This window comes from Phyllobates terribilis, unplaced genomic scaffold (genome assembly GCF_046119375.1).
Source record: "Phyllobates terribilis strain yellow unplaced genomic scaffold, ASM4611937v1 Scaffold_15__1_contigs__length_34870131, whole genome shotgun sequence".
Lineage (NCBI taxonomy): Eukaryota > Metazoa > Chordata > Amphibia > Anura > Dendrobatidae > Phyllobates > Phyllobates terribilis.
In genome coordinates, this window is record NW_027362775.1 from 27,447,091 (window position 1) to 27,519,179 (window position 72,089).

Genomic DNA, 72,089 nt, shown 5'->3' on the forward strand with positions numbered 1-72,089 from the left:
ATGTCCCAGGTACCACAACAGAAGTCCCAAATGGTAAAGTATAGTACAAAAAATTGGCCATGCGCGGTACAAACCTTCCTTCAGTTTCAGGAGGTAGTCATCAAGGCCCTAATGTTTGGCACTTAGGAAGGTTACAGTCCCAGTACTTCTCAAACTGATGGTCCTCGCATTGTACCAGGTCAACATTTTCCTGGAGAGGTTCCCCATACAGCAAAGAAGGGAAGAAGACAAAAAAGTGCTGTGTATGCTCAGTACACTCCAAGAGGGGAATACGAAAGGACACAATTTACGATTGTGAAGCCTGCCCTGAGAAACTTGGCCTTTGTATTGAGGACTGCTTCAAAGCATACCACGTCCATAAATTAATACAATTTGGTTTTACCCTGTTGACTCAAAACACTTTTATAATCTGATGTACTCAGCCCGCTCAACTTACACATACCACCACATCATAAATTCATACACCAATAAAACTAGAAGCATTAAAATCATTACTAAAACTATGCCTCTAGATAAATTCCTTGAGGGATGTATTTTCCAAAATGGGGTCACTTGTGGGGGATTTCCACTGACGAGGCACATCAGAGGCTCTCCAAACTTGACATGGCTCGCACAGACCATTGCATCAAAGTCTGCACTCCAATTCCAAGCTCTGCCGTATGCCTAAATAGTAGTTTTCCACCACATACAGGGTATTGGTATAATCAGGAGAAATTGCAAACAATCCATTTTCTCCTGTTGGTCCTGTGAAAATGAGAAATTTGGGACTACAATAACATTTTTGTGGGAAAAAATGTGATTTTTTATTTTCACGACTCCACGGTATAAACTTCTATGAAGCACTAAGGTATTCAAGGTGCTCAACACACATCTAGATAAATTCCTTCAGGGGTCTAGTTTCCAAAATGGGGTAATTAGTGAGGAGTTTCCTCTGTTTAGGAACTTCAGGGGCTCTCCAAACACGACCTTGCATCCGCTCACGATTCCAGCCAGTTTTGCGTTCAAAAGGTCAAATGGTGCTCCTTCCCTTCCAAGCCCTGCCGTGCGCCCAATCTAACTCCCTAACAAAAAAAAACTATGTTTCAAAAATTGTGCTGATGTAAAGTAGACAAGTGTGAAATGTTATTTATTAACTACTTTGTGTGACATAACTCTGGTCTAAGGGGATAAAATGAAAAGTTTGAAAATTGTGAAATTTTAAAAATTTTCTCCAAATTTATGATATTTTCACAAGTAAATGCAAGTAATGGCGAGCAAATTTTACCACTATCATGAAGTACAATATGTCATGAGAAAACAGCCTTCGAATCACTGGGATCCGTTGAAGCGTTCCAGAATAATTACTTCATGAAGTGACAATGGTCAGAATTGAAAAAATTGGCCTGGTCAGGAAAGTGAAAACAGGTTTCTGGGTGACGGGGTGAAAGATTATAGGATTTTCACAGAATATTTCCCTAATTACACCTATATCCTCATAAGGTAAGTTGGTGTAGAGACTCTTGTCACCGTCAACAGTTTCCACCTTTCCAAGGAATTGATTAGTATCTGATAGGCAATCTGGCAATTTCTTACCAATCTTTTGGAGATAGTGCACCACTAAAGTCTCTACTATTTCTATAATAATTCTAGAATCTATAGGATGTTCCAGAAGTCTGTTAAGATTTTTTGTAAATTTTTGGAAGTAGATAAAAAAAATCGGTGTATATGGATAGCTATTAAAGTGTTAATGAGAGACCTTTTAAGCTTTTCTGAAAAAAGCTTTCTATTAAAGGCACTGTCCACTATCTAATCTATATCATTTTAAAAATATTAGCATTATCTTCTTTATTTTTGCCCACATTAAAATCCATTAATTGATATTTAGCTTCATTAGAGTCCAATTCCCAATCCATTATGACAGTTGCACCTCTTGTTGTCAGCCTCTTCTTAATGATAATTTCCGTATAATTTTTAATGCATTCCTTGCCTTTTATTGATTTTAATGCAAGAAACTATTCCAAAGATATAAGTAATATATACTGGCTGAAGATAGATAAGTCATATCTCCCCATTCAATTTTACATGAACAAGACTATGTAGTGAATCCTCAATCATAGAGCCTAAACTTGGAAAAAATTTCAAAAATCCACTAGCAAGTATAAGAATAACAATCTTTATTGCTAAATAATCCATAAAAAGATTTTTTCATTGTCAAATAATGAGAAAATCATTTAAAAGAGGGAAAGGATGAAACAAACAAAAGAATCAGCACAAAAGAACACATATAATAATTCTGTAGCACCCTGAGGACTCGGCTGCTACAGGGGTATTACACCTCAAGCCAGAGGTGTGGTATTCCACTCCCGGGTAAGGATGGAGTGTGGAACTGAGCTAGTAGGCTGCATGCACTACATACATCCCATTTCCGGGGGACAGAACTACGGTACTCCCACCAGTATATGTGCAGGTACGACAGCGTCTGTCCCTGGCTGGAGTGGGAGGGGGGTGGAACATCCCAGTAGTGTAGGGGCAGATAGGGGGAGTAGTGTGGGTAAAGATAGGAGCTCATTGGGTGCTGGTCACCTGAGCTCACACATAGAGGGAGTATATAAGGTGGGCACCATCTTAGGATAGGGTCAGTGAGTTCAGTCAGGCAAGAGGAGCAGAGCAGAGGAGCTCAGCCAGGAGGGCTGACAGGGAGCTGTGGCTCCGGCTGGGCCCAGCTCCAGAGCAGAGCCTGCTGAGAGAGAGAGAGGAGAAAGAAGGACCCAGAGAGGAAACAAGAAGGGAACCCCAAGATCCCAGAATACAGACAAAAGGGTGAAGGGTTGGCGGACAAGGGTACCGGAACCCGAACTGGTGGAGGCCACTAATCCTCAGCCAGAAACCGGAGGTCGTGGTCAAGATTTGCCACGACCCTCACCAAATCCACCAGAAAGGCACACCAAGTATAGGGTCAGGGAACCCAGAGGAGGTTTGACCACCAAGAGACCCGAGGGAGCCGGCCAAAAGTGGATCCCTGGTGGGAACGGCCAGAGAAAGGGAGAGTCAGAAAGGAGCTCAGGACCACGCTCCGGAATTGCCTGGGGGTTGGCCGAGTCCAGGACCTGGTGGACGCAGCACGGCTCGGGTGGTCACTCAAGGCCAGAGTGACTAAAAGGACACCAGTAAGTAAAAACCCTGAACTGCATCTCCCGACTCTGAGTCTTCTTACGGCACCATCACAACCCCCACCATCTACACCTGCTGCCCTGAGGCCATACCCCTCCCGTTGGGGGTTATACCATCACTGCTGCACATATACCACCGGCCTCAGCGGACTGCTCTGCAGCGGCGGCTTCAAAGCCGCACTCAACGGGTGGCGTAGTCGACAATCAAGTTAACATCTACTGCCATAGACTGCCACTTAGTTTGACACCCTGGGCACGGACCGGGTCACCGCCACAAGGACTACTACCCCCATCGAGATCCGGCTCCGGGTATCCCCTACAGCACTGGCCCAGGGGGCGCGTCAATTCCATATAAAGTTTGGTCTCAGTTCCTATAGGTGATATTGCCTACGATGAGAAGGTGACTAGTAATGTAGAGATAATTCAAATGATCTCTAATAACAATAATCATATAGATGAATCATGTCATCTTGAAAAGAGAGTGTTCAAACCCTCAACAAGGCAATACCCAAATGGTTCACATCAAAATACGCATGCTGTAACTGACCCAGACCATTGAACTTACCCATAGGAATAGTCACTGAATTTGGTCCCGTGCCGTATGTGACGCCCCGACGCGCGTTTCGCACACTCAATGCTTTCTCAAGGGGAGTGTGATCAGGAATATGCGTGCCTCACCATTTAAATACCCGTCCATATCCAGAGTCCACCAATCCATGTGCCGTGCCCCAGCGCTGCGACAGAGAAACCGGAAGTTCGGGGTCCGGCTCTCCTTTCTGGCACGCACTAGGGAAATCCCCTTTTGACGTCATATGTGCGTGCCGGAAATGACGGAGGCCTTAGCCCGGTATAGGATTGACTGTCGCAGTGCGCATGCACTTACTGGCGCCATTTTTTGGGAGTCCATGCTCGTATCATGTAACCAGGGAAACTTTTCCATCCTGGAGACCCGCGAACCACAGATACAAAAGTCCATAGCATAATCAATATTATGGGGGCGCTATTTCCCAACGTAAGACCAACCTTTATAGAGGAATAAATAAAGAAAGTGGATGGACTAATAAAGAGGTTGCAAATACCTCACAGTACTGATGCACCCAAAAAGCGCACAATGTGGACAAATACATGTGCATCAGTGAGTGAACTAATATATAGATATAGCACAGACATATCAATATGCACAAATACCTAATGCAGAGTTATGCAAACGCAAAACATGGTAGTACACCCATATCAGTACACAAAAGTTATAATTATAACCAAATGCACAAAAGACAGATACACATTAAAGTTTAAACAATTCAAAAATGCATTTTTTGGCACATCAGACTAAGAATGCGCGTAGTATAGTAGTGTGCACAGATACAGGTAAATACATGTGCATGACCATAAAAAAAAACAAATAAAAAAAAACACAACATACATTTGTCACATCCTTGTATATCACAGTATATAAATCAATATAATAAATATCATATATACATCGAGTGCACAAAATAAAGAAATGTCCAATGATGTAGGAGAAAAATAAGGTGACTTCAAAGTTGCTGGTTCACTCGTTGGAGTTCAATAGATACAAAATCCAAATAAAGGTAGGTCTAAGACACAATAAAGTTGGGTACTTCCCATATTATCACAGAACGGGAGTAATGGCAAGTCATTCACGCTAAAATACGGAGGAATAAAGAGGAAAAATTAGAATCACACAAAAGAAAAACAAGGTTAAAATCAAGTTAAAAGTGTAGAGATTACAAGAAGGGTGAGAAACTAAGTTTCTCATTTAGCCCAAGGGGTGACATAGACCCCAGATTGATGATCCACTTAAGCTCAAGTTGGGCTAGAGCTTTTTTCACATCGCCTCCCCGAATACCACAGTGGATTTGATCAATCCCCCTAATTTTAAAACCCCGATGATCGGAGTTATGACAGGTCTTAAAGTGTTTTGGGATAGTCTTCACGGTCGTTAGGTCCTCCACCTCCCCTGCCGCCACAATGTCCCTGACATATTCCCGAGTTCGGATACGTAGCTTCCTAGATGTTAGTCCTACATAAATTTTCCCACATGGGCACACCCCGTAGTACACCACGTATGATGTACTACAGGATATGTAACTGGTGACCGCAGAGGTCCGAGTCCCATCCGCAGTGTCAAAGGAGGTTGCTCTAATAATGTTACCCCTTGTACAGGCAAGGCAGTCACCGCAGGGAAAGCATCCCCACTTTTGTTTGCCAGTCCCAAAGTGACTCTTTCCTTTCGCCACATAGTGGCTTTGGACTAGATGATCCCGAAGATTTCTACTGCGTCTTGCTGTCATGAGTGGAAATTCAGAGATCTCCTTTTTCAAAACTGGATCAGTGAGTAAGATGGGCTAATGTCTCACAAGAATAACTTTCATAGAATTCCACTCACAATTAAAAGTAGAGATAAATCTTATCTTCGGGATATCAGTTAGTTTTTTCTTGGTAGTCCTGAGGAGTCTTTCCCGCGGGACTGCCTTTGCCTTATTGAAGCCCCTCTTAATTGTTCTGCGGCTATAGCCCCTATCCAAAAAACGATCTCGTAGATCTATAGCTTGCTGTTCAAAAGAGACAGCAGTAGAGCATGTTCTTTTAGCCCTCATAAATTGTCCAGTGGGAATGGCCCTGATGGTCGAGGGTAAATGTGCAGAAGAGGCGTGTAGTACAGAGTTTACAGAAGTTATTTTACGATGGATACTGGTCTGGATCAGGCCCCTCGGGTCCACCGACATTGCAATATCCAAGAAATCAATCTCTTGTCTACTATATTTGTATGTTAATTTGATATTATAGTTGTTAACATTTAATGCCTCAAAAAAAGTGTTCAATTGCAATGTGGTGCCCTGCCAAATGATTAGAAGGTCATCTATGTACCGGAACCAGTACAACACCTGGCCCGCGGCATGCACCCCGCCGTCGCAGAAAATCCCCCTCTCCCAAAGGCCGAGGAAGAGATTCGCATACGACGGGGCACATGCCGCGCCCATGGCGGTTCCCCGTCTCTGCAAATAAAACTGATCCCTGAAAACAAAAAAATTGTGTTCAAGAATGAATTCCAATAGTTCCAAAATCAGGTTGACCAGGGGCCTGTCCAGACTACTTGTCCCTAAGAAAAAACGGGCGGCACTGATTCCATCATCATGATTTATACAGGTGTATAGGGACTCGACGTCTGCTGTCACCAGCCACATATCCTCATCCAGGGAGATACCATCCAATTTCCCCAGGACGTCCGAAGAGTCCCTGACATAGGAGGGTAACGTCTCCACCAGTGGTTTCAAATAGTGGTCAATGAATTTACAGACTGGTTCGCATAGACCTCCCATGCCAGAGACTATCGGACGCCCCGAGGGATCTTTATGAATCTTGGGGAGCAAGTATAGCGTGGGTATTTTTGGAGATTTTACAGCTAAACCCTCCAATACTTTTTTTGGTATAATTCCTTCTTCATATGCAGTGATCAGGATTTTTTGAAGTTCAAGACTGAAGTGTGATGTTGGATTACTAGGCTCAATGGAGTAATTTTCTTTCACCTTCAGCTGTCTATATACCTCCTTCTCATACTGATTAACTGGCCAGATCATGACATTTCCCTCGTTTTAGTTCTTTAAGGGCTTTTCTCTGTAATGGATGTACATTATCTCTCCTAATCCCACCCGGGATTTTTTTTTAAATCTTCCATGACCATTTTGGAGAAAATTTCAATTGATGAGCAAATCGACAAGGGAGGAAATGTGGTTGATTTGGGCAGAATAGCTTTAGGAAAATCAGTGCTTGGGCCTTGCTCCAATAGGAGATCCTCCAATGTATCCAATGCCTCCAACTCCCTATCACTCATAGAGTTCAACTCATGCTCAGGTCTATGGTGTAATTTTTTCAAAATTAATTTGAGGCAGAAGAGGTGGAGATCCTTAACTGCCAAGAAGTAATCGAATCCACTGACCGGTGAAAAGGACAGACCTAATTTCAGAAGTTCATAGTGTGTGGGAGACAGTTCATGTTTAGAGAGATTAATTACCTCCATATTATTACTCCTGGTTTTCTTAGTATATTGATGTGGGGGAGTGATTTTTCTTTTCGGATAGGATTTGGTCTTGTTCCTTAGATCCCTTGTGATGCCCATATGTACAGTGTTCTCAGATTGAGAGTCACTGGTATTGGGGCGTGTTTCATCCATTGAGGTATGAGATGAGATTGAGCCAGAATGTGACCTGATCATGGAACCTTTTCTAGAGCCCCTATTTCTCCACCGATACATCATGTTGTTCTGAAGATCTGCCATATCTTTCTGAAACTTCTTTGTTTTTGCAGTACACACTTCATTTTTCCAATTAACGAAATTAAGTTCCAATTCTTTATTAATTTCTTCAAGGGCCTTGTCACTAAGATCCTTTTTGATATTACTTTGTATTTCCTCTATTTCTTTCTCAATATCTTTAAGGATCTTATCATCCATCTGTATTAAGATCTCCATAAAGCCACGGGAACAATCCCCGGCAACTTCTTCCCATCTCAGTTTAAGGGGTTCATCATCCACCACAAAGGATGGAAAGATTTGAACTCGTAAACCCCGTGGTATTAGGCCCTTAATCATATATCTTTCCAAGAATGCCCTATTCCACCAAACAAGTAAGTTCAATGGTCTGGGTCAGTTTGTCACGGGTGTGTTGCCACGAAGATCGTCACGAGTACACAGCCTGACTTCTCGCAGCTGACTTGTTGGTGCTTTGTGTTTTCTCGGCAGTGAAGGAGTTAATTCTCTCTCTCTCTGGGCTAGCTGAGGTCCAGCCTCGCCCAGCTGCAATCAATGCTGCTGTAATGAGACTCCTTCATATACCTGCTGGTCTGTATGGGAGGTGTCGGTGAAAGCTTTTCATTCAGACTTACAGAGCGGATCGTGGTGTTTGGAGTTGCTGAGATAAGTGTATTTGGAAGTGTTATTTCCCTTTCCTCGCTTTATCATTTATCTCCTTTCCCGTTGGTGTTCCCTCTGTTGTAGTTGTGTAGAAGTTGTATGCAAGGTGGTTTTGGTTTTTCCCTTGTACTGTCTCGTTCGTCTAAATACTGTGTGTGGGCATATTATTTCTGGTTCCCAATTGTTGTGATTGGGGTCCTTCTCAGGACTAGATTACTGAGGTGCAGGGATCCTCAGGAGGTAGGGGTTACGCTGGCGGCCTGGACCTCTGTACCTTTAACAGTACCTCCAGGTTTAGGGATTAGTCAGGGCCCCAGCTTAGGGTCAGCTTAGGCCCCCTACCTCCAGTATTCTGTGACAGTGTGACTTTTTCACCGACCAACTTAGTTTTTCTCCAGCTACCATGGATCCAGTAGCCGGTCTAGCTCGGCAGTTGCAGAGTTTGTCCATGGGGCTGGCGGACGTCAGGTCCAAGGTTTTGCATCCTCTGGAGCAAGCCGGACCAGAACCTAAAGTAGCTCTCCCTGACAGGTTCACTGGGGGGCGGGACAAGTTTTTTGTTTTCCGGGAGGCATGCAAATTGTACTTTCGGCTGCGGCCTCGGTCATCGGGCAGTGAAGAACAAAGGGTGGGAATTGTCATCTCGCTCCTACAAGGGGACCCACAATCTTGGGCGTTCTCTCTTCCCCCGGGCTCCCCGGCTCTCCAGTCAGTGGATAGGTTTTTCGCTGCTCTGGGACTCGTATATGATGACCCAGATCGGATCTCCCTTGCTGAGTCTAAGTTACGTAGGATTCAGCAGGGAGATCGTCCGGCGGAGGAATTCTGTTCGGAGTTCCGTAGGTGGGCCACGGACACCCAGTGGAATGACCCGGCTCTTAGGAGCCAGTTTTGTCATGGTTTATCCGACAAATTACAGGATGTGTTGGCACAGTATGACTCTCCCGCGTCACTGGAAGCCGCTATGGCCCTTGCTATTCGCGTTGACAGACGGCTTCGGGAGAGGTGTGGGATAACTCTACCCCCTGTAATGTCTCCACCTCCTACAAGGTCCCCTCATATGGTGGTTCCCCTGGTCAGTCCGGAGGAGCCTATGCAATTAGGAGGGACATCATTTCGGGGAAGGGGACCGGTGGTGCGCCATAAGACAGGAAGGTGTTTCCTCTGCGGGAAAAAGGGACATTTTATTGGGGGGTGTCCATCCCGTCCCTTGCAGAGTAAAGAGTCGTCGAAAAAACTGTTGATCCCAGGTTGTGTGGTGGACGGCAATCTGGGAGTAGGTATTTCGTCCCTAGGTTCGTCTCAGTTTCTCGTACCGGCGGAGGTGGTGGTGGGTACGAGAACTGAGAGGATATCTGTTCTTCTGGATAGTGGGGCCAGGGCTAATCTGGTTGATGCTCGGTTTGCCCGGGTTCAAGGTATGCGATTGAGTGAGTTGGCTAAACCCATCCCCATATTCTCGATCGATGCCAGGCCTCTCGGTCAGGGAAGTTTTTTGCAAGCTGTGCATGGCGTAAAACTTCAAGTGGGGGCAATACATAAAGAACTGTTGTCTTGCTACGTGTTGGAGGGTCTTCCCACTCCTATAGTGTTGGGCCTTCCTTGGTTAGCTAAGCATAACCCGGTTATTAATTGGCAAACCAGAGAGATAAGCCAATGGAGTAAATTCTGTAATAAAAACTGCATGAACACGGTCATCGGTGCGGTTACTCCTTGGGTCTTACCTCCATTTCTGGCGGACTTTGAGGATGTATTCTCGGAGAATGGGTGTCAGGAACTACCTCCTCATCGCGAGTATGACTGTTCTGTAAAACTGCTCCCTGAGGCCAAGTTACCTAAAGCTAGGTTGTATAACCTTTCTGGTCCTGAGAGGCAGGCCATGAAGGATTATATTTCTGAAAGTCTGGCTAAGGGGCATATTAGACCTTCATCTTCACCGGTGGCCGCGGGGTTCTTCTTTGTTAAGAAGAAAGATGGAGGCCTACGCCCTTGCCTGGATTTCCGTGAACTTAATCGGATTACGGTCCGAGATCCGTATCCGCTCCCACTTATTCCCGATCTCTTTAATCAGATCGTGGGCGCTAAATGGTTCTCTAAGTTGGATCTCAGGGGGGCGTACAATCTGATTAGGATGAAGGAGGGGGATGAGTGGAAGACGGCTTTTAACACTCCGGAGGGGCATTATGAGAACCTTGTCATGCCATTCGGTCTGACTAATGCCCCGGCGGTGTTTCAACACTTTGTTAATGATATTTTTCGCCACCTGGTGGGACAGTTTGTTGTCATATATCTGGATGATATCTTAATTTACTCGCCGGATCTGGTGTCTCATCAGGAGCACGTTAGACAGGTGTTACAGATCTTGCGGGATAATAAACTGTATGCCAAGTGGGAAAAGTGTGTGTTCGCCGTACAGGAACTCCAGTTTTTAGGCTTCCTGGTTTCAGCGTCCGGTTTTCGTATGGACCCTGGGAAAGTGCGGGCAGTTCTTGAGTGGGATCAGCCGGAGAATCTTAAGGCACTACAACGTTTCCTGGGGTTTGCTAATTATTACCGGAAGTTCATTCGTAATTTCTCGTCCATGGTTAAGCCTCTCACAGACATGACTAAAAAGGGGACGGATTTTTCTAGGTGGTCTGACAAGGCTTGTCAAGCATTCTCTTCCTTGAAAAAATGTTTTGCCTCGGCACTCATACTCATTCAACCTGATGCGTCTCAGCCATTCTTTGTAGAGGTAGACGCTTCCGAGGTAGGGGTGGGAGCAGTATTGTCACAGGGTTCGTCCCCTGGTAAGTGGCATCCGTGCGCCTTTTTCTCTAAAAAATTGTCGTCCGCTGAGAGGAATTACGATGTCGGCAATAGGGAACTCTTGGCCATTAAGTTAGCTTTTGAGGAGTGGCGCCATTTTTTGGAGGGGGCAGTTCATCCGGTCACCGTCATCACCGATCACAAGAACCTGCTATACCTGGAGTCCGCTAAACGTCTGAATCCCAGACAAGCTAGGTGGTCATTGTTTTTTACCAGGTTTAATTTCGTCGTTACATATCGTCCTGGGTCTAAAAATGTAAAGGCGGATGCCTTATCTCGTAGTTTCCCTGGTGCCGGGAATACGGACGACCCGATTCCTATTCTTCAGGAGGGGGTGGTGGTTTCGGCAGTATGCTCTGAGCTGGAGGAGGAGATATTGGAGGCTCAGGGGGACGCCCCTGTTGGACCTCCAGGGAGACTGTTCGTTCCAGATCAGTTGCGACAAAAGGTGATCGAGGCACACCATAACTCAGTTTTTGCAGGACACCCGGGGAGTAAAGCAACTGTGGATCTCCTCTCGCGTCGGTTTTGGTGGCCTAACTTACATAAAGAGGTGGTAACTTTTGTCGCGTCCTGTGGGGTTTGTGCGCGCTCTAAGACCTCACATACCCGTCCGTCTGGGGCCCTCTTACCTTTGAAGATCCCGGAGCGTCCTTGGACTCATCTGTCTATGGACTTTATTACGGACCTCCCTCCGTCTTCGGGTAAAACGGTCATACTCGTTGTAGTGGACAGGTTCAGCAAGATGGCACATTTTATCGCTCTTCCGGCTCTCCCTAATGCTAAAACTCTTGCGCAGGTGTTCATTGGGGAGATTGTGAGGCTTCACGGGGTACCCTCCGAGGTGGTGTCTGATCGGGGGTCTCAGTTTGTGTCCAAGTTCTGGAAGGCGTTTTGTGCACGGCGGGGGATGCATTTGTCATTCTCGTCGGCTTTTCATCCTCAGACCAATGGTCAGACGGAACGTATGAACCAGAGCTTGGAGACATATCTTCGGTGTTTTGTGTCTGAGAACCAGGAGGACTGGGCTTCTTTCCTACCTCTGGCAGAGTTTGCTCTCAATAATAGGTGGAGCGAGTCCACTGGTAAGTCCCCGTTTTTTGGGGCATATGGTTTTCACCCCCAGTTTTGTACTTTCAGTAGGGGGGGCTCTTCGGGGGTTCCGGAGGAGGAACGATTTTCCTCATCTCTCGCTTCAGTATGGAGAGGGGTGCTGAAGAATCTGAATACTATGGGGAACCGATACAAACGTATGGCTGATAGGAGGAGAGTGTCTGGTCCGGACCTAAGTGTGAACGATCAGGTATGGTTGTCTACCAGGAATATTAAACTTAAGGTTCCCTCCTGGAAACTGGGTCCCAGGTTCATCGGGCCGTACAGAATCAGTTCTGTTATTAATCCGGTGGCATTCCGTCTTGACCTCCCCCCTACGTTTAAAATTCACAACGTGTTTCACAGATCATTGCTTAAGAGGTATGTGGCGCCGGTGGTACCGTCACCTTTACCTCCCCCTCCTGTGGTTGTCAATGGTAACTTGGAGTTCCAGGTATCGAGGGTCATTGATTCACGCTTTAATCGCCGGTCCCTTCAGTACTTGGTTCATTGGAAGGGGTATGGTCCTGAGGAGAGGATGTGGGTTCCTGCGTCGGATATTAACGCAGACCGATTAGTTCGGGCCTTCCACACGACTCACCCGGATAAACCTGGCCCTGAGGGTCCGGAGGTCCCTCGTAGAAGGGGGGGTACTGTCACGGGTGTGTTGCCACGAAGATCGTCACGAGTACACAGCCTGACTTCTCGCAGCTGACTTGTTGGTGCTTTGTGTTTTCTCGGCAGTGAAGGAGTTAATTCTCTCTCTCTCTGGGCTAGCTGAGGTCCAGCCTCGCCCAGCTGCAATCAATGCTGCTGTAATGAGACTCCTTCATATACCTGCTGGTCTGTATGGGAGGTGTCGGTGAAAGCTTTTCATTCAGACTTACAGAGCGGATCGTGGTGTTTGGAGTTGCTGAGATAAGTGTATTTGGAAGTGTTATTTCCCTTTCCTCGCTTTATCATTTATCTCCTTTCCCGTTGGTGTTCCCTCTGTTGTAGTTGTGTAGAAGTTGTATGCAAGGTGGTTTTGGTTTTTCCCTTGTACTGTCTCGTTCGTCTAAATACTGTGTGTGGGCATATTATTTCTGGTTCCCAATTGTTGTGATTGGGGTCCTTCTCAGGACTAGATTACTGAGGTGCAGGGATCCTCAGGAGGTAGGGGTTACGCTGGCGGCCTGGACCTCTGTACCTTTAACAGTACCTCCAGGTTTAGGGATTAGTCAGGGCCCCAGCTTAGGGTCAGCTTAGGCCCCCTACCTCCAGTATTCTGTGACAGTGTGACACAGTTACAGCATGTGTATTTTGATGTGAACCATTTGGGTATTGCCTTGTTGAGGGTTTGAACGCTCTATTTTCAAGATGACGTGATTCATCTATATGATTATTGTTATTAGAGATCATTTGAATTATCATCTCTACATTACTAGTCACCTTCTCATCGTAGGCAATATCACCTATAGGAACTGAGACCAAACTTTATATGGAATTATTATATGTGTCCCTTTGTGCTGATTCTTTTGTTTGTTTCATCCTTTCCCTCTTTCAAATGATTTGGTGATTATTTGACAATGAAAAAATCTTTTTATGGATTATTTATCAATAAAGATTGTTATTTTTATACTTGCTAGTGGATTTTGGAAATTTTTTCAAGTTTAGGTTCTTTTATTGATTTTAGAATAATAAGGCTTGGCAAGTGGTTCAACTGTCTTATTTCTCAGACACTTTAGTGGTGACAAGTAGAGATGAGCAAATATTTCAATATTCGGCTCGGAATTGCAATATTCACCGATTTATTTGTCGAATTTTCACCAAACATTACCGAACGCCATTGGATTCAATGGGGGTCAAAACTAAACCCATACACAACACCTTCAAACTCGCCCAAAAGCTGCCAAAACACATCAAATTAGAGGCAGACAGCAGGAAAGTGGCCTCAATTGACCCAAAGCAGCAATCAGCCATGGGCCATAGATGAGGTATTAGGGTCTACGCCAGCATTTACAGCTTTGAATTGAACTTCAAATTAAGATGAGGTGGATGAGGGATCGGTGTAGGTCTGCTGTGCTGGGAGCTCTGATACCACATGCAACACTCAACCTGCTTAGCCACATTCAGATGGTAGAAAATCAACTTCATAGATTATTATTGGTACAAAAATGTAAGGATAGTAACATGGGTGTTATGCACACGCCCGGGCTAGAGCGGCGTGTGCATGTGATTGGTAGTGATTCCACTGGACCGTGCCGGAGAGTGAATACCTGGAGGGGCGTAACTAAGTATCTGCCCGATCCGACCAAGGTGGCACGACGGCATACGACGCCAGAGCACCAAGGAGGAACCGAGCAGAGGGACCAGGTGCTACTCCAGGACAGACCCCGGACACGGCTGTTGACCCACACAGGGGAATACAGGAACAGACTGGTAGACTGGCAGGCAGACTGGTATGCAGGCAGGCGGGTATGCAGGCAGGCGGGTATGCAGGCAGGCGGGTAAAGATAAGCACAGCTAGAGTGCAGACAGGGAGGCACTAGCAAGTAGGAACACAGGCGGGATAGGACCCAGTACACACCGGGATTCAGGAACAATACAGGCAGAGGGGTACAGGCAAGCACAACTAAAGTGCAGAAGACTGAGCCGGGAGGACAGGGCTCTGTTCACACTGAACAGACAGGAAGGGAAAGGCAGAGCCAGACACCCACAGGGTACTTGCAGTGAAGTAGCGAGTGGACCACAAACTCACAAACGGGAGTACAGAGACAACAGGCAGGAGTTAGGTACGAGTTCAGACTCTGCAGAAAAAGGAAGGGAACGGGCATAGAGGCAAAACAGGTAAAGGATAGGAGAGAGTTCAGACTGGAACTGAGTGTACGGAGGAGACCGACACTGCAGCGGGATACAGGAGCGGGTCTGGGAATACTGCCCCCAGAGAGGCGGAACGAACAGGCAAGGAGCGAGTTCAGACAGGACAGACTAGAGAACACAGAAAGGACTCAGTTCAGACTCGGGAACTAATACCGTTAAGCAGGAGACATACAGGACTTAGTTCAGACACGGGAACTAATACCGTAAAGCAGGAGACATACAGGACACAGTTCAGACACGGGAGCTGACACCGCAAGGCAGGAGACATACAGGACTTAGTTCAGACACGGGAACTAATACCGTAAAGCAGGAGACATACAGGACTTAGTTCAGACACGGGAACTAATACCGTAAAGCAGGAGACATACAGGACACAGTTCAGACACGGGAGCTGACACCGCAAGGCAGGAGAAATACAGGACTTAGTTCAGACACGGGAACTAATACCGTAAAGCAGGAGACATACAGGACTTAGTTCAGACACGGGAACTAATACCGTAAAGCAGGAGACATACAGGACACAGTTCAGACACGGGAGCTGACACCGCAAGGCAGGAGAAATACAGGACTTAGTTCAGACAGGCCTGGAAATAAGCCTCCAGGAAAGGCGGACAGGGAAACAGGAACGGACCTGGCACCTTCAGAGTGCAAGCACACACTGAAAGAAACACTTGTGCACAGGCAGGGATAGAAGGGAGCTGCTGAGCTATATACCAAGTGACAGACAGCGATAGGCTGAGGACGCACAAGGGGTGTGACCCACAGCAGGTACAAAAAGCAGGAAGTGATCGGGCGCCGCCCTTAAGCAGCAGAGACAGACACAAACACAAATAGACAGCATGGAGGGAAGCCAGAGAGACATTCTGGACAGGAGATCAAGTGCGCCCTCTTGCACAGTGGGAGATGGACCACCATGCAAGGACGCCGCCAGGTATGTTACAGTACCTCCCCCCTTACGCCCCCTCTTCTTCAGGCCTGCCAGAATCTTCCGCAGGGAATTCGAGGACCAGTCGTTCACTGGGTTGGAGGGGAACAGAGACTTGAGGGTAATCTCTGCTTCGAGGTACATCTTGTCAAGCTCACAGGAAGAAATAGACGGGTTATCAGGTACATAATGAGGAAAAGTCACTGTCTCTTTGTTATCTGGTGGTACCCCGGAGGATTCAGGAAACAACTGGAGGTCCTCCGCCGGGTCAGAAGAGTACTGAGGCTCAGAGAAAACATCTGCTTCAGAGTACACTAGGTCGGACTCACTGGAGGAAGCAGGCGAGGTATCAGGTACAGGAAATAGGAAAGTCTCTGTCCATTCACCACCAGGTGGCACCCCGAAGGGTTCTAAACACAACTGGAGGTCCTCCGCCTGGTCGGAGGGGTGTAGAGACTCGGGAGTAACTTCTGCTTCGGAGAACACTAGGTCGGACTCACTGGAGGAAGCAGGCGAGGTATCAGGTACAGGAAATAGGAAAGTCTCTGTCCATTCACCACCAGGTGGCACCCCGAAGGGTTCTAAACACAACTGGAGGTCCTCCGCCTGGTCGGAGGGGTGTAGAGACTCGGGAGTAACTTCTGCTTCGGAGAACACTAGGTCGGACTCACTGGAGGAAGCAGGCGAGGTATCAGGTACAGGAAATAGGAAAGTCTCTGTCCATTCACCACCAGGTGGCACCCCGAAGGGTTCTAAACACAACTGGAGGTCCTCCGCCTGGTCGGAGGGGTGTAGAGACTCGGGAGTAACTTCTGCTTCGGAGAACACTAGGTCGGACTCACTGGAGGAAGCAGGCGAGGTATCGGGTACCGAGTATAGGAAAGTCTCTGTCCATTCACCACCAGGTGGCACCCCGAAGGGTTCTGAACACAACTGGAGGTCCTCCGCCTGGTCGGAGGGGTGTAGAGACTCGGGAGTAACCTCTGCTTCGGAGTACACTAGGTTGGACTCACTGGACGAAGCGAGCGAGGTATCAGGTCCAGGATATAGGAAAGTCTCTGTCCATTCACCACCAGGTGGCACCCCGAAGGGTTCTAAACACAACTGGAGGTCCTCCGCCTGGTCGGAGGGGTGTAGAGACGCGGGAGTAACCTCTGCTTCGGAGTACACTAGGTTGGACTCACTGGACGAAGCGAGCGAGGTATCAGGTACAGAGTATAGGAGAGTCTCTGTCCTTTCGCTACCAGGTAGCACCCCGAAGGGTTCAGGAGGTCTCAGGGAGGACAGACCCAGGCGTGACTGCTTGCCTCTAAGTCTAGCACGTCTGGACTGCCTCTTGAGGTTGGGAGAAGTATTCCGGAAAGCGTAGTCACCCTGTGAGGATTCTGGGTGGGCAGTAGTCTCATTGGGCTGGAGAACTATTACGCTACCCACACACATTACCCATTGGGGCTGCTCCGGGATATTGGGAAGTGAAGCTTCAGCAGGAGCCTCCGGGTTAGGATCATCGAAGACCATTAGAAAGGCCACCAGGAAGGCCATTAGGTCCCGGAGGATCGGATCCTGTGTCTCATATAGGGGGTTGATCCATTCCAAGGCATCCCCCGCCAGGTAAGACATAATAAAGGCCACTTTAGCCCAATCGGAAGGAAAATAGAGAGGGTAGGCCTTAAAGTGTAGCATGCATTGCTCCACAAATGCACGACACTGTTTTGGATCCCCATAGTAACGTGGCGGATCCGCAGGAACGAGAGCTGATAGATCCATCTGGACGAGTGCGCAATTCGCCTGGAACTCAGCTAAAGGAAAAAAAATATATATTTATTTATTTTAATGCATGTATTCGCTGGAAAAAACTTCTCAGAGAGCGAAGGCCGTGGGGCTCAACGGGAACCATGGCCTGAGCATGCTGTTATGCACACGCCCGGGCTAGAGCGGCGTGTGCATGTGATTGGTAGTGATTCCACTGGACCGTGCCGGAGAGTGAATACCTGGAGGGGCGTAACTAAGTATCTGCCCGATCCGACCAAGGTGGCACGACGGCATACGACGCCAGAGCACCAAGGAGGAACCGAGCAGAGGGACCAGGTGCTACTCCAGGACAGACCCCGGACACGGCTGTTGACCCACACAGGGGAATACAGGAACAGACTGGTAGACTGGCAGGCAGACTGGTATGCAGGCAGGCGGGTATGCAGGCAGGCGGGTATGCAGGCAGGCGGGTAAAGATAAGCACAGCTAGAGTGCAGACAGGGAGGCACTAGCAAGTAGGAACACAGGCGGGATAGGACCCAGTACACACCGGGATTCAGGAACAATACAGGCAGAGGGGTACAGGCAAGCACAACTAAAGTGCAGAAGACTGAGCCGGGAGGACAGGGCTCTGTTCACACTGAACAGACAGGAAGGGAAAGGCAGAGCCAGACACCCACAGGGTACTTGCAGTGAAGTAGCGAGTGGACCACAAACTCACAAACGGGAGTACAGAGACAACAGGCAGGAGTTAGGTACGAGTTCAGACTCTGCAGAAAAAGGAAGGGAACGGGCATAGAGGCAAAACAGGTAAAGGATAGGAGAGAGTTCAGACTGGAACTGAGTGTACGGAGGAGACCGACACTGCAGCGGGATACAGGAGCGGGTCTGGGAATACTGCCCCCAGAGAGGCGGAACGAACAGGCAAGGAGCGAGTTCAGACAGGACAGACTAGAGAACACAGAAAGGACTCAGTTCAGACTCGGGAACTAATACCGTTAAGCAGGAGACATACAGGACTTAGTTCAGACACGGGAACTAATACCGTAAAGCAGGAGACATACAGGACACAGTTCAGACACGGGAGCTGACACCGCAAGGCAGGAGACATACAGGACTTAGTTCAGACACGGGAACTAATACCGTAAAGCAGGAGACATACAGGACTTAGTTCAGACACGGGAACTAATACCGTAAAGCAGGAGACATACAGGACACAGTTCAGACACGGGAGCTGACACCGCAAGGCAGGAGAAATACAGGACTTAGTTCAGACACGGGAACTAATACCGTAAAGCAGGAGACATACAGGACTTAGTTCAGACACGGGAACTAATACCGTAAAGCAGGAGACATACAGGACACAGTTCAGACACGGGAGCTGACACCGCAAGGCAGGAGAAATACAGGACTTAGTTCAGACAGGCCTGGAAATAAGCCTCCAGGAAAGGCGGACAGGGAAACAGGAACGGACCTGGCACCTTCAGAGTGCAAGCACACACTGAAAGAAACACTTGTGCACAGGCAGGGATAGAAGGGAGCTGCTGAGCTATATACCAAGTGACAGACAGCGATAGGCTGAGGACGCACAAGGGGTGTGACCCACAGCAGGTACAAAAAGCAGGAAGTGATCGGGCGCCGCCCTTAAGCAGCAGAGACAGACACAAACACAAACAGACAGCATGGAGGGAAGCCAGAGAGACATTCTGGACAGGAGATCAAGTGCGCCCTCTTGCACAGTGGGAGATGGACCACCATGCAAGGACGCCGCCAGGTATGTTACAATGGGTAGTTGACTGAAAGTAAGTGGAGGCCTTCTGGTCTGGGAGGCCTACTGCTACAGGCAACACACATGAAGGAGACCCAACCAGTAGTCTCCCCATTTCAAAAAATTAAATGTTGATACCACCAAAGTGGCATCAATTTCACCAGAGTAGAAATATTACAATTAGGACTATAATAATATAATAATAATAAAATAACAAATCCCAATTCTGTTCTCCCTCTGATATATAACAAACAGGTCATGCTGGAGAAACTTGCACATACTGCCACTCTGTCTTCAGCTCCTTTGTGAGAAACGAATGTTTGAGTAGTGTAAGGTGGCACAGACACATAGTTGATCGGAGGTATGTATCACAGAGATGGCTGTCGTCTGTGATGTAATCCTGGAATGTTGCTGTAATGCACGCAAGCACTAAGAGGATTGTTTGGTGCATCTAGGCCCAGGTTTTGCGGGTAGTCGGAGAGATGGGCGGGTCTGGCTACTCACATACTTCACCTCTGGGTGTGGTTAACAAGGTAAAATGGAGTCCATTGTTTGACACATAGTCTGTGTGATGAGGAAGAGGTCCTATTTTGTGGTATCTGCAAACTGAGCCGGTGTACTGAATGTTTTCCAGCCGGTGTGATTAGGACTGGTTCTCAAGAGACTTTGCCTAAAGAGCTGTTTACTTTGTTTGCCTGAACTGAAGGCTGTTTATTTTCCTTAGTTTATGGCTGGATTATGACTCCGCAATAAACTAGAATGGACCTTTTAATGGAAATGCTTCCTGTTTTGACTACCAACTCTCCCAAGTGAGTAGAAACCCCACAGCAGCCAGTCTGGCAAATAAAATTCCTGAGCGTATAACTTTGAAGATGACACACTTAAAATGCAGTGGGAACAATTATCCTCTACATGCTCGAGGGGTTATATGGAACTCTTGATGAAATCCAATGAATCCTCTTTACAGACTATTGACATAGAGATTGGTCGGTTACAGGATACTTTAATAGCTAAACTGACCCCTGAGATGTGGAGGAAATTCAATGCGGACTTGGATTCTGACTTCCTTAAATGGGAGAAGGATATATTGACCATTAAGGCGAAAAAGTATCAGAGAGATCTTTCCGACTTTAATCTGAAACGGGTATATAAATGGAAAGGGAGTAAGGGCTCTAACAGACAGATACCAGGTAATCGGTGGAATTCAGTTTCATCATTATCCTCTATGGATGAAGAACCCCCTAGAAGTAATCCAGCTAACTCTGGTGGTACAAAAACTTCGGGTGATCAACAGTATGGCCATCTAAGGGGCAAGATATATTCAAAACGTAAATTGACCCCTCCCCATGTTTTGAAGAAGAAACCCAAGTCAAACAACTTAGAGGTAATTAATTTGTCTACACATATTCTGTCTGATAGTCAAAAGGAAGTTCTCTCTTTGGGTCTGACCTTTGTTCCGACTAATGGCTATAATTTCTTTACAGCTATTTCTTAGGAAAGTGACATTACGTAAACTACATGCAAAAACAATGCCTGACTGTGATTTGGACACGACTTTAGAGAGAGAGGCTCTGATGGCTCTGGAGGAGTTAGAGAGTGAAGGCGCCTCACTTCAAGCAGGTACTTTTCCGGGCTCTGTTTTGGCCAGATCTACGACGTTTCCCCCCTTTTCCCTTTGTCCACAAGTGGAAATATTTAACAAATTGGTTAGTAGGGACCTTAGGGCATTGTCCGGAAGATCAAAGAACCATAATCTTACGATGGAACAGAGACAAGCCCTGAATGAGCTACAATTATTAAAAGATGTGGTCTTTAAACCAGCGGACAAGGGGGGAAATGTCGTGATTTGGCCTATTGTGAAGTACGAGAAGGAAGCTTTTAAGCTCCTCAGAGACCGTACATCTTACAGCACCTTACCCGATAACCCTATGACATCTTTCAGAGCAGACCTCTTTGATATTTTAGAACGTGCATACGAACAGGGAATTATCCCCAAAAAAGTTCTTGATGGCCTCTGTACTAGGTATCCGGTCATTCCGACCTTTTACCTTCTCCCAAAGATCCACAAAAGCCTTTCAGATCCACCAGGACGTCCCATTGTCTCTGGCATTGGTGGGCTATGCGACCCTATCTGTAAATTCATTGAGCACTACTTGCACCCCTTGGTGGAGACGCTGCCCTCCTATGTCAGGGACACTGGGGACGTCCTTAGTAAAATAGATGGCATATATCTTGACCCGGGTAGTCTGCTGGTGGCTGTTGATGTTGAATCATTATATACCAGTATTGGACATGCGGATGGTTTGCGTGCAGTTGAGTTCTTCCTTGAGAGCAGTACTCTGGATGCCTCCCTTCGTGCACTGGTCTTGGAACTACTGGAATTCATACTCACTCATAATTTTTTCACATTCAAAGATCGTTTTTTTCTTCAGAGACGCGGCACTGCGATGGGGGCGGCGTGCGCGCCGTCCTACGCTAATCTCTTTCTCGGTTTTTGGGAGAGGGAGATTTTCGGGGATGGCGCGTGCGCCGCTACCCATGCGCAGTGTTGGTTTAGATATATAGACGATATTTTTGTGATTTGGCAGGGTCCCGAGACTGAGCTTCATAATTTCATTGCCCTTTTGAATAGGAATGAACTGAACATAAGACTCACATATACATGGGATTTAACCCATATTGACTTTTTGGATATTGGCATTACTGTCCAGCAGGATGGCCTATTACAGACTGATGTTTTTCGTAAGAAAACATCGGTCAATGCATTGTTACATGCAACATCAGCCCATACACCGGCCACTATTCGGGCCATTCCTGTTGGACAGTACCTTAGAGCCAAACGCATCTGCTCTACCGATGCGGCGTTTGAGGCTCAGTCTCGTGACCTATGCGAAAGATTCCGGGAACGGGGCTATAGTGCGCGATCTATTAGGAGAGGCTACAGACGAGCTCAGAGAACTCCACGGGACCTCCTTTTGATCAATTCTGATAAATCGCATGGAGGAGATCCTCCAATCAGATTTATATCAGCATACAACAGCCACTGGCAGACTATCCGTGGGATTCTTAACAGACATTGGCCTATCCTTAAAACAGAGCCAGTACTCAACAAAATTTTACCCGATAGACCATTGATGACGGCCCGAAGGGGTAAAAGCCTGAAGGACTCTTTGGTTAGGAGCCACTATGTCGCCCCCACCTCTACCCCCTTTGGGGTGACTAAGTCACGATGGGGATGTTATCCATGTGGGTCATGCATGGCCTGTCGAAATATTATTCGGACTAAGTCATTCTCTGCTAGTCAGGGTAGGGAGTTTCGGATTACCCGCCATATCTCCTGCAGCTCCACGCACGTGGTCTATATGGCCACGTGCCCATGTGGACTAAACTACGTGGGTCTCACGTCCCGTGAATTTCGAGTTCGTGTCAGAGAACACGTCAGGGACGTGGTAGCTGCGAGGGATGTTGCGGATTTCTCGACACTTAAGACAGTCCCACGACACTTCAAGTTGCGCCATGGTTGTGACCCCTCACTCCTTAAGTTTATTGGGATTGATATGGTGCAATTAGGCACCAGGGGTGGCAATTATAAGCGTACTTTGGCGCAATTGGAGTGCCGTTGGATAGCTACACTGGACACGGTGACCCCTGGGGGCCTCAATGAAAATAATAGTTTCTCTTCTTTTTTGTAGTTCCTCATCTTCCCCGTTTTTAATTGTGGTTTTTATTATTTGTTGTCTTATTGCTTTTCCACTTACCCCCTTTTTCTTTTCCTTCTTATTTTGTGTATATTTAGGCATCATTATCTACACCTCTACATCATATACAGGATCCTTTCTGATATATATGGAATTGGCCATCCGGAATATCCACACTACTAATAATCATCTAGATGGCTATCCATTGTACCAACTTGCTACATATTCTATCCAATGATGAATGTATATTTTCATTATATGGTTTTTTGAATTCTGTGTTGATCTAGATTGGGATTGTGGATGTATTTCTTTGACATGTATTGATACATTTATTGTGCTCATGTGTGTATTTATGGCCCTCTTTATGGCATAAGAATTTGCACTTTTCAGACATTGCACTTATTGTGATGACGGATACCTTTGAGCACTGAGATCGGCTCTTGCCCATACGTCTGCCCTTTTTCATTATGGCCGCCGCTATGCCGCGCATGCGCAGTGCCGTCTCCTCCGGCCGCGCCCCGTCGGGCTTCCGTACGAGGGAGTTGTGGGTAATGACGCGGCTCTCTCGCGTCCTTGCCCGCGATCCCCCGGGAAATTGGCCTGCACGTGGCGCGTCGCTCGGGGTGGACGCAGTCACTCCGCATGCGCTGCGCTCATTAGCGATGACCTACAAGGGGGTATTTAATGGTGCCTACCCTATCCACAGCCACAGCCCCCCGAGGAAGCCACGCGAAACGCGCGTCGGGGCTTGTAGCACGGCTTTGTGGCTACCCTTGTCCCCATGGGTGAGTTTCAGTTTCAGCATTGCACCCTGTTGACTTTAGGGATTATGTGACCTTCCCTGTTGTGTATTACATTTAGCTGTTAGTCCTTCTTTTGTACCGGTACTACTTGGACTTATATATGGATGCTGTCACCATATCTATGGGTACTAACTTAGTTACTTTATGGATCATTCACTGACCAATATAATTCTGTACTTAACCCTTTGGGGGACCCATGAATTTATAGCCGTGGCTGCTATGTGTGTATTCTGACCCTGCCTTGATCTTCTCTATTAGTGTCACATGATTTTTTTATCTATTTTTCTACTTAATAAAATGCTATTTTAATACACTTACATTTCCTTGTATTTTTTATAGGGTGTCCTACTCCTATTCTCTCTAGGTTTAATGTTTATGCAGGAGTACCTTATTTTGACTTATTATGAAATTGTACCATGTTGTTCGGCTCTTGTTTCGTTATTGAAATTGGGGATGGCGTGCCATTCGCTGGAAATTCCTGGCTGCTTGGAGCCAAGTTCATTCTCACCGAAAAGTACCAGGCAGCAAGCTAAGGAGATGGTGGTCTCTACCATCGTGAAGGAGTTTTCTCGTTGTCTAGGGGAGCCACCACTTCTGCTGTCTACCTTGTGAACATTGTGTTGAAGCTTGCAAGGATTAAGAGATTGCATTGGCGAGTCTGGTTTTTATACTAAAGATCCTGCTGTGTTTTTATAGTTTTTATTTTTTTTATTTTTTATGGCCTTATATACAAGTCATGACCCTGCAAAGAATGTTTCTTAACATTTCTCCCAGGAAAATCCAATTTAGCTTTGTGTTTGTATGTTTTATTGTCAGTCTTCTGACAAAGTCACTGGCAGAATACTGGAGGAGAGATATGCTTCACTGAGGCTATTAGCTTCAGTGATGTGAAACATGGAAATTTTCTCCTGCATGGTAGATGCAGAGAGGGTTAATCAGCCTTGTTTGAAAGGGCGTGTTTTATGAGAACCACCATAGAGCGGGTGGGAAGTTGTTCTCCATATCTCCACCTCAGGGTGTGGTCCAGGCTATAAATAGCCAGTCTTTTGAATCTGGAGAGACTTACTCCAGATAGGAACTTGCATGTATTGTGCTGAACTGTGTGTGGTTAACCCTGAGTGTCCTGAACCCAGCCAATATATGGACTGTGCTGCATCTTTATATATATTTTTTTCCGTTATGCCGAATGGGCTGTATTTACCTTATGAACTCTAGGCTGGTTTATAACGTTTTATTAAACCAACTCGAAAACTTAAAGAGACAGTGTTCCATGTCTACCTCCATGTACAGCTGAGCAAGCCATTTTATCAGAGTCCGTAAAAGTGGCTTAATACTCTGACAACATTGTTCACAGATACGGTATGTCAGCAACCAACTGTGAATATATTTGAACACACAACTGCCAGACTTTAAATGGAGTGTAATACTTGACACGCTCCCAAAAATGTAAGGATTATTACCGCAGTAATATGGTATAACGTCTGATGACCACAGCTTTAGGAAGTGGTCTTATAGCTGTGGTATTGGTCAGCGATAAAGTGTGAATAGGATGAACAACACCAAAGTGGTAGACTTTAAATGGAGGGTAATATTTGGCACGCTCCACAAAATGTCTGTATTATTACCACAGTAATATGGGGTCACATCCGATGATGGAAAAGTTTCTACTTCTACAATACAGCAATGCAAATATAACAAAATAAAAATCTGTCTGAATTCTGCTAACAAGCAAATAGATCAGTAAAATGGTGTACTATATCACTTTTTAAGCAAAACAATCAGGATTAAGAGCAACAAAAATAGCCCTGTTATCTAAGGCTACGGATATCTGTAACAGCAGCAGAGCAGACAGAATGTGCAATGGACCCTATTCTGCTGTTTACAGTGTCCACAAACTCTGCCTGCATAGCTCCTGCTGTCATCTGGATTTATATATGCAGCTGGATTAGTCCTCAGGACTGTTAGTTCAGATGGATATATATCTTACTGTGGAATACCTATACCTAATTATTACACCGTCAATTCTATCCCTCACTCAGCAGCACCTCTCCCTACTCTGCCTGTTTCCAGGGTAAACTGTGCCAAGCATAGGGACACTGGGTCTTATATACATCCGATGACGCTATGCTGCCAGCCTTCACTGTTATGCCACAATCAACATGGCTACGGCATTGCAATGCGTGGCAGGCAATCCCTTCATGTTAATTGGCTGTCTAAAGAGCGCCCAACATGCGGGGCTGGGACCCGATTTCCCTCAGGAGTATCTCGGAAATACTCACCAAGCATGTTAAGCAGTGAGATGCTCGTGCAAGTACCGAGCAGTGGCGAGGACGCTCACTCATCACTAGTGGAGACCCAATCAGGAGTTTCCATATTTCCAAAAACTAGTGTCAGACACCACCGAAGTGGCATCAATTTCAGTAGAGTAGAACTAGTATAATGGGAACCGACACCTCTTCCACTACAGCCAACCCAGCAAATGGAGACCCAATCAGGAGTCTCCACATTTCCAAAAATTAGTGGCAGAAACAACTGAAGTAGCATCAATTTTACTACAGTATAAATAGTATAATTAGAATCAACACCTCTTCCACTACAGCCAACCCAGGAGATGGTGACCCAATCAGGAGTTTCAACATTTCCAAAAATTAGTGGCAGACATCACCAAAATGGCATCAATTTCACTACAGTACAAATAATATAATTAGGACTGACACCTCTTCCACTACAGCCAGCCCAGCAAATGTAGACCCAAACAAGAGTCTCCACATTTCCAAAAATTAGTGGCAGAAACAACCGAAGTAGCATCAATTTCACTACATTACAAACAGTATAATTAGGACTGACAACTCTTCCACTACAGCCAACCCAGCAGATGGGGACCCAATCAGGAGTCTCCACATTTATAAAAATTTGTGGCAGACACCACCGAAGTGGCATCAATTTCACTACAGTAGAAATAGTATAATGGGAACCCACACATCTTCCACAACAGTCAACCCAGGAGATAGAGACTCAATCAGGCCTCTCAACATTTCCAAAAACTAGTGGCAGACACCACCAAAGTGGCATAAATTTCACTACTGTAAAAATAGTATAATAAGAACATAACCTCTTCCAACCCAGCTTATGCACACCCAACCTGGAGTGTTTCGGCCTAACACCACCAAAGTGGCATCAATTTCAGTAGCGTACAACTAGTATAATTGGGACCGACACCTCTTCCACTACAGCCAACCCAGCAGATGGGGACCAAATCAGGAATCTCCACATTTCACTACTTTACAAATAGTATAATTATGATTGACACCTCTTCCACTACAGCCAACTCAGTAGAAGGAGACACAACCAGGAGTGTTCACATTCCCTAAATTAGGGTCTGACACCACCATAGTGGCATGAATTTCAGTAGAGTAGAACTAGTATAATCGGTACCCACACGTCTTCCACTACAGCCAACCCAGCAGATGGAGACCTAATCAGGCGTCTCGACATTTCTAAAAACTAGTGGCAGACACCACCAAAGTGGCATCAATTTCACTACAGTAGAAATAGCTTAATGAGGATTGACACCTCTTCCACTACAGCCAACCCAGCAGATGGAGACCCAAGTAAGAGTCTCTACATTTTTAGTGGCAAACACCACCAAAGTGGTATCAATTTGACTACTGTAGAAATGAGGTAATAAGGACCGACACCGCTTCCACTACAGCCAAGCCAGCAGATGGAGACCCAGTCAGGAGACTCCACATTTCCAAAAATTAGTGGCAAACACAACCAAAATGGCATCAATTTCACTGCAGTGCAAATAGTATAATTAGGACTGATACCTCTTCCACTATAGCCAACCCAGCAGATGGAGACCCAATCAGGAGTTTCCACATTTCCAAAAGTTAGTGGCAGACACCACCAAAATGGCATCAATTTCACCACAGTACAAATAGCATAATGATGAACAGCCAGTTTTCTTCGGCACTTTGTCAACACTCACCATAGCGATTGGGTAGAACTTCTGCCTTAGGCCGAGTATTCTTATAACAACCATGTGAGTGAGTCCTCTGCTAAGTCTCCGCTTTTTGTGGTTTACGGTCAACACCCCCGAATTCCGTTTCCCGTCTCTTCCTCAGTGGACAATCCTGCCGCAGAGTGTCTTGTCAGTGACTTTTCGGTGATTTGGGAAGACACTAGAGCTGCACTTCTACAGTCCTCTGAGCGGATGAAGAGAAACGCTGATAAGAGACGTCTGGATCCGCCTCATCTACGTCTGGGAGACAAGGTCTGGCTTTCCTCTAAGTATGTTTGCCTCAAGATGCCTTCTTACAAGGTGGGTCCTCGATTCATTTGCCCGTTCAAGATTCTGAGAAAAATTAATCCGGCGGCATACAAGTTGAAACTTCCTGCCTCATAACGGATCCACAACTCCTTCCATGTATCACTCCTCAAGCCTGTTGTCCTCAATCCTTTCTCTCATTATCTGGGTACAGCTCCAGTTCCAGTCAGCGCTGAGGACGTTTATGAGGTAGAGAACATTCCGGCTACCAAGAGGGTAAGAGGAAAAACCTTTTTTCTTGTGGATTGGAAGGGGTTTGGTCCTGAGGAGAGGTCTTGGCAGCCCAGGGAGAACATACATACTCCTCCTCTTCTTGAAAAAATTCTTGGGGGCTTGAAAAAGAGGGGGCGTAAAGGGGGGGTACTTTAGCATCGGCGTCTCTGACTCCTGCCGGTCAGAGACGCCGATCCACTCACCACCGCGGCTCCGGTACGGCGTTCCGCTCCCCCCTTGGCCTCATCACAGCGTCTGTCCGGGGTGCGCGCACCGCGCTTAGATCCCCAGTCTCTGTACTTAGGGCACGCGCGCGCTCCCTTCCTCTTAAAGTGGGCGCGCGCGCCATCCTAAAACCAGTGGCACTGTGGCACCAGACTTAGTAACCCGGGTATCTGCTCCTCCATATTTTGGTCATGATCCTGCCCTATTTCGGGGCTTCATTAATCAGTTTTCACTTCACTTTGAGCTCCTGGCGCACCAGTTCACCTTCGACAGGGCCAAGGTGGCATTCATCATGTCGCACCTCACCTGAGTGACGTTGGCGTGGCTTAACCCTCTGTGGGAGAGAGGGGATCCTCTGGTGTCCGACCTCCAGGCTTTTCTCGCGGCTTTCCGGAAGGTGTACGATGAGCCCAGACGAAAATCTTCGACTGCCTCCTCTCTTCTCTGTTATGATCTGCTACAGGGACTAAGGAAAGACAGGAGATCTGTCCCTACAATAGAACTAAACTAGATCCCTACGATGTAACGGGGAACCTGATCCTGCGATCAGACCCGCTAAAGTCCTCGGCTAGTCTGTACAAAGACCTATAGATGTGAGGGAGGGATCCCTACAAGAACTAGGGACTGTGATAAGTTGGACACCTCCTAGCAGAAATAGTAGCAGTCAAAGACAAACACACAACAAAAAGCATAGAGGTCAGAAGACCTAGCAAAACTAACAGAGAACGGCAACAGAGCACCAAGCTAGCTCAGGAGTAGTAAATACAATGAAGTCCAGCAAGGCCAGGAGGGCGGAGCCAGATTAAATAGGCAAAAATGGTCATGTGACCAGCAAACTAAAAAAAACCTAACAGGAGAGTTCTAACAGTACCCCCTCTTCTAAGAGGATCCTCCGGATCCCCTAGGCCCAGGCTTACCAGGAAACCTCCTGTGAAACGCTCTGACAAGTCTGGAAGCAGAAACATCATCCGCCCTCACCCATGAGTTATCCTCAGGTCCGAAACCCTTCCAAGCGACGAGATACTGCAAACTCCCTCTATACCGTCTGGAATTTAGGATGCGGGAAATTTCATATTCCCCGTCCTCCACCACCGGAGGAACAGTGGCAGAGGCGTCACCATCCAACACATCAGCTTTTTTCAACAGAGAAACATGAAACACCGGGTTAATCTTCCAGGACGTAGGAACCTCCAACCTAACAGCAGATTGGTTAACTATCTGAAGCACCTTAAAGGGCCCTACGAACTTGGGACCCAATTTTTTAGAAGGAATCCTCAATCGCAGATTCTTAGAGGACAACCAAACCATGTCACCAATAGCAAACAAAACCTCTTGCCGTTTCCTATCAAAGCACCTCTTAGATTTTTTGTTAGCCTCCTGAAGATTAGCATGCACTTCCGTCCAAACTCTCTCCAAATCACCGGAAAAACTCTCCTCCTCAGGCACAGCCGAAACCAATTTGGAGAATGACCCAAAAGATGGATGTCTCCCAGAGCAACAAAAAAAAGGTGAACACCCAGCAGAAGAGGATGTATGGTTGTTAAGAGCAAATTCAGCAAGTGGCAGAAACTCAGACCACCCCTCTTGATTGTCTGCCACAAAACAACGCAAGAACTGCTCAACATCCTGGTTCTTCCTTTCTGTCTGGCCATTAGACTCAGGATGATATCCGGATGAAAACGACAAATGAACTCCCAACCTGTCACAAAAGGCACGCCAAAAACGAGCCACGAACTGAGGTCCCCTATCAGAAACAATGTCAGTAGGAACACCATGTAGTCTGACAATTTCCTTGACAAAGGCCTTAGCGAGTGTCGTAGCGCAAGGAAGTTTGATGAAGGGAACCAAGTGACACATCTTGCTAAAACGGTCCACGACCACCCAGATGACCGTGAAACCTTCAGAGGGGGGAAGGTCGGTAATAAAGTCCATAGCCAGATGTGTCCAAGGTGCACTAGGAACCTCCAGAGGGCAAAGCAACCCCACAGCAGGAGCATGCGAAGACTTAGATCTAGTACACACAGTACATTGACGCACCCACTTAATGACTTCCTTTTGCCATCCAGGCCACCAAAAACTGCGACCCACAAGTCTCTTGGTCTCAGAAATTCCTGGATGACCTGCCAACCGAGACTCATGACACTCAACAAACAAATCTCTCCTAAAGGTCCTAGGCATAAACAACCTCCCATGGGGAGTTCTAGACGGGGCATTCTCCTGAGCTTTAAGAATCTCATCCTCCAAAATGGAGTCCAAAGCAGCAATCACAACACCTTCCTGTAAAATGCTCTCCTCCTCCTCCTCAGCACCGACCATTGGAGAAAAGCTGCGAGACAAAGCATCAGCTTTAACATTCTTGGTACCCGGCATGTAAGTAACGGAAAAATTAAACCGCGAGAAAAAAAGTGCCCACCTAGCCTGACGGGCATTCAAGCGCTTGGCAGCATCAAGATAGATCAGATTTTTATGATCAGTGAAAACCTGAATGGGAAATTCAGCACCTTCCAAGAGGTGACGCCAGTGTTCAAATGCGAGTTTAATTGCCAGCAATTCCCGATTACCAATATCGTAATTAAGTTCAGTCTCAGAAAATTTTTTTGAAAAAAAGGCACAGGGATGTACTCCATCCTTGTTTTCCTGAGACAACACCGCACCGACCCCCACCGAAGAAGCATCAACCTCAACCAAAAACGGCTTAGTCACATCAGGCTGCATAAGGATGGGAGCAGAGGTGAACCTCTCCTTTAGAAACACAAAAGCTTCAATGGCCTCAGAAGTCCACTGAACCGCATTAGCACCTTTCCTGGTGAGATCGGTCAGCGGTTTGACAATAATAGAAAAATTTTTTATGAATTTTCTGTAATAATTGGCGAAACCCAAAAAACCTCTGTATCGATTTCAAACCAATAGGCCTAGGCCATTCCTGCACAGCTTGAACTTTAACCGGGTCCATCTCAAAACCTTCACTGGAGATAATGTAGCCCAAAAAACTAATTCTCTGTACAGCGAACTCAAATTTCTCCAGCTTAGCAAAAAGCGAATTGTCCATTAATAACTGTAATACCTCACGTACGCTCCGCCAATGAGACTCCAGATCAGGCGAATAAATCAGAATGTCATCCAAATACACAACCACATTTTTGCCAATTAAAGGTCTAAGGATGTCATTAATAAGATTCTGAAAAAATGCTGGAGTATTGGTAAGACCAAAAGGCATCACCAGGTTCTCAAAATGACCCACAGGAGTGTTAAAAGCAGTCTTCCATTCATCACCCTCCTTCATGCGCAACAAATTGTATGCCCCCCGGAGATCAATTTTAGAGAACCACTTGGCCCCCACTAACTGGTTAAATAAATCAGGAATCAATGGCAGTGGGTAAGGATTGCGTACAGTAATTTTATTAATCTCACGAAAGTCCAGACAAGGACGTAAACCGCCATCTTTTTTTTTTACAAAAAAAAATCCAACAGTCACAGGAGACTTGGAAGGCCTAATGTGACCGGCGGCCAAGCTTGTCTGTATGTATTCCTCCAAAGCCTTTCTCTCAGGAATAGTAAGATTAAATAAACGACTTTTAGGAAGAGTCGCTCCAGAGACAAATTCAATGGTACAATCATAGTCTCTAAGGGGAGGCAAAATTTGTGACTCCTCCTCAGAAAAAACTCTCCAAAAATGCTGAATAGGTACAGGTAATTCCCCTTTATCCACAGCAGCAATGCGCCCGTTACAACACTTGTCATAACACTTAGGGCTCCAGGACTTAATTTCATTGGTAGACCAATCCAGTACAGGATTGTGCAATTTTAACCAGGGTAACCCCAATATTACTGGAGAAGGCAAATTATCCAATACCACCAAATCCAAATTCTCTTGATGAATACCATTAATAGTGAGGGGAAATTCACAGACCTTATGAGTAACACTCTTCAAGGGAGAGCCATCAACAGAAACCACAGCAATAGGGGATGACAAAGTTTTAGGTTCTAATCTAAGTTTTTCCAAGAATCCCCCATCAATCACATTCAGAGTAGAACCACAATCCACAAATACCCGAAATTCAATTAATTCATCCTGAGCAGCAGTAGTGGCAGATAGGAATACTCCCTTAGAATTTAAACAGGCTATACGTGCATGACTGACCATTTTTTTTTTCTTTCTTCATACGAAGCACACAGTTCTTAATAAAATGACCAGAATTTCCGCAATAGAAGCACAAGCCTTCAGAAAGCCTGCGGTCTTTTTCCTGAGAGCGGGGTGCCATCGCCCCAATCTCCATCGGCTCTCCATTGTCAGCACAGACCCTCTCAGGACTCGGAGCTGACATAGCAGAGGATTTGCTCTCATTAACCCTTGCACGCAGTCTCCTGTCCACCCGTATAGCTAATTGCATTGCCTCCTGCAAGTTTCCAGGTGTGGGATAAGCAATCAGTAAATCCTTAACCCTTTCACCTAGCCCTGCAAGAAACAAGCTTTTCAAAGCTGAATGGTTCCACCCCACCTGGGCAGACCACCGACGGAAGTGAGAACAATATTTTTCCACATTACCTGATCCCTGCCTCAAATGTCTCAATTCAGACTCAGCAGATGAGACACGATCAGGATCATCGTACAACAAACCCAAAGCAGAAAAAAAACTATCCACTGATCTAAAGCACGGATCACTAGGTTGGAGAGAGAAGACCCATCCCTGAGGATCTTTGCGCAAAAGTGACATTATGAACCCTATGCACTGTGATTCATCACCAGAGGATCCGGATCTCAAACGAAAATACAATAAACAAGCATTTTTAAAAGAAAAAAAATCTTGTTGTTCGCCAAAAAATAAATCAGGCAGACGTACCTTTGGTTCCACAAAATGTGCTCCAGAACAGCTACTCACATGTTGTTGGAGCTTGGCCACCTCCAGAGAGAGTCCCTGCAAGCGTTGAGCCAAATCTTGAACCGAGACCATGATGGAAAACTGGAGGTCTTTCCTTAGAGAAATTTTTTTTTTTTTCTTTTAAGGCTGGACTTACTGTTATGATCTGCTACAGGGACTAAGGAAAGACAGGAGATCTGTCCCTACAATTGAACTAAACTAGATCCCTACGATGTAACGGGGAACCTGATCCTGCGATCAGACCTGCTAAAGTCCTCGGCTAGTCTGTACGAAGACTTATAGATGTGAGGGAGGGATCCCTACAAGAACTAGGGACTGGGATAAGTTGGACACCTCCTAGCAGAAATAGTAGCAGTCAAAGACAAACACACAACAAAAAGCATAGAGGTCAGAAGACCTAGCAAAACTAACAGAGAACGGCAACAGAGCACCAAGCTAGCTCAGGAGTAGTAAATACAATGAAGTCCAGCAAGGCCAGGAGGGCGGAGCCGGATTAAATAGGCAAAAATGGTCATGTGACCAGCAAACTAAAAAAAACCTAACAGGAGAGTTCTAACATTCTCCAACTCCGCCAAGGGAGTCTCTCTGTGGGTCAGTAAGCCATGCGTTTCTGCACCATCGCATCTGAACTTGCCTGGAACAATGAGGCTCTGGTGTCTACCTTTTGGGAGGGCCTTTCCGGACAGATCAAGGATGAGCTAGCCGGTCGTGACATACCTACCTCTCTGGACGACCTGGTGTCATTAGCTACATAGATCGACATTCGTTTTCAGGAGCGTTCTAAGGAGGCGACCCATGAGAGAAGATCCCTGCGCCTCGCACCAACCTTCCAAAGGCCAGTCTCGCAACCAACATCCCCGCCAGTTTCTTCTCCAGGGTCTATGCAAATAGACCAAGTTAAGATGGTCAAGTGTCGCCAGGAGGCCCGCCGCGCCGAGGGGAGTTGCTTCTACTGTGGCAATATAGAGCATCTAATCCGCTCCTGTCCGGTGAGACCGGGAAACTCCAGTGTCTGGGACCGCTCGGAGAGGTCGTCCTAGGCAAAAGTTCTTGCTCTCCGCCCTTGAATCTGTCCGTTTCGGTTACCAGTGACAAGACCCGCTTCTTCGAGACTGCCTATCTGGATTCTGGAGCCGCTGGGAACCTCATTCAACAGGCCGTTGAGCGATATCAGATTCCTACTATATGTCTGGCTGATCCTTTAGCGGTTTCCTCCATGGACGGAAAGCTTCTCTCTGAGACCATCTTGTTTGTCACTGAGCCTGTAACTCTTCAGGTGGGAATTCTACATTCGGAGAAGATCTCCTTCTACGTGTTGTCCGGTCTCTCTCATCCCCTCTTGCTTGGCCTCCCTTGGTTACAGAGACATAAGCCCATCCTGAATTGGAGCTAGGGTGAGGTCAGGAATGTCATAAGTCCTGTCTGGTTCCTGTTCGTCCTGCTCGACCTCTGTCTACTCCAGCTAACCTACCTGGCCTGCCGGCACCCTACTGGTCATATGCGGATGTCTTTGATAAAAAGGAGGCAGAGACACTACCACCTCATAGGCCGTATGATTGCACCATCGACCTAATACCTGGTGCTTCACCTCCTCGCTGGCGAATCTACCCCTTGTCGTGGCCAAGACCCATGCTATGTCTCTGAGTACATAGAAGAGAATCTTGTTTGGGGATTTATCCAGAAATCCACCTTTCCAACTGGAGCAAGATTCTTCTTCGTCAAAAAGAAAGACGGCTCTCTTTGTCCATATATCGACTATAGGGGCCTAAACCAGATTACCATCAAAAATAAGTACCCCCTGCCTCTCATCTCGGAGTTGTTTGACCGCCTAAAAGGCGCAAAGATCTTCACTAAGCTTGATCTTTGAGGGGCATACAATCTGGTCCAGATTCGCCAGGGAGACGAGTGGAAGACGGCGTTCAACACTCGGGATGGTCACTACGAGTACCATGTGATGCCCTTCGGTCTCTGTAATGCTCCAGCCATCTTGGAGGAGTTAGTGAACAACATCTTCCGAGATCTCCTGTATTCCTGCGTGGTTGTGTACCTGGACGATATCTTGGTGTTCTCTACTGATCTGCCCTCTCATCGGAGGGATGTTCGTCAGGTACTGCTGAGGCTCCATAAGAATCGCCTGTATGCTAAGTACGAAAAATCCGTCTTTAAGCAGACCTCCCTACCATTTTTGGGGTATATCATCTAAGAGACCGGACTGCAGATGGATCCCGAGAAGGTGTCTGCCATCTTAAAGTGGCCCCGACCTGAGGGGTTGAAGACTATTCAGCGGTTTCTGGGATTCGCTAACTATTACCGCCTCTTCATTCCTCATTTCTCCTCCCGAACTGCTCCCATCTCTGCTCTCACCCGTAAAGGGGCAAATCACAGGGAATGGACTTCCGAGGCGGAAAGTGCCTTTGCCTCTCTTAAGCAAGCTTTCTCCTCTGCTCCAGTGCTACAACGTCCAGATTGCAATAAACAGTTCTTCTTGGAGGTTGATGCCTCTTCCTCCGGGACAGGAGCAGCGCTCACCCAGAAATCCTCGTCCGGACGAATGGTGACCTGCGGCTTATTCTCCAAACTCTTTTCTCCGACCGAGCGCAATTACTCCATAGGAGATCGAGAACTGCTGGCCATCAAATTAGCTTTGGAGGAGTGGCGCTACTTGCTTGAAGGGGCCCTGGATTCGGTGGCCATCTACACTGACCATAAAAACCTCGCTTACTTGCAGACCGCCCAAAGGCTAAATCCGTGTCAAGTCAGATGGTCTCTGTTCTTTGTTCATTTCAGCTTTACTCTCCATTACCGCCCGGCAGACAAGAATATTAAAGCTGACGTTCTATCCCGCTCTTCTCTGTCTGCTGACCCAGAGGAGGAGCCTCTACACACCATTGACAAGAATAAACTTCATAAGGGGAGGTTCCCCCCACCCATGAGACCTATTGTCTCTGGGATAGGGTCATATAGTGAACATTTGTCCCAATGGGTGGACTCTCTTTTGCAGCCGGTGGTATAAATTTGTCCAGGCTATATAAAGGATACAAATCACTTGTTAACCCTTTTGGAACGGGTTGTATGGGAGGAAAAACACACATGGGTTGCATGTGATATTGAATCCTTTTATTCTTGTATTCCACATGCCTTGGGAATAAAAGCGGTCTCTGAGATGCTGCAGAAATATTCGAATTATTCCCCAGACTTGATTTCCTTTGTTTGTTTGGCACTTGAATTCCTATTAAGCCATAACTATTTTCTGTATGATAATAAATATTTTTTACAATGCCGGGGTGCCTCAATGGGCGCAAAATTTTCCCCTTCTTTTGCTAATTTGTTCGTTTCTTGGTGGGAAGAGTCAAGTATTTTTTCAGCTGACAACCCTTTCCAATACAGTATACCACATTACTAGATGGTGGCCCGATTCTAGCGCATCAGGTATTCTAGAACATGTATGCGGCCGATCGGGCGCAATTAGCTAAGCGGTGTTTAAATTTGGCGCCAAAATCGCTGATTGATCGTGGCCGGCGGCCTCGACCAATCAGCAGAGCGTTGTTTAAATCTGGCGCTAATCTCGCTGATTGGTCGCAGCTGGCGGCCGCGACCAATCAGTAGAACGGGGTTTAAATTTGGCGCAAATCTCGCTGATTGATCGCGGCCGGCTGCCACGACCAATCAGCAGAGCGGTGTTTAAATTTGGCGCCAATCAGCAGAGCATTGTATAAATTTGGTGCCAATCTCGCTGATTGGTCGCGGCTGGCGGCGGCAACCAATCAGCAGAGCAGCGTTTAAATTTTGCGCCAAAATCGCTGATTGGTCGCGGCTGGCGGCCGCGACCAATCAGCAGAGTGGGGTTTAAATTTGGCGCCAATAATGCTGATTGTTCGCGGCTGGCCACCGTGACCAATCAGCAGAGTGGGGTTTAAATTTGGCGCCAAAATCGCTGGTTGGTCGCGGCTGGCGGCCACGACCAATCAGCAGAGCGGGGTTTAAATTTGGCGCCAATAATGCTGATTGGTCGTGGCCAGCGACCGCGACCAATCAGCAGAGCGGTGTTTACATTTTCCGCCCATATCGCTGATTGGTCGCGGCCGGCCACCGCGACCAATCAGCAGAGCGGCGTTTAAATTTGCCGCCCATATCGCTGATTGGTTGCGGCCGGCCACCGTGACCAATCAGCAGAGCAGGGTTTAAATTTGGCGCCAATAATGCTGATTGGTCGCGGCCAGCGACCGTGACCAATCAGCAGAGCGGCGTTTAAATTTGCCGCCCATATCGCTGATTGGTCGCGGCCGGCCACCGCGACCAATCAGCTGAGCGGCGTTTAAATTTTCCTTCCATATCGCTGATCGGTCGCGGCCGGCCACCGCGACCAATCAGCAGAGTGGCGTTTAAATTTGCCGCACATATCACTGATTGGTCGCGGCCTGCCACCGCGACCAATCAGCAGAGCGGCGTTTAAATTTTCCTTCTATATCGCTGATTGGTCGGGGGCGTCGACCGCGACTAATCAGCGTCGCATTATTGAGGACCGGGGAGCGGCGCTGCTTGTTCGGCTACTTCCGCTGCGAGAAGTCGGGAGATGAGCGGCTGCTCGCAGCAGAAGCATCCCGACCGGCGGCGCCGCTCCCCGGTCCTCCGTTCACACTTGCCGTCCGGAGATCAGCGGGCCAAGCCGCTGATCTCCCGACGTTAGCTGCATGGAGGTGAGCGGCGCCGCCTGTCGGGGTACTTGTGCTGCCAGCAGCGGGGAGATGAGCAACTAGCGCCGCTCATCTCCCGGCTGCATCGCCGCTGACCTCCATGCGGCAGATGAGCCGCTAACGGCCGCCATCTTTTTCTGAAATCCCACGTCGCTGATTGGCCGCGGCCGGACCAATGAGCGACGCGGGACTTCCTTGACAGACAGCGGCTGGACCAATGAGCGACGCGGGATTTCCTGGACAGACAGACAGACAGACAAACGGGATAAGACAATTATATATATAAATGCTAGATATATGGATGATATGATCATTCTGTGGTCCACAGACGTTGCCAATGTTCCCCAATTTATGGAATATGTTAATGCCAACAATTGCAATCTTTTTTTTACTTACAGGTGCAGTAAGGCAGAGATTAGTATTTTGGATTTAAAAATTTCTGCAAATGTATCTGATGGTAAAGTAAAAACATCGACTTTTCGTAAAGAAACCATGGGAAATACTATCCTCAGAGCTGATTCTTGTCATCCAAGACACGTAAGGGTTAATATTCCAAGAGGTGAGATGTATAGATCTAAAAGAAACTGCAGTGACCACGAATGTTATATCCAGGAGAGAAATGATATCTGCAGTAGACTCAAAGAAAGAGGTTATCAGGACTGGTCTCTTACCAGAGCAATTAAATCAGTGGAAAAAATTCCCCGGTCAGATATGGTGGGCAAGTGTAAAAATCAGCAGAGACGGAAAAATAATAAAAAAACGGTATTTGTAGCAACATGCAGCAAGGAATATAGTCAGATTGAATCAATTATTAAAAAATATTTGCCAATGTTAAAAAGTGACCAAATCTTAGATAACATTCTGAAGGAAGGCTGCTTATTTTCAACTAGGAAAGCTCCAACTTTGTCCAATATTTTATCACCAAGTCTGGTGATGACAGGTTTGGGAAATAGAACATGGCTATCTACAAGGTTTTTTTTTAAATGTGGTAATAATAAGTGTGGTACATGTAGATATGCAGTGAATACTAAACAATTTCAGAAAATAGCGAAACCAGAAATGTTTAAAATTCAGAATTTTATCCACTGCAGAAGCTCATATGTCATTTATATAATTACCTGCAATGTCTGTAATCTCTCATACATAGGCTGCACTACGAGGAAATTGCGACATCGTATTAACGAGCATCTTCGTGATTCAGTGAACGGCGAAGCCTGTAATCCATCCAATGTATCCAAGCATTTTTTTCAAGTACATGGAGGAGATCTGAGGGGTTTCCCATTCTTTGGGATACAAAGAGTCAACAAGCCTAGGAGAGGTGGGGCTTGGAGACAGAAACTCCTGAGTCAGGAAACCTATTGGATTCTGATGAAGGAGACCGCCCACCCCACCAGCCTGAATAAACGCTCGGATTTGATTCTATTCTATTAAAACTGTTCACGAATCACATTTATAGCACCTTGTTACAATATTGTAATTTGTTTTTAAACTTGTATATGTGTTTTGCATTGGCATTTTAAAATGTGTTTGATACAGAGGTTTTGTAAGTCATGTGACAAGGGGGGCGGGACATGTTTGCTCGGCTAGTTTAAAATTCCCATGCCACAGCCATACAGCTAGGTTATGATTAAGGGGCACACATAGCCCTGAAACGCGTAAACCAGTGTCCTGGGACCTTGCTGTATTAAGCCCTCCACCTTCAAAAATGTATGCCTGTGTTTTTATACCTAAGAATTTTTTGGAACAAAGCTTTGGAACATATTGCTTTGGTACCGGATTTCTTCATATTTCTATTGGACTCTTCGAGGATTGCAGCCAGGCACAAAGGGACAGATGAGCAGGAAAAAAAACTTTTCCTTTATTTATGATTGGCCCTCCAGAATAATGACTGTTGCTCCGTTTGACTCTGGGGTCATTCGTCCAAACTGGCTGGTCATGCCGGCCAGAGTAAGACGCTTCTGCTTATTGCCCGACATTATTGGTGGCCCACCCTGCGCATGGATGTTGCGGATTTTTTCGCGGCTTGTTCCTCCTGTGCCCGTAACAAGATACCTAGGCACCTTCCAGCTGGTCGTCTTCTTCCTCTCCCCGTGCCTTCTGCTCCTTGGCAACACATTGCTATGGACTTCATCACTGATCTTCCGGTATCTGCCGGTTTTACCGTTATATGGGTGGTCGCTGACCGCTTCTCCAAGATGGCCCACTTCATTCCTTTGCCTGGTCTTCTGTCCACACCTGTGCTGGCTAAGGACTTCATCCGTCACATCTTTCGTCTCCACAGCTTACCCCTCCACATTGTCTCGAACAGAGGAGTTCAGTTCACTTCTCGCTTCTGGAGAGCCATGTGCAAGCTGCTGGATGTCGCTTTGGACTTTTCTTCGGCCTATCATCCTCAGTACAATGGTCAAGTGGAACATATTAATCAGATCCTCACCATTTTTCTTCGGCACTTTGTCAACGCTCACCATAGCGATTGGGTAGAACTTCCGCCTTAGGCCGAGTATTCTTATAACAACCATGTGAGTGAGTCCTCTGCTAAGTCTCCGTTTTTTGTGGTTTACAATCAACACCCCCAAATTCCGTTTCCTGTCTCTTCTTCAGTGGACAATCCTGCCGCAGAGTGTCTCGTCAATGACTTTTCGGTGATTTGGAAAGACACTAGAGCTGCACTTCTACAGTCCTCTGAGCGGATGAAGAGACACGCCGATAAGAGACGTCTGGATTCGCCTCTTTTCCGTCCGGGAGACAAGGTCTGGCTTTCCTCTAAGTATGTTTGCCTCAAGATGCCTTCTTACAAGTTGGGTCCTCGATTCATTTGCCCGTTCGAGATTCTGAGCCAAATTAATCCGGTGGCGTACAAGCTGAAACTTCCTGCCTCATAACGGATCCCCACCTCCTTCCATGTGTCACTCCTCAAGCCTGTTGTCCTCAATCCTTTCTCTCATTATCCGTGTACAGCTCCAGATCCAGTCAGCGTTGAGGACGTTTTTGAGGTAGAGAACATTCTGGCTACCAAGAGGGTAAGAGGAAAAAGCTTTTTTCTTGTGGATTGGAAGGGGTTTGGTCCTGAGGAGAGGTCTTGGCAGCCCAGGAAGAACATACATGCTCCTCCTCTTCTTGAAAAGTTTCTTGCGGGCTTGAAGAAGAGTTGGGGATACTGTAGCGTCGGCATCTCTGCCTCCTGCCCGTCAGAGACGCCGATCTACTCACCACCGCGGCTCTGGTCTGGCGTTCCATGCTCCTCCGCCCGGCCTCATCACAGTGCCTGTCCACGGCGCGCACACCGTGCATAGATCCCCAGTCTCTGTACTTAGGGCACGCGCGCGCTCCCTTCCTCTTAAAGGGGACACGCACGCCGTCCTAAAAAGTCCCCGGCCAATAGCCGGAGTACTGCCCCTACTTACAACCCCTCCTCCATAATGGAGGTGCCTGTGCAAAGTTGTTCTTTGTGTGCTAACACTCTCCCCAGCCCTCAGGTTCCAATGCCCGCCAGCCTGTCTATCAGCCGTGCCCACCTGTCTGTCTATCAGCTGTGCCCGCTGTTAAATAATAATTATGGATATTCATTTTATTCTTAATTCTGAATTCTGTACCATACATTGCATAAGATTGCATCAGCCTCGTGCTAGGGTTTCTAGATGACATGCGCTATTTGTGTGTGTATTTTTTGTTCACTACCATATGCGGAATAACAGGTGCTATAAAAGCCCATGTTAGAGACAGGGGGGCTCTTGCAATTCCACAGGACACAGGACAAGGATCTGTGTGTAAACCAGCTGCTGATGTAGGCCCAAGGAAACACGTTCTTTACCCGGACACATGGTGTCATCTTGACACGTGTGCTGGACACAGACAGACGCAATCTACCATCCAGGATCCCAGGAAAATATGGGTGAATCTCAACAATTAAGCTAATTATGGACAAATGGACAATGTCTTTGTAACTAGCTATTGTATTTACCTTCTGCAATCATTCTTTTTAATGGACAACCCGAGAATAAATAGATACATTTTTTTTAAAGAATATCTTGATATTGATACTTTGAGTGTTAGAACTCCTCTTGTTAGGTTTTTTTCTAGTTTGCTGGTCACATGACCTTTTTTGCCTATTTAATCCGGCTCCGCCCTCCTGGCCTTGCTGGACTTCATTGTAATTTCTACTCTTGAGCTAGCTTGGTGCTCTGTTACCTTTCTCTGTCAGTTTTGCTAGGTCTTCGGACCTTTATGTTCTATGTTGTTTGTTTGTCTTATTTCTGCTACAATTTCTGCTAGGAGGTGTCCATCTTTCTCCCAGTCCCTAGTTCTTGTATAGGTCTTCGTTCAGACTAGCCGAGGACTTTAGCGGGTCTGATCGCAGGATCAGGTTCCCCGTTACATCGTAGGGATCCAGCTTAGTTCCATTGTAGGGACAGATCTCCTGTCTTTCCTTAGTGCTTGTAGCAGATCATAACAGTAAGTCCAGCCCAAAAATTTCTCTAAGGAAAGACCTCCAGTTTCCATCATGGTGTCGGTTCAGGATTTGGCTCAATGCCTGCACGGACTCTCTCTGGAGGTGGCCAAGCTCCAACAACACGTGAGTAGCTGTTCTGGAGCACATTTTGTAGAGCCAAAGGTACGTCTGCCTGATCTATTTTTTGGTGAACAACAAGATTTTTTTTCCTTTAAAAATGCTTGTTTATTGTATTTTCGTTTAAGACCCCGATCCTCTGGTGATGAATCACAGCGCATAGGGTTCATAATGTCACTTTTGCGCAAAGAACCTCAGGGATGGGCCTTTTCTCTCCAACCTAGTGATCCGTGCTTTAGATCAGTGGATAGTTTTTTTTCTGCTTTGGGGTTGTTGTATGATGATCCTGATTGTGTCTCATCTGCTGAGTCTGAATTAAGACGTTTGAGGCAGGGATCAGGTAATGTGGAAAATTATTGTACTCACTTCCGTCGGTGGTCTGCTCAGGTTGGGTGGAATGAATCAGCTTTGAAAAGTTTGTTTCTTGTGGGGCTAGGTGAAAGGGTTAAGGATCTGCTGATTGCTTATCCTTCACCTGGAAACTTGCAGGAAGCAATGCAATTAGCTATACGGGTGGACAGGAGACTGCGTGCAAGGGTTAATGAGAGTAAATCCTCTGCCATGTCAGCTCCAAGTCTTGAGAGGGTCTGTACTGATATCGGAGAGCCGATGGAGATTGGGGCGATGTCACCCCGCTCTCAGGAAAAAGACCGCAGATTTTCTGAAGGTTTGTGCTTTTATTGCGGATAATCTGACCATTTCATTAAGAACTGTGTGCTTCGTATGAACAAAGAAAAAAAAAAGGTCAGTTACGCTCGTATAGCCTGTTTAAATACTAAGGGTGTACTTCTTTCTGCTACTACCACTGCTCAGGAAGAATTAATTGAATTTCGGATATTTGTGGATTGTGGTTCTACTCTGAATGTGATTGATGGGGGATTCCTGGAAAAACTTAAATTAAAACCCAAACCTTTGTCATCCCCTATTGCTGTGGTTTCTGTCGATGGCTCTCCCTTAAAGAGTGTTACTCACAAGGTCTGTGAATTTCCCCTCACTATTAATGGTATTCACCAAGAGAATTTGGATTTGGTAGTATTAAATAATTTGCCTTCTCCAGTAGTGTTGGGGTTACCCTGGTTAAAATTGCATAATCCTGTACTGGATTGGTCTACCAATGAAATTAAGTCCTGGAGCCCTAAGTGTTATGACAAGTGTTGTAACGGGCGCATTGCTGCTGTGGATAAAGGGGAATTACCTGTACCTATTCAGGATTTTTGGAAAGTTTTTTCTGAGAAGGAATCGCAAATTTTGCCTCCTCATAGAGACTATGATTGTACCATTGAATTTGTCCCTGGAGCGACTCTTCCTAAAAGTCGTTTATTTAATCTTACTATTCCTGAGAGAAAGGCTTTGGAGGAATACATACAGACAAGCTTGGCCGCCGGTCACATTAGGCCTTCCAAGTCTCCTGTGGCTGTTGGATTTTTTTTTGTTAAAAAAAAGGACGGCGGTTTATGTCCTTGTCTGGACTTTCGTGAGATTAATAAAATTACTGTATGCAATCCTTACCCATTGCCATTGATTTCTGATTTGTTTAACCAGTTAGTGGGGGCCAAGTGGTTCTCTAAAATTGATCTCCGGGGGGCATACAATTTGTTGTGCATGAAGGAGGGTGATGAATGGAAGACTGCTTTTAACACTCCTGTGGGTCATTTTGAGAATCTGGTTATGCCTTTTGGTCTTACCAATGCTCCAGCATTTTTTCAGAATCTTATTGATGACATCCTTAGACCTTTGATCGGCAAAAATGTGGTTGTGTATTTGGATGACATTTTGATTTATTCGCCGGATCTGGAGTCTCATTGGCGGAGCCTACGTGAGGTTTTACAGTTATTAATGGACAATTCGCTTTTTGCTAAGCTAGAGACATGTGAGTTCGCTGTACAGAGAATTAGTTTTTTGGGTTACATTATCTCCAATGAAGGTTTTGAGATGGATCCGGTTAAAGTTCAAGCTGTGCAGGAATGGCCTAGGCCTATTGGTTTGAAATCGATACAGAGGTTTTTGGGTTTCGCCAATTATTACAGAAAATTCATAAAGAATTTTTCTATTATTGTCAAACCACTGACCGATCTCACCAGGAAAGGTGCTAATGCGGTTCAGTGGGCTTCTGAAGCTTTTGTGTTTCTAAAGGAGAGGTTCACCTCTGCTCCCATCCTTATGCAGCCTGATGTGACTAAGCCGTTTTTGGTTGAGGTTGATGCTTCTTCTGTGGGGGTCGGTGCGGTGATGTCTCAGGAAAACAAGGATGGAGTACATCCCTGTGCTTTTTCTTCAAAAAAAAATTCTGAGACTGAACTTAATTACGATATTGGTAATCAGGAATTGCTGGCGATTAAACTCGCATTTGAACACTGGCGTCATCTCTTGGAAGGTGCTGAATTTCCCATTCAGGTTTTCACTGATCATAAAAATCTGATCTATCTTGATGCTGCCAAGTGCTTTAATGCCCGTCAGGCTAGGTGGGCACTTTTTTTCTCGCGGTTTAATTTTTCCGTTACTTACATCCTGGGTACCAAGAATGTTAAAGCTGATGCTTTGTCTCGCAGCTTTTCTCCAATGGTCGGTGCTGAGGAGGAGGAGGAGAGCATTTTACAGGAAGGTGTTGTGATTGCTGCTTTGGACTCCATTTTGGAGGATGAGATTCTTAAAGCTCAGGAGAATGCCCCGTCTAGAACTCCCCATGGGAGGTTGTTTATGCCTAGGACCTTTAGGAGAGATTTGTTTGTTGAGTGTCATGAGTCTCGGTTGGCAGGTCATCCAGGAATTTCTGAGACCAAGAGACTTGTGGGTCGCAGTTTTTGGTGGCCTGGATGGCAAAAGGAAGTCATTAAGTGGGTGCGTCAATGTACTGTGTGTACTAGATCTAAGTCTTCGCATGCTCCTGCTGTGGGGTTGCTTTGCCCTCTGGAGGTTCCTAGTGCACCTTGGACACATCTGGCTATGGACTTTATTACTGACCTTCCCCCCTCTGAGGGTTTCACGGTCATCTGGGTGGTCGTGGACCGTTTTAGCAAGATGTGTCACTTGGTTCCCTTCATCAAACTGCCCTGCGCTACGACACTCGCTAAGGCCTTTGTCAAGGAAATTGTCAGACTACATGGCGTTCCTACTGACATTGTTTCTGATAGGGGACCTCAGTTCATGGGTCATTTTTGGCGTGCCTTTTGTGACAGGTTGGGAGTTCATTTGTCGTTTTCATCCGGATATCATCCTGAGTCTAATGGCCAGACAGAAAGAAAGAACCAGGATGTTGAGCAGATTTTGCATTGTTTTGTGGCAGACAATCAGGAGGGGTGGTCTGAGTTTCTGCCACTTGCTGAATTTGCTCTTAACAACCATACATCCTCTTCTGCTGGGTGTTCGCCTTTTTTTTGCTGTTCTGGGAGACATCCGTCTTTTGGGTCATTCTCCAAATTGATATCGGCTGTGCCTGAGGAGGAGAGTTTTTTCGGTGATTTGGAGAGAGTTTGGACGGATGTGCGTGGTAATCTTCAGGAGGCTAACAAAAAATCTAAGAGGTAATTTGATAGGAAACGGCAAGAGGTTTTGTTTGCTATTGGTGACATGGTTTGGTTGTCCTCTAAGAATCTGCGATTGAGGATTCCTTCTAAAAAATTGGGTCCCAAGTTTGTAGGGCCCTTTAAGGTGCTTCAGATAGTTAACCAATCTGCTGTTAGGTTGGAGGTTCCTACCTCCTGGAAGATTAACCCGGTGTTTCATGTTTCTCTGTTGAAAAGAGCTGATGTGTCGGATGGTGACGCCTCTGCCACTGTTCCTCCGGTGGTGGAGGATGGGGAATATGAAATTTCCCGCATCCTAAATTCTAGACGGTATAGAGGGAGTTTGCAGTATCTCGTCGCTTGGAAGGGTTTCGGACCCGAGGATAACTCATGGGTGAGGGCGGATGATGTTTCTGCTTCTAGACTTGTCAGAGCGTTTCACAGGAGGTTTCCTGATAAGCCCGGGCCTAGGGGATCCGGAGGATCCTCTTAGAAGAGGGGGTACTGTTAGAACTCTCCTGTTAGGTTTTATCTAGTTTGCTGGTCACATGACCTTTTTTGCCTATTTAATCCGGCTCCGCCCTCCTAGCCTTGCTGGACTTCATTGTAATTTCTACTCTCGAGCTAGCTTGGTGCTCTGTTACCTTTCTCTGTCAGTTTTGCTAGGTCTTCGGACCTTTATGTTCTATGTTGTTTGTTTGTCTTATTTCTGCTACAATTTCTGCTAGGAGGTGTCCATCTTTCTCCCAGTCCCTAGTTCTTGTAGGGATCCCTTCCCTCACATCTATCGGTCTTCGTTCAGACTAGCCGAGGACTTTAGCGAGTCTGATCGCAGGATCAGGTTCCCCGTTACATCGTAGGGATCCAGCTTAGTTCCATTGTAGGGACAGATCTCCTGTCTTTCCTTAGTGCTTGTAGCAGATCATAACATTGAGAAGTCCTCGATAGAAAAAATATACAGAAATAAGTATTTTTTTACATTGGCGGGCCTTATCCAGTCCTGATTTTTCATGTTTGCATGTGAATTTCCGTCTTGAACAAAGGGGGGAGAGAAGAGATGAGACGAGCTGAACAGCTGTTGTTCACGTGTCAGGAAATCCACTAACTTTGTCACAAGAATCAGAAAGAACCTACAGATTGAGGACTGATCTATTCTCCAGATGGATTGACAGGCACCAGAAGTACTACAAGGCACCAGAATCAGACGAACTGAGGATAAGACGTGCTGATCACCAAAGCTAAGAAATCTGAAGGTAAGCAAAATATGGATATAATTTCTTCTTTTGCTAAACAAAGTAAGATTAACTTCAAAGTTAATGATGAAACTGACTTAAATGTTTTGTGGCTTAGTTTATATAGCGAATGTGAATTTCAGAATTTACAGTTAAATGCTAAGTTGATATCTTTTCAAAGAGACAAAGAAAAATTGAGAAATATTCTACATTTGGTAGATGTATTTCATAGTCTTGTGTTAGAGAAGTCTAAGCTGGACAAATGTGTAGAAGTAGTGTCAAATGGTGATACTGATTCTGAGTGTAATGTGGAAATTGAACAAGAAGTAAGACACATGTCTGTAACTGAAGGTGACCTTGGGTCTGAGGAAGAGACGGACATACAAAAAACTGACATGGGAGGAGACATGAGTGACATACGAGAAACTGACATATCAAATAACTGACGTAGGAGGAGCTGACATACAAGGGCCACTAAAATAGCAGGAAACTTAGAAGCTACCGAGGCCCAACTCCAAATTAAAATGAGGAAAAATTTGCTAAAATTATACAAAATCATGCCAAAATATAATGTCAAAATCCATGTCTGTAGAAATTCAGAGATATTTGAGAGCTTTTCTGATAAGTTTGATTTATCCAATGAGGAGAGGAATCAATTATTTAAAATGTGGATTCCAGTCACATTTTCCAGACTTTTAAATTTAATGCCCTGTGAAAATGACTCTCCTAATGAATGGAAAAATGATTCGGACAGATTAAAATATTTGATTTATTGTGCCACAAAGGATTTCCCAGACATAGATGATCTTCAAAAATTAAGAATTGGTAGGAAAGAATGTACATATACATTCATGTCCATATTTGAATGGTTGTACAAAGCTCTCATCAAAAATGGAAAATTACAACAAATGATAACAACTTTTGTACAAAAATTCAAATTCTTAAATCCAGTATCTCGAGTTATTGCGTCACAAAAAGTTTCTCTATTTAAATGTGCGCAGTTGCTTGATTTTGTTAGAAAACATGAAAATCGTGAAAAGAAAATAAATCAAGCTAAATTTGTAACACCAGAAAAGGAAAAATATCAGAAGCCAATGAGTCATCCTCAAAATGAAATCTATGAAATACGTAGAAGATTTCATATATGTTATAAGCCATATCAGATGATTCAAAAGTCATTTTTTTCACAGAAAGAGTTAAAACTCAGTCAGAACTGTGACTTCTCTCTAGAAAGGAAAATGGCCAAAATTGACGGACAGAGACAGGTGAGACGACCAGCTCACAGTGACATCATGGAATGTAGACAGAGGAACAGGCAATTATCTGAGTTTTTGAAGGATAGAAAGATGTATTTTCTAAACAGAGCTTTTCTGGAGATTTTTGACAGAGACGGAAGATTTGGTTTAGGTAGTGGCTAAGAAAAAATGTAATTATATGTTGTATCAAAGTGTTATACAATGTATCATTAGTTATTTATTATTTTATACAGTAAAATTGTGTAGTTACAGTACAGACCAAAAGTTTGGACACACCTTCTCATTTAAAGATTTTTCTGTATTTTCATGACTATGGAAATTGTACATTCACACTGAAGGCATCAAAACTATGAATTAACACATGTCGAATTATATAGTTAACAAAAAAATGTGAAACAACTGAAAATATGTCTTATATTCTAGGTTCTTCAAAGTAGCCACCTTTTGCTTTGATGACTGCTTTGCACACTCTTGGCATTCTCTTGATGAGCTTCAAGTGGTAGTCACCGGAAATGGTCTTCCAACAATCTTGAAGGAGTTCCCAGAGATGTTTAACACTTGTTGGCCCTTTTGCCTTCACTCTGTGGTCCAACTCACCCCAAACCATCTCGATTGAGTTCAGGTCTGGTGACTGTGGAGGCCAGGTCATCTGGCGTAGCACCCCATCACTCTCCTTCTTGGTCAAATGGCCCTTACACAGCCTGGAGGTGTGTTTGGGGTCATTGTCCTGTTGAAAAATAAATGATGGTCCAACTAAATGCAAACCGGATGGAATAGCATGCCGCTGCAAGATGCTGTGGTAGCCATGCTGGTTGAGTATGCCTTCAATTTTGAATAAATCCCCAACAGTGTCACCAGCAAAGCACCCCCACACCATCACACCTTCTCCTCCATGCTTCACAGTGGGAACCAGGCATGTAGAGTCCATCTGTTCACCTCTTGTGCGTTTCACAAAGACACGGTGGTTGGAACCAAAGATCTCAAATTTGGACTCATCAGACCAAAGCACAGATTTCCACTGGTCTAATGTCCATTCCTTGTGTTCTTTAGCCCAAACAAGTCTCTTCTGCTTGTTGCCTATCCTTAGCAGTGGTTTTCTAGCAGCTATTTTACCATGAAGGCCTGCTGCACAAAGTCTCCTCTTAACATTTGTTGAAGAGATGTGTCTGCTGCTAGAACTCTGTGTGGCATTGACCTGGTCTCTAATCTGAGCTGCTGTTAACCTGCGATTTCTGAGGCTGGTGACTCGGATAAACTTATCCTCAGAAGCAGAGGTGACTCTTGGTCTTCCTTTCCTGGGGCGGTCCTCATGTCAGCCAGTTTCTTTGTAGTGCTTGATGGTTTTTGCCACTGCACTTGGAGACACATTCAAAGTTTTCCCAATTTTTCGGACTGACTGACCTTCATTTCTTAAAGTAATGATGGCCACTCGTTTTTCTTTACTTAGCTGCTTTTTTCTTGCCATAATACAAATTCTAACAGTCTATTCAGTAGGACTATCAGCTGTCTATCTACCTGACTTCTGCACAACACAACTGATGGTCCCAACCCCATTTATAAGGCAAGAAATCCCACTTATTAAACCTGACAAGGCACACCTGTGAAGTGAAAACCATTTCCGGTGACTACCTCTTGAAGCTCATCAAGAGAATGCCAAGAGTGTGCAAAGCAGTCATCAAAGCAAAAGGTGGCTACTTTGAAGAACCTAGAATATAAGACATATTTTCAGTTGTTTCACATTTTTTTGTTAAGTATATAATTCCACATGTGTTGATTTATAGTTTTGATGCCTTCAGTGTGAATGTACAATTTTCATAGTCATGAAAATATAGATAGAAAAATCTTTAAATGAGAAGGTGTGTCCAAACTTTTGGTCTGAACTGTAAATAGTATCTGCTAGTTCATATATATATATATATATATATATATATAAATATATATATATGCATACTTATATACAGTAGAGATTGTGTATAATTGTATTTATATATTTATGGTAATAAATAAAATATTAATTAATAAATTATAATCTCATATATAAATTAAAGTAGCAATATTTTGAATTACATTAGAACAAATATATGTATAAGATATTTAAAGAATTCTGTTTCTGTATGAATTTGATATTTAATTTTATTTTTTATATTTCCTTAGAGTTTTCATTCCAAAGCAGGATTTGATCAAACAACTCTAAAATGGATTTATTTCTTTATTCACACAGAAGTTGGAAAAAATTGCATAATTTTATGTGTATAACATTTTAAGATAATAATAATATAACTAGTTTATTACTATATTACAGTGGTGGCCAAAAGTATTGGCACCCCTGCAATTCTGTCAGATAATACTCAGTTTCTTCCTGAAAATGATTGCAATCACAAATTCTGTGGTATTATTATCTTTATTTAATTTGTCTTCAATGAGAAAACACAAAAAGAATTGTCCTAAAGCCAAATTGAATATAATTCCACACCGAACCTAAAAAAGTGGGTGGACTAAAGTATTGGCACTGTTTGAAAAATCATGTGATGCTTCTGTAATTGGTGTAATTACCAGCACCTGTAACTTACCTGTGGCACCTAACAGGTGTTGGCAATAACTAAATCACACTTGCAGCCAGTTAACATGGATTAAAGTTGACTCAACCTCTGTCCTGTGTCCTTGTGTGTACCACATTGAGCATGGAGAAAAGAAAGAAGACCAAAGAACTGTCTGAGGACTTGAGAAAACAAATTGTGAGGAAGCATGAGCAATCTCAAGTCTACAAGTCCATCTCCAAAGACCTGAATGTTCCTGTGTCTTCCGTGTGCAGTGTTATCAAGAAGTTTAAAGCCCATGGCACTGTGGCTAACCTCCCTAGATGTGGACGGAAAAGAAAAATTGACGAGAGATTTCAACGCAAGATTGTGCGGATGGTGGATAAAGAACCTCGACTAACATCCAAACAAGTTCAAGCTGCCCTGCAGTCCGAGGGTATAAAAGTGTCAACCCGTACTATCCGTCAGCATCTGAATGAAAAGGGACTGTATGGTAGGATACCCAGGAAGACCCCACTTCTTACCCCGAGACATAAAAAAGCCAGGCTGGAGTTTGCCAAAACTTACCTGAGAAAGCCTAAAATGTTTTGGAAGAATGTTCTCTGGTCAGATGAGACAAAAGTAGAGCTATTTGGGAAAAAGCATCAACATAGAGTGTACAGGAAAAAAAAATAGGCATTCAAAGAAAAGAACACGGTCCCTACAGTCAAACATGGCGGAGGTTCCCTGATGTTTTGAGGTTTCTTTGCTGCCTCTGGCACTGGACTGCTTGACCATGTGCATGGCATTATGAAGTCTGAAGACTACCAACAAATTTTGCAGCATAATGTAGGGCCCAGTGTGAGAAAGCTGGGTCTCCCTCAGAGGTCATGGGTCTTACAGCAGGACAATGACCCAAAACACACTTCCAAAAGCACTATAAAATGGTTTGAGAGAAAGCACTAGAGACTTCTAAGGTGGCCAGCAATGAGTCCAGACCTAAATCCCATAGAACACCTGTGGAGAGATCTCAAAATGGCAGTTTGGAGAAGGCACCCTTCAAATATCAGGGACCTGGAGCAGTTTGCCAAAGAAGAATGGTCTACAATTCCAGCAGAGCATTGTAAGAAACTCATTGATGGTTACCGGAAGTGGTTGTTCGCAGTTATTTTGGCTAAAGGTTGTGCAACCAAGTATTAGACTGAGGGTGCCAATACTTTTGTCTGGCCCATTTTTAGAGTTTTGTGTGAAATGATCAATGATTTGATTTTTGCTTCATTCTCTTTTGTATTTTTTCCTTGCAAGCAAATTAAATGACGATAATAATACCAAAGTATTTGTGATTGCAACCATTTTCAGGAAGAAACTGAGTATTATCTGACAGAATTGCAGGGGTGCCAATACTTTTGGCCAGCACTGTATGTGTAAATCAGCTGCTGATGTAGGCCCAAGGAAACACATTCTTTACCCGGACACATGGTGTCATCTTGACACACATGCTGGACACAGACAGATGCAATCTACCATCCAGGATCCCAGGAAAAGATTGGTGAATCTCAACAATTAAGCTAATTATGGACAAATGAACAATCACTTTGTTACTAATTATTGTATGTATCTTCTGCAATCATTCTTTCTAATGGACAACCGGAGAATAAATAGATACATTTTTTTTATAAGAATATCTTGATATTGATACTTTGAGAAGTCCTCGATAGAAAAAAATACAGAAAGAAGTATATTTTTACACCCGCCAGCCTGTTTGTCAGCCGTGCCTGCCAGCCTATATATCAACCGTGCCCGCCTGTCTATCAGCTGTCCCCGCCTGCCTGTCTATTGGTCGTCGTCCCCTGCCTGTCTATCAGCCGTGCCCACCTGCCTGTCTATCCGCATCACCTGCCTTTCTACCAGCCGTGCTCATCTGCTGTGCCTGTCGGCTTCGGCCATCAGTCCCATGGGAGTCGCCTACTCGCACACAAGGTCGGTCACAGAGTAGCACCTGGTTCACCTTTCCGGTACCTCCGTGGTTCACGGACTCGACTAAGCCGCCGTGTGGCCAGGGTCGGTCCGAGTAGGCACTTAGTTATGCCCCTCAGGTCTCTTCTTGTAGCACAGCACAGGGGTTCCACTACGCAGATCCGTAACAAAAGAGTTTCCACATTTCCAAAAATTTGTGGCAGACACCACCGAAGTGACATCAATTTCACTACATTACAAATAATACGACTGCACACCCAACCAGGAGTGTTCGGGCCTAACATTACCGAAGTGACATCAATTTCAGTAGATTCGAACTAGTATAATTGGGACCGACACCTCTTCCACTACAGCTAACCCAGCACATGCAGACCCGATCAGGAGTCTCCACAAAATTAGTGGCAGACACCACCGAAATGGCATCAGTTTCACTACAGTAGAAATAGTATAATTAGGACTGACACCTCTTCCACTACAGCCAACCCAGCAGATGGAGACCCAATCATGAGTGTTCACATTCCCTACATTAGGGCCTGACACCACTGAAGTGGCATCAATTTCAGTAGAGTAGAACTAGTATAATGGGGACCCACACCTCTTCCACTACAGCCAACCCAGCAGATGGAGACCTGATCAGGAGTCTCCACATTTCCAAAAATTAGTCGCAGAAACAACCGAAGTAGCATAACCTTTACTACAGTAAAAATAGTATAATTAGGACCGACATCTCTTCCACTACAGCCATTCCAGCAGATGGAGACCCAATGAGAAGTCTCCACATTTATAAAAATTAGTGGCAAAGACCACCGAAGTAGCAACAATTTCAGTAGAATAGAACTAGTATAATGGAGACTGACAACTCTTCCACTGCAGCCAACTCAGCAGATGTAGACCCAATCTGGAGTCTCTGCATTTTCAAAAATTTGTGGCAGACACCACCAAAGTGGCATCAATTTTACTACAGTAGAAATAGTATAATGAGGACCCACACCTCTTCCACTACAGCCAACCCAGCATATGGAGACCCAATTAGGAGTCTCCACATTTCTAAAAATTAGTGCCAGACACCACCAAAGTGGTATCAATTTCACTACAGTAGAAATGGAATAATTAGGACCGACACCTCTTCTACTACTGCCAACCCAGCAGATGGAGACCCAACCAGGAGTGTACACATTTGTCTAAATTAGGGCCTGACACCACCGAAGAGGCATCAATTTCACTAAAGTACAAATAGTATAATAAGAACTTAAACCTCTTCCACTACAGCCAACCCAGCTGATGCACACCCAACCAGGAGTGTTCGGGCCTAACACCACTGAATTGGCATCAATTTCACTAGAGTAGAACTAGTATAATTGGGACCGACACCTCTTTCACTACAGTCAACCCAGCAGATGGAGACCCAATCAGGAGTTTCCACATTTCCAAAAGTTAGTGGCAGACACCACAAAAATGGCATCAATTTTACTACATTACAAATAGTATAATTAGGACCGACATCTCTTCCACTACAGCCATCCCAGCAGATAGAGACCCAGTCAGGAGTCTCCACATTTACAAAAACTAGTGGCAGACACCACCGAAGTGGCATCAATTTCAGTAGAGTAGAACTAGTCTAATGGGAGCCGACACTTCTTCCACTAGAGCCTATCCAGCAGATGGAGACCCAATCAGGAGTTTCCACATTTCCAAAAATAAATGGCAGACAACTCTGAAGTGGCATCAATTTCACTGCAGTAGAAATAGTATAATTAGGACCGACACCTCTTCCACTACAGCCAACCCAGCAGATGGAGACCCAACCAGGAGTGTTCACATTTCTCTAAATTAGGGCCTGACACCACCGAAATGGCATCAATTTCATTACATTACAAATAGTATAATTAGGACTGACAACTCTTCCACTATAGTCAACCCAGCACATGGAGACACAATCAGGAGTCTCCGCATTTTCAAAAATTTGTGGAAGACACCACAAAAGTAGCATCAGTTTCACTACAGTTGAAATTGTATAATGGAAATCCACACGTCTTCCACTACAGACAGCTCAGCAGATAGAGACCAATCAGGCATCTTGACATTTCCAAAAACTAGTGCCAGACACCACCAAAGTGGTATCAATTTCACTACAGTAGAGACGGAATAATTAACACTAACACATCTTCCACTACAGCCAACCCAGCAGTTGGAGACCCAATTAGGAGTCTCCACATTTCTCTAAATTAGGGCCCGACACCACCGAAGTGACATCAATTTCATTACAGTACAAATGGTATAATAAGAACTGAAACCTCTTCCACTACAGCAAGCCCAGCTGATGTACACCCAACCAGGAGTGTTCACATTTCTCTAAATTAGGGCCTGACACCACCAAAATGGCATCAATTTCATTACAGTACAAATAGTATATTTAGGACTGATGCCTCTTCCACTACTGCTAACCCAACAGATGGAGACCCGATCAGGAGTCTCCACATTTCAAAAAATTTGTTGCAGACACCACCGAAGTGACACCAATTTCACTACGTTATAAATAGTATAATTAGGACTGACACCTCTTCCACTACAGCCAACCCAGGAGTGGGAGACCCAATCAAGAGTTTCCACATTTCCAAAAATTAGTGGCGAACCCCACCAAAATGTTATCAATTTCACTACAGTAGAAGTAGTATAATTAGGACTGACACCTCTTCCCCTACAGCCAACTCAGCAGATGGAGACCCAACCAGGAGTGTTCACATTCCCTAAATTAGGGCCTGACACCATCGAAATGGCATCAATTTCAGTACAGTATAAATAGTATAATGAGGATCGACACCCCTTCCACTACAGCCAACACAGCAGATGGAGACCCAACTAAGAGTCTCAACATTTTTAGAGGCAAACCTCCAAAGTCGTATTTGACTACAGTAGAAATGGAGTAATAAGGACCGACACCGCTTCCACTACAGCCAACCCAGCAGATGGAGATCCAATCAGGAGACTCCACATTTCCAAAAATTAGTGACAGATACCACCAAAGAGGCATTAATTTCACGACAGTAGAAATAGTATAATGTGAACCCACACGTCTTCAAGTGCAGCCAACCAAGGAGATAGAGACTCAATCAGGCATCTCTACATTTCCAAAAAGTAGTAGCAGACACCACCAAAGTGGCATCAATTCCACTTCAGTCCAAATAGTATAATAAGAACTTAAACCTCTTCAACTACAGCCAACCCAGCTGATGCAGACCCAACCAAGAGTGTTCGGGCCTAACACCACCGAAGTGACATCAATTTCAGTAGAGTAGAACTAGTATAATGGGAACCGACACCTCTTCCACTACAGCCAACCCAGCAGATGGAGACCCAATCATGAGTGTTCACATTTCCCTAAATTAGGGCCTGACATTACTGAAGTGGCATCAATTTCAGTAGAGTAGAACTAGTATAATGGGGACCCACATGTCTTCCACTACAGCCAACCCAGCAGAGGGAAACACAATCAGTAGTTTCCACATTTCCAAAAATTAGTGGCAGACACCACCGGAGTCGCATCAATTTCACTACATTACAAATAGCATAATTAGGGCTGTCACCTCTTCCACTACAGCCAAACCAGCAGATGGAGACCCAACCAGGTGTGTTCACATTTCCCTAAATTAGGGCCTGACACCACCGAAGTGGCATCAATTTCATTTCAGTAGAAATATTATAGTGAGTACTGACAACTCTTCCACTACAGCAAACCCAGCAGACGGAGACCCAATCAGGAGTGTTCACATTTCCAAAAATTAGTGGCAGAAACCACCGAAGTAGCATCAATTTTACTACAGTAGAAATAGTATAATTAGGACTGACACCTCTTCCACTGCAGCCAACTCAGCAGATGGAGATCCAACCAGGAGTCTCCACATTTTCAAAAATTAGTGTCAGACACCACCGAAGTGGCGTAACTTTTACTACAGTAAAAATAGTATAATTAGGACCGACACCTCTTCCACTACAGCCAACCCAGCAGATGGAGACCCAATGAGGAGTCTCCACATTTCCAAAAATTAGTGGCAGACACCACTGAAATGGCATCAATTTCACTACAGTAGAAATAGTATAATTAGGACTGACACCTCTTCCACTACAGCCAACCTAGCAGATGGAGACCCAACCAGGAGTGTTTACATTCCCTAAATTAGGGCCTGACACCACCGAAGTGGTATCAATTTCAGTAGAGTAGAACTAGCATAATGGGGACCCACACGTCTTCCACTACAGCCAACCCAGCAGATGGAGACCCAATCAGGAGACTCCACATTTCCAAAAATTAGTGTCAGACATCACCAAAGTGGCATCAATTTCACTAGAGTACAAATAGTATAATTAGGACTGACACCTCTTCCACTACAGCCAACCCAACAGATGGAGACCCAACCAGGAATGTTCACATTTCTCTAAATTAGGGTCTGACTCCACCGAAGTGGCATCAATTTCAGTAGAGTAGAACTTGTATAATTGGGACAGACACGTCTTCCACTACAGCCAACCTAGCAGATGGAGACCCAATCAGGAGTCTCCGCATTTTCAAACAATAGTGGTAGACACCACCGAAATGGCATCAATTTCACTATAGTAAAAATAGTATAATTTGGACCGACATCTCTTTCACCACAGCCAACCCAGGAGATAGAGACCCAATCAGGAGTCTCCACATTTCCAAAAATTAGTGGCAGACACCACCAAAGTGGCATCAATTTCACTACAGTTCAAATAGTATAATTAGGACCGACACCTGTTCCACTACAGTCAACCCAGCAGATGGAGACCCAATAATTAGTTTCAGACACCACCGAAGTGGCATCAATTTCACTACAGTTCAAATAGTATAATTAGGACCGACACCTCTTCCACTACAGTCAACCCAGCAGATGGAGACCCAATAATTAGTTTCAGACACCACCGAAGTGGCATCAATTTCAGTACAGTATATATTAAAGAACAGCAACAGAACAAGGCTCATATATTAAGATGGTGGATATATATATACCAGGATGGGGCACAGGATAAGGGATATATACCAGAATGGGCAATATATATAATAGGATGAGGCCAGCATGATGGAAATACAGTGGGGAAAATAAGTATTTGATACTCTGACAATTTTGCAAGTTTTCCCACCTACAAAGAATGAACTGGTCTGTAATTTTTATCGTAGGTTCCCTTCACCTGTAAGAGACAGAATCTTAAAAAAATCCAGAAAATCACATTGTATGATTTTTTACATAATTAATTTGCGTTTTATTGCATGAAATAAGTATTTGGTACAATAACAAAACAGAAGTTAATATTTGGTACAGAAACCGTTGTTTTCAATTACAGAGGTCAGAGGTTTCCTGTAGTTCTTGACCAAGTTTGCACAGAGTGCAGCAAGGATTTTAGCCCACTCCTCCATACAGATCTTCTCCAGATCTTTCCGGTTTCGAGATGTTGCTGGGCAACATTGAGTTTCAGTTTCCTCTAAAGATTTTCTATTGGGTTTAGGTCTGGGGACGGGCAAAGCCACTCCAGGACCTAGAAATCAGACCAGAGCCACTCCTTAGTTGCCCTAGTTGTGTGTTTCGGCTCATTGTCATGCTGGAAGACCCAGCCATGACCCATCTTCAATGCTTTTACTGAGGCAAGCAGGTTGTTGGCCAAAATATTGCTATACATGACCCCATCCATCCTCCCTATCAATATGGTTAAGTTGTCCTCTCCCCTTTGCAGGAAATCACCCCGAAATTATAATATTTCCCACACCATGCTTTACAGTTGGGACGGTGATTCTGCGGTTGTACTCATCCTTCTTCTTTCTCCAAACACGCCGAGTGGAGTTGATGCCAAAAAGTTCTATTTTGGTCTCATCTGACCACATGACCTTCTTCCATGCTTCCTCTTTATCATCTAGATGGTCATTGGCGAACTTAAAGCTAGCCTGGACATGTGCTGGCGTGCCCTGCAGAATTTTAATCCATGATGGTGCAGTGTGCTACTAACAGTAATGTTTGAGATTGTGGTCCCAGCTCTCTTCAGGTCATTGAACAGGTCCTCCCATGTAGTTCTGTGCTAATTCCTGACCTTTCTCAGAATCATCCTTACCCCATGAGGCAAGAACTTGCATGGAGTCCCAGACCGAGGAAGATTGACAGTCATCTTGTGTTTCTTCCATTTTTTAATGTCCTGTAGCCCATCCCAGCAGGTCGACAATTTTGTTGTTTGTTTTTTTGTTTTTCTTGCTGGTTGGGAGGTGATCAAATACTTATTTCATGCAATAAAATGCAATTTAATTATTTAAAAATCATGCAATGTGATTTTCTGGTTTTTATTTTTAGACTCTGTCTCTCACAGTTGAAGTGTACTTAAAATTACTAACCTCTCTATTCCTTGTAGATGGCAAAAATTGCAAAAATTGGCAGTGTATTAAATACTTATTTTCCCCTCTGTATATACCAAGATGAGGGACATATGTACCATGATGGAGGGCAGGATGAGGGACATATGTACCAGCAGGGATGAACACTGACAGATTGGGCCTATGTGCAAGAAATATATATATATCCACACACATATATACTGTGTATATGTTACATAGTCTAATTTATTATATATATTATTATTCCTTATTACACAGTACCTTATCTTGTTATGTACAGCACCGTCTCTTACATATCAGATTATATAGAGCCCTGTTTTTTATTACATAGCATCCTCTCTTGTTAGATATATAATGCAATGACTGTTGATGGAGCATGGGAAAGCTTATTTTCTAATGGAGGAGGCTGATGGACCGGTTTTCTAGTCAGATTCTGCTCCATTAGCAGTCATTTTATAACTAACAATAGAGGACTATGTAATAAAAGAGGGCGCTGTGAATAACAAAAATAACAAGAATACACTATGTAAGGGACAGCACTGTACATAATAGCAGAGGAAGCTATGTAATAAGAGACAGCACCATATATAACTAGAGAGCATTGCACATAATAAGGGACAGAGTTATACATAATAAAAGAGGAAATTAAGTAAGTAAGGATGGCGCTATACATAATAAGTGAGTATATACAGTATATACTAAGGGACTGTGCTATACATAATAAGGGTACATTCCTGTATCAGTGTGCCCTGTCAGTGTGCTGCCTGCTTTTACAGACGCATTGAGCATGTCTTATTCTGATCCTCAAAATCAGAACAGGACATTCTCTGACCCTCACAGATCTCATTCTCAAATCTGTGATTTTCACAGATGTGTGAATGAACCTATAAAACTACGAGTCCGTGAGCCGTCCGGTAAAAAAATCTGGCAGCACACAGGCATATCACCCAAATGTGAGAATGTGGCGTAAGGGATTTTACAGATAACATTATCACTCCAAGTCACACAGCGCAGATACAGAATAATATTTACATCCAGGAACTTACAGCTCTCGTCTCGTCTGATTAGAGTCGTTTTCTACGGTTTCTTCTCCATCTGGTCAGACCTTCTTGTCAACATCTTCCAGTCACGACTCATCTTGTCACAATGACAAGAAAGAATTAACAGCATATTCAATATACAGTATGTAAATAGATATTAGGACCTACATAGGACTGATCGTCATGTGCAAGCAGTGGAATAGAACAAACAAAAAACGATCAAACAGTCCAATTGTGTTTCAAAACATACAAAAACCTTTATTTGGAAAATTATGATACAGGTAAAAGGGGAGAAAATGCATCCATACATTGTGCAACCTGTGCATAGAACGCCTGGTGGTGGAGCAAGTATCAAACCATTAGAGTAACAATATGTTGGCGCTCAGAAGTGCAGAAGTGCTGTTACGGGTCCGGGTGGTGGAACCTCTGTGCTTCAGTGCAAGGAGGGACCAGAGGGGCGTAACTAAGTGCCTACTCGGACCGACCCAGGTCACACGGCTGCTTAGTCGACTCCATGAACCAGGCAGGGACCGGGCAGGTAAACCAGGTGCAACTCTGGGACCTACCTTGTGTGAGAGCAGTTGACTCCCACGGGTCAGATGACTGGAGCTGACCGGTACAGTGGATGAGCACGGCAGGAAGGCTGGCGGGTGGTCGGGCAGATAAGCAGGCAAGTACAGCAGATAGCCAGACAGGTGCTCCGGGTAGGCAAGCTGGCGGGCACAGCATGTAACTGGCAGGTGCCCAGATAGACAGGCTGGCGGGCACGGCAGGTCACTGACAGGTGCTCCAGTTAGGCAGACTGGCGGGCACGGCATGTCACTGAGAAGTGCTCCAGGTAGGCAGGCTGGAGGGCACGGCAGGTAACTGGCAGGTGCTCCAGCTAGACAGGCTGGTGGGCACAGCAGGTAGACAGACTGACGGGCACGGCTGATAGACAGACTGGCGGGCTGGACTGTAAGACAGACTGGCAGGCTGGACTGTTAGACAGGCTGGCGGGCTGGACTGTTAGACAGACTGACGGGCTGGACTGTTAGACTGGCGGGCAGGACTGACAGGCAGCGGGACCTGAGAGCTGAGGAAAGTGTTAGCACACAAAACAACAACCTTGCACTGGCACCTCCATTTTGGAGGAGGTGCCTTATATAGGAGAAGTCCTCCGGCCATTGGCCGGGGATTCTTTAGGACGGCACGCACGGCCCCTTTAAGAGGGAGGGAGAGCATGCGCGCCCTAAGCACAGTACCCGGGAAGCTGCACGCAGTGCGCACCACAGCAGCAGCAGGGGAGCAGGAAGACGCTGGACCAGGACCGCGGCGGTGAGGGGAACGGCATCTCTGCCCGGCAGGAGGCAGAGACTCCGATGCTACAAATGCCATTTAGAGTGCCCATACAATTGGAACTCCTCATTAGTACCAAGAATTATCAGGTGAGTATATGTAGCTGGGGTATGCAGAGTGTGGCAGCGTTTTCATATACAGTTATATGAAAAAGTTTGGGCACACCTATTAATCTTAAGCTTAATGTTTTATAAAAATTGGTGTTTTTGCAACAGCAATTTCAGTTTGATATATGTAATAACTGTTGGACACAGTAATGTTTCTGCCTTGAAATGAGGTTTATTGTACTAACAGAAAATGTGCAATCTGCATTCAAACAAAATTTGACAGATGCATAAGTATGGGCACCTCACCGCTCCAAATCTACTCAGGCATTCATGCAGAGGAACAATTACAATGTTCTGGAATGGCCACCCCAGTCCCCAAACCTGAATATCATTGAACATCTGTGGGATCATTTGAAGAGGGCTGTCCATGCTCGGCGACCATCAAACTTAACTGAACTGGAATTGTTTTGTAAAGAGGAATGGTCAAAAACACCTTCACCCAGGATCCAGGAACTCAATAAAAGCTACAGGAAGTGACTAGAGGCTGTTATTTTTGCAAAAGGAGGATCTACTAAATATTATTGTCACTTTTCTGGTGAGGTGCCCATACTTATGCACCTGTCAAATTTTGTTTGAATACAGATTGCACATTTTCTGTTAGTACAATAAACCTCATTTCAAGGCAGAAACATTACTGTGTCCAACAGTTATTACATATATCAAACTGAAATAGCTGTTGCAAAAACACCAATTTTTATAAAACAATAAGCTTAAGATTAATAGGGGTGCCCAAACTTTTTCATATAACTGTATATAGTTCTGTAGGCTCATATAAGTCTTCCAGTATTAGCACCTAAATCCTGTTTTAATGATCATTTTAATTTACGTTAAATAAAATTCTTATTTTATTTCTCACTCTAGTGTTACTTCTAATTATTATCAGATTGTAACTATGCCACCTGATAAGTCGAAATATATTGTATTGTAGAAGTACTGTTTTGACTTTACAATAGGACATTTTTTGAGATAAATCTTATCAGTAGGGGGCAAGATCACTTAGAGGGAATCTGTCAGCAGGTTTTTGCTACCTCCTTTGAGAGCAGCATAATGTAGGAAAAGAGACCCTGATTACAACGATATATAAATTAGTTTACTTGGTACAGTAGTTGTGACACAATCAGAGGTTTTAGTTGTAGCATGTAGCAGATGTCATGGGTTTACCGCAACAGAGAGGAGCCAGAAGACAGAAGCGCCTGATTCCTCCTACTCCTGCACTGGTTAGAAGCATTTCACCTTCATATTAAACGGTGAAGGTTTATTTTGGCAGTGCAGGGGTTAACCTGAGAGCTGAGAGCTGTTGGAAGCTTCGCTGCCTTGGCTCTCAACTGTTCACTGTTAGCCACTCCCCTCTCCTATATATTCTGGGCTCTGGCAAGCGCTCATTGCCAGAGGTAGTTTCATTGCTGCATAATTCAGGAGTTTGTTGGTTTATTTTTGTTTGAGAAGGTGTTTGATGAATTTATCTAAGACTGTTGCGTGGTTTTGGTTGTATGTTAATCCTCTCCTTCTCCTACTTTGGTTTTCCCCCATCCTCCACTCCCCGGTGTTTACCTCTGTTGTTTGTGTGAGCATATTTGTATGTTTGGCATTTTCCTTTATCCCTGTTTATATTACCTTATTAGTCTAGTTGGTGTATTGCCATACACTACTACTTCCCTCTTCCCTCACTGAGGCTGGATTCAGGAGCTCAGACAAGGTACATGGCCCTGGTGTCTTCACTATCAGAAGTAATCTAGGGAACAGGGCTAGCGAGGGCGCCCCTAGCATTAGGGGCAGGGAAGGAGCCCCTGGTCCTGGGATACCCGACAACAAAGTCATGACCGCAGAGGTCAGAAAGCTAACCCCACCCAACCACCTGAGGATAGGGGTAATTTTCCAATGTGAAACAACCCCTTTTAAGGAGCATTAACACTGCAGCCAATTATCGTAAACTGATTATCGATCTATCTAAGCAAGCTGTGAATCACTTGATGCAAGAGCAAAGAATTCATTCGTTGGGTGAAATTATTTTTAAGCTTATTGAAAGGGAATCTGTTACCTCAAAATGACAATTAGACTGCTTTAATGTCACAGATTTACCATGACAGAGAGGGCCCAGAAGGCCGCAGCGACTGATTTCATGCACTCCTGCACTGACCAGAAGCACTTCTTCATATTAAGCGGTACAGATTTCTGTTAGCAGTGCAGGGGTTAAACTGTTCAGCTTCAGTATCTGAAGCTTCCCTGGTTGGATGATCTCAGCTGTTAAGTGTTAGCCATTCCACTCTCCTATATATACTCACCAGGGGCTGACACTGACAGCTTGGGGCCCCTGTGCAAGAAATGTGTCTGGGCCCCCCTCCTTTTATTACAAAAAAACTACAGATTAAATATATATATATATATATATCCATATATACAAATATATCTTACATAGTCTCCTTTGTTATATATATTACCATCCCTTATTACACAGTGCCCTCTCTTGTTATGTACTGCACCGCCCCTTACATATCAGATAATATAGTGCCCTGTTTTTTTTATTACACGACGTCCTCTCTTGTTAGATATATAATGCAGTATATATTGACGGCTGATGGAGCATGGGAAAGTTTCTATTCTGATGGAGGAGATGATGGACTGGTCTTCTGGTCAGATGCTACCTCATCAGCAGTCATTTTATATCTAACAAGAGACGACTATGTAATAAAAGAGGGCACTGTGACTGAAAAAAAAAACAAGAATATGCTATGTAAGCACTAGAGATCGCGGTATGCGTAGACACTGAACACATACCGCGATCTCCGGCACCATACTTACATACTTACCTGACCGGGAGGAGCGTATGGGCACGCTCGTACTCCGGCGCCACACTCCTCCCCCAGCCTCCGGCAGAACAGGACACAGCAGCGCTGGAGCACAGGGAAGAAAGGTGAGTTTAAGTGTTTATTTTTTTTGTATGTGTGCAGTGTGAAAGGGATGAGGGGTACCATGCATACCAGGATTGAGGGATGAGGGGGCCACACATAACAGGATTTGGGGATGAGGGGGCCACACATACCAGGATTGGGGGATGAGGGGGCCACACATACCAGGATTGGGGGATGAGGGGGTCCACACATACCAGGATTGGGGGATGAGGGGTACCATACATACAAGGATTGAGGGGTACCATGCATACCAGGATTAGGGGGTGAGGGGTGCCATGCATACCAGGATTTGGGGATGAGGGGACCATGCATACCAGGATTGGGGATGAGGGGACCATGCATACCAGGATTTGGGGATGAGGGGACCATGCATACCAGGATTGGGGGATGAGGGGACCACACATAACAGGATTGGGGGATGAGGGGTACCATACATACCAGGATTGGGGGTGAGGGGACCATGCATACCAGGATTGGGACGCGAGGGGGCCACACATACCAGGATTGGGGGATGAGGGGGTCACACATACCAGGATGAGGGTTTGGCTACCATACATACCAGGATTGGGGGATGGGGGGTGCCATGCATACCAGGATTGGGGATGAGGGGACCATGCATACCAGGATTGGGGATGAGGGGACCATGCATACCGGGATTGGGGGATGAGGGGACCATGCATACCAGATTGGGGGATGAGGGGACCATGCATACCAGATTGGGGGTGAGGGGACCACGCATACCAGGATTGGGGGTGGGGGGACCACACATACCAGGATTGGGGGGTGAGGGGTGCCATGCATACCAGGATTTGGGGATGAGGAGACCATGAATACCAGGATTGGGGATGAGGGGACCATGCATACCAGGATTTGGGGATGAGGGGACCATGCATACCAGGATTGGGGGATGAGGGGACCACACATAACAGGATTGGGGGATGAAGGGTACCATACATACCAGGATTGGGGGTGAGGGGACCATGCATACCAGGATTGGGACGCGAGGGGGCCACACATACCAGGATTGGGGGATGAGGGGGTCACACATACCAGGATGAGGGTTTGGCTACCATACATACCAGGATTGGGGGATGGGGGGTGCCATGCATACCAGGATTGGGGATGAGGGGACCATGCATACCAGGATTGGGGATGAGGGGACCATGCATACCGGGATTGGGGGATGAGGGGTCCATGCATACCAGATTGGGGGATGAGGGGACCATGCATACCAGATTGGGGGTGAGGGGACCACGCATACCAGGATTGGGGGTGGGGGGACCACACATACCAGGATTGGGGGGTGAGGGGTGCCATGCATACCAGGATTTGGGGATGAGGAGACCATGAATACCAGGATTGGGGATGAGGGGACCATGCATACCAGGATTTGGGGATGAGGGGACCATGCATACCAGGATTGGGGGATGAGGGGACCACACATAACAGGATTGGGGGATGAGGGGTACCATACATACCAGGATTGGGGGTGAGGGGACCATGCATACCAGGATTGGGAGGCGAGGGGGCCACACATACCAGGATTGGGGGATGAGGGGTTCACACATACCAGGATGAGGGTTTGGCTACCATACATACCAGGATTGGGGGATGGGGGTGCCATGCATACCAGGATTGGGGGATGAGGGGACCATGCATACCAGGATTGGGGATGAGGATACCATGCATACCAGGATTGGGGGATGAGGGGACCATGCATACCAGATTGGGGGATGAGGGAACCATGCATACCAGATTGGGGGTGAGGGGACCACGCATACCAGGATTGGGGGTGGGGGGACCACACATACCAGGATTGGGTGATGAGGAGTACCATGCATACCAGGATTGGGGGAGGAGGGGTACCATGCATACCAGGATTGGGGGATGAGGGGTACCAAGCATACCAGGATTGGGTGATGAGGGGTACCAAGCATACCAGGATTGGGGATGAGAAAGCCATGCATACCAGGATAAGGGTTTGGCTACCATACATACCAGGATTGGGGGATGGGGGGTGCCATGCATACCAGGATTGGGGGATGAGGGGTGCCATACATATCAGGATTGGGATGAGGGGTGCCATGTATACCAGGATGAGACATGGGGTGCCACGCATACCAGGATTGGGATGAGGGGTGCCATGCATACCAGAATTGGGGATGAGGGGTGCCATGTATACCAGATTTGAAATGAGGGGTGCCATGCATACTAGGATTGGGGATGGGGGTGCCATGCATACCAGGATTGGGGATGATGGGTGCCATGCATACAAGGATTGGGGATGAGGGGTGCCATGCATACCAGGATTGGGGGATGAGGGGTGCCATGCACACCAGGATTGAAGGGTACCATGCATACCAGGATTGGGGGATGAGGGGTACCATGCATACCAGGATTGGGGGATGAGGGGTACCATGCATACCAGGATTGGGGGATGAGGGGTACCATGCATACCAGGATAGGAATCTGGGGGGGCCATGCATACCAGGATTCGGATGAGGGGCCATGCATACCAGGATAGGGATGAGGGGTACCATGCATACCAGGATGAGGGGTACCAAACATACCAGGATAGGGATGAGGGATGGGGTATCATGCATACCAGGATGAGGGGCGCCATGTATGCCAGGATTGGGATGAGGGGTGCCATACATACCTGGATTGGGGATGAGGGGTGCCATGCATACAGGATTGGGGGTGAGGGGTGCCATGCATACCAGGATTGGGGGTGAGGGGTGCCATGCATGCCAGGATAGGGATGAGGCATGCCATGCACACCAGGATAGGGATGAGGGGTGCCATGCATACCAGGATAGGGATGAGGGGTACTATGCATACCAGGATAGGGATCTCGGGGGGCCATGCATACCAGGATTTGGATGAGGGGCCATGCATACCAGGATAGGGATGAGGGGTACCATGCATACCAGGATGAGGGATGGGGTGCCATGCATACCAGGATAGGGATGAGGGAGCCATGCATACCAGGATGAGAGGCGCCATGCATACCAGGATTGGGATGAGGGGTGCCATGCATGCCAGTATTGGGGATGAGGGGTGCCATGCATACCAGGATTGGGGATGAGGGATGCCATGCATACCAGGATTGGGGATGAGGGGTGCCATGCATACCAGGATTGGGGATGAGGGGTGCCATGCATACCAGGATTGGGGGTGAGGGGTGCCATGCATTCTAGGATAGGGATGAGGGGTGCCATGCATACCAGGATTGGAGGTGAGGGGTGCCATGCATACCAGGATTGGAGATGAGGGGTGCCATGCATACCAGGATTGGAGGTGAGTGGTGCCATGCATACAGGATTGGTGGTGAGGGGTGCCATGCATACCAGGATTGGAGGTGAGGGGTGCCATGCATACTAGGATTGAGGGTGAGAGGTGCCATGCGTACCAGGATTGGGGGTGAGGGGTGCCATGCATACCAGGATAGGGATGAGGCATGCCATGCATACCAGGATAGGGATGAGGGCAGCACATAACAGGATGGGGGAACAGGATGGGGGAGCACAAATACCAGGATGGGGGCAGCACAAATACCAGGATGGGGGCAGCACAAATACCAGGATGGGGCAGCACAAATACGAGGATGGGGGCAGCACAAATACCAAGATGGGGCAGCTCAAATACCAGGATGGGAGACCACATACCAATAAAAATGCTCGCCACCCGGCCATAGAACGGGCTCAATAGCTAGTCATATATAACTAGAGAGGATGGTACATAATAAGGGAAGTTGTTATACATAATAAGAAAGGAGACTATGTAACTAAGGATGGCACTTTACATAATAAGTGAGTACACTACATATTAAGGGACTGTGCTATACATAATAAGGCTACATTCCTGTATCCGTGTGTAGTGCCCGTGTGCTTCCCGCTTTTACAGACGCATTGAGCATGTCCTATTCTGGTCCTCAAAATCCGATCAGAACAGGACATTCTCTGACCCTCACGGATCTCATTCTCAGATCCGTGATTTTAAGGGATGTGTGAATGGACCCAGAAAACTCTATGAGTCTATGTGCCGTCCTATAAAAAAATCTGGCAACTCACGGACCTTTCACACAAATGTGAGAATGCAGCCTAAGGGATTTTACATAACATTATCACTCCAAGTCATACAGTGCATATACAGAATAATATTGTCACGGAGGTGTCAGATGTAACAGACAGTCGCTCTGTATCTGGCTGCAGAAGGTCACTTCGTTTGGCATTGCAGATGCCTTCTTAATGCGTCCGCTTTTAGGACCCAGCTGCTACCTCCCTTCTGCTCTAATTGACACACCCTGGTCTCGGTGTTTAAAACATCTCAGTCTTCTTCTGGGACTCGCTGGTGATATTTCTATGTTCTTTGGCTCTGGCTGGAGTACTAGCAGCTCCTTCTCTGGTGCCCTTGGAAGACTGTTGGCATTTCTCCTCTGATGTCTGCTTAAGCTAAGTTATCCCCTTTTGTTTGTCTCCCTTGTAGTCTTTAGTTTATAGTGAAAAATGACCAGTGCTCACACCCCCTTCCCTATCCAGGGCCTAGTACTAGGGATATACAGGGCTTAGGTATCGGCGATTTGTGTGGAACCAATATAGGGACAGTAGGGGAGGCAGGGTGTTATTAGAACTGCCTAGGGGTCTCCACATTTCCCTAGTTTCTGGGTTTCCTTCCCCTCATCCCTTTGTGTTGCACTTAGTCTTTCCCACACTGTGCATGAGACTATTACCGGCCATGCATATTTAGGAGAAAAAAAAACCCTGACACGTGGTTAGTTTTACGTATTTGTGTGTGTGTTTTTTTTTCCGGGCGTGTTTTTTTCCTCTTTCTTGGTTATGGGACGGGACCGGGGAGATCACGCAATATCTCACCGTGCCATCTGGAATCGCGAGCACACGATCCAGACTACTCACTCCTTAGGTATCAGCAAGCGACCAATGAGCATATGGGCGTTACACCTCTGGATTCCAACGCATGAAATGCATGTTTACGGTCACTGTCTGCTTCACGATAGCCCAATTATGAATATTCTCTGCCACCAGCGTCCAGATTTGAAATATAATACAGGCCTGGGCGGACGCCTGCGTTCTGGTAGCGTATAGCTTTGGGGGAGGGAACGATTACAGGACAAAAGAAACAACTATTACATTTTGTATTTAATCAAAAAGGGAGGCAGTGTTTAGGAAAAATATATACAAGGATGTTACAAAGGAGACATTAAAATACATAAGCAGTTACACAAAATAATAAGGATTAAAGAAGAAACTTACACTATAAAGATCGCTGTGACTATTCTATATGGGTAGAGGGTAGACGCTCCGCTTAAACTGTTATCGAACAGGGTCCTCCGCTATTATAGACATTTACTCCCGGACAAAGAACATGGCTCCAGCCTCAGCAAACTATGTTATGCTGAAGGGAGAGACCCCCTGTGATGACATCATGTGGGCTCGGCTCCACCCTTGATGTTTGTATTAAAAATCTGTTTTTTGGGATAACTTATCGCTGGTTGATCACAGAAACCCAAAGTGGTACCATATTTTCTATTACGATTTTACCTTCATTTAGAGACCACATATCGCATAGTTGCAATTTGCTGTTTTGTTACTTTTGAGCTACAGCCCCCCAGAAGGGGCCTACGGATAAGAAAAACTGAAGTTATGGAACTTCAGTTATTCCATATTTCATATCGGCTCTGATCAGACTGGGGCTGGTGGCTGGGAATGGTTTGTGAGTGCCTTTGAACTTAACAACTTTTGTCCATCTCTCTGTGTCTAACCACCCCCTGTGTCTGCCAGGGAGAAGGATGCTCGCATTTTAAGTAGTTTGGTGGCACCTGTTGGCTGCCAGTGTTTGTTTAAGGCCTTACTCATGACTGTGTTAAGTGGGTTTTTGTGCTAAGATTTACATGGGGACAACTTTTGTACTGACCAACAGGGGAATACGGGAGGGGGTGAAGAGAGGCTTGGGAGAAATGGTCAATATCTATGACAGGGGGAGTAATAATATTTTCAATATTCCTCAATATTTCCCTGACATCTCCCCCTCTTTGAGGTGGCGTAGGGGCTGATTTACAGGTCACCCCTTAAGCCCACCTCCTGGCCCACCCTTCCTGCTGATCCGACAAGCCGTGGACCCAACTTGCACACCACCCTGATCGACTGGGAATCCAGTTTTCCGGTCACCCTGACCGGTTCGGGATACATTTTCCCCACACCTCTGACAGGCTATAGGTACCTTCCTCCCATACTCCTGACAGACAGGGAGACACACGTTCCTGTTACCTTGCCGCGTTATGGGGCCTACCTTTTTACCTGTCATCGTTACCTTAGGAGCTGTGCTCCCAATAGGGGAGCTAAGACCGGCCCTGTCACAGTCCATCATGGCACTTGTCGGTGGCACGGGACCACCTTCCTTATGATCCCCGTGTTTCTCCCCATCCTTTCTCACCACCTCTGAAGCCGTACTAGTCATGGGGCAGCTACCACTGACCATGTCACCATCTGGCATGACCCTGTCACCTGCACGGGACGACCTGCTTTGCCTTTCAACTTAACGAGCTTCGTCCACCTCTCTGTGTCTAATCACCCCCTGTGTCTGCCAGAGAAAAGGATGCTCGCATTTTAAGTAGTTTGGTGGCACCTGTTGGCTGCCAGAATTTGTTTAAGGCCTTACTCATGACTGTGTTAAGTGGGTTTTTGTGCTGAGATTTACATGGAAACAGCTTTTGTACTGACCAAAAGGGGAATACAGGAGGGGGTGAAGAGAGGCTTGGGAGAAATGGTCAATATCTATGACAGGGGGAGGAAGAATATTTTCAGCATTCCTCAATATTTCCCTGACAGATCCGATTGCAGAGCTGGCAGAGCAGCTGCACTGTCTGTTTCTGGAGGTGACTGAACTCTGCCATGATGATCAGCAGCAGCAACAGCTTCTGCAGGTTGCTAATGTTGGGGTCTCTGCAGGTAGGCTGGTCCAGCTTGAACCCAAGGTTGCCCTCCCAGACAGGGTTTCAGGAGGTAAGGACAAGTTTTTTTGTGTTAAATGTAGCTTGCAAACTGTATGTTAAACTTTGTCCTTACTCCTCTGGAAATGAGGAGCAAGGAGTGGGAATTGTG